General features: G+C 33.4%; 1 pseudogene; it reads left to right on the top strand.

Moving 5' to 3' along the window:
- Positions 1-4,793: 4,793 nt before the first annotated feature.
- Positions 4,794-48,638, top strand: LOC149558401 (uncharacterized; annotated as a pseudogene).
- The last annotated feature ends 16,377 nt before the right edge of the window (positions 48,639-65,015 follow it).

The raw sequence follows: 65,015 nt of genomic DNA on the forward strand, positions 1-65,015 counted from the left end.
AATCCATTTTTTTTCATTTTAGCAATACATTTCCTCGTTTTAGCATGATTCCATCATCATTTACATCATTGAATCCATAGTTTCACCTTCATTTACACCCATTCATTATCAAATCACCATCTTTTTGCATTTATTATGACCAACAATTGCATATCTAGGGAGCCCAATTGGGCATTCTTAAAGACCAAATAGTGAGTATACATATTAATCTACCAAAATCAAGGAAATATCCTCAACAAAAGATGCTTGAAGTTTATATATGTTCTTATTTGTTTACTTGTCCAATTTGTCATCTTTTAATATCCCATCTTGAGTGTTTGCATTGAATTGTGTGCTTAGATTCTTAGTGTAGTCTTTGTTAGAGTGATAAAGATTTTTCATATTAATTAAATGATATTGATTTAATTATTAAGTCACTTATTATCTCTAGTTTACTTAAGCTAAACTTTGGTCATATAATGATTAATTCTATTAGTAATTATTATCATGCAACCTAGGTTTTACCTTTTAGGGTTTTGATCCCTTTTATAAGGATTGATCTCTTTGTAATTTATTCATTGACTTTTGATAATAGAAATTTATCTTTTTGCTCATCAAGAATGTCTCATTTATGGATTTGGGAATTCCAGCCTCCATCGCTTTTGCTTCTCTTTTATGATGTGTGTTTGCATGCAGGTGATTCTTGGGAGATGTGGGGTTGATCTTTCATCAACTTCAACAATCTTCTTTTTATTATTTTTTCCCTCATTTCATTGCACGCAAGTACTAATTATTTTCTATAAATTGAAGTGTAACATTAGTTCCAAGATAAAGGCATGCAAGGACAAGTTCCAAGATGGGGAAGAAAGGGCCTTGTTGAGCAATTTTAGGACATCGAGAGGACAACGAGGGGACAACAATAGGTGGTTGGGGCTAGGGCGAGGTGTTGTATTCTATACATATAGAACTTGAAATGCTAGATATGAAATGATGTTTTAGTTTAACATACCAAATTGAAATACTTTAACATAGCAAAATTGCAATGCAAACCAAAACCATTAAACATTCAACAGAGTAACATAGTACATAACCAGTAATAATAGTAAACAATTATAATTCAAACAAAAATTCAAGTACCCATCCCAACAGGGGCATGGTTGCAGAATGGCAGAGGTGGGGGTATTTAGATATTGCAATACCTAGTGCAGGGGCATCCCAGGGACATGTACTTCAAGTTTTTTTGGTGGGTGCAAGTCCCTAGGTTTCATATATAAATAGCCATTGCCTATGTGATGGCAATGTTTAATGTAGTTGATTAGTTGATTCCATGTAGATCTAGACAATTAGTTTCTTATTGATTGTTTAGATTGGCATGTCTCCACAAGGTGAATTATTCTTGCCTCTAACAACTATTATCAAAAAACTCATTAAATTATATCCCTCCTCCATCTTCACTACAATAGGGCATAATTGGGTCATATGCTCATATTGAATTTGGTCACGTTCATAGTTATAGAAATGTATATATTATTGAAATAATTGTGATATTTTTAGATGGCATAGGAAAGCTTTGGTTAATCATACATGATTATATAATAATACATGTAAATTTTTGGATGGGTTAAACCTCAGCAAAACACATACATTATAATTCTCAAGGTTATTGTGGGCAAAGTTATAATATTGACAAAAATGGCTCCTCTAATGTAAAGAATTTTTAATGTTTTTGGAAAAATGGGCCCTCATACAATGAGCACTTAATGTTTTTGGTAGATACATAAAAGAATTGTGGAAGAATAAATCAACACATTTGAAATTTCAGTAAATTTATATTTGAATATTAGAAATGTATAATTGTCATTGGAAAAAGATATTAATTACATGTACCTTAGAAAACAAGTAGATGATAGATTCAAATATTTGATTGATAATTTATAAATTTTGGCTGACTTGACCATCTTTCTAGTTGCAACATATTTGCTAATTTTGAATTGGTTGATACAATTTCCATTTCTAGTAAAATAATCTCTTGATTCAATTTCAAAAATTCATTCATCAATATTCTCAAAACATTACACCTTATCATTCCCCTATAAAAATTATACTCTATATGCTATCTACTAGGATGCCTTGGAGCATATACATGTACACATGATCCTTGTGAGAGTGAAATTAATCCTTATACATAAAAGTGAGCCTTTAAAGTTTACGAATGAATTATAGCTATTTTATCTAGATTTAAAACCTCATATCCATGGTTTCTAATATCTATATAAACACTTTTTGGGAATCTCATGAGTTATAAAGTCAATCTTAAGTTATAAAGTCAATCTTTTGTCTTTCAAAACTTTTGTGCAATAATTTAGAATTTGAGAAAAGGTTCGAAGACAACAAACAAACATGCAATAAATCTAGAACGAGATGATTTCTAATAACTAATTAATAAATATTGATAAAAATTTAGCCTTGTGTTACTTGATAAATCAAAGATGATATCCCACACTAATTAAAATGATTGGATTTAGGCAAGAGCCTACAACACAATGGTAAATTGTGAGTGCCTCTTATCGAAGAGGTCTTGGGTTCAAATCTATCCGTGCTTAATAAAATATTAATTAATAATAATACATAATAATTAATCTTAGCTTTGGCCTCTTACCAATTAAAAAAAAAATTAAAATGATTGGATTTATATTTGTAAATGCAACAACCAAGCACAAAATTAAATTCTTATGCTCTAATTGAATTCATAATTTTAAATTTATGAAAGGTCAACAAAGTGTTAAGCAAAAGGTTGAATTATTAAAAGTTTTGATTTTAGATTCACAAATATAAAATTGACTCAAGTCAAGATTGATCCATAAATCTCACTTAAGGTGAGAAATTTAGATTTGAAGATTACAAATACACTTTAATAGATCAAATTCTTCTCTACACTTTTTCCTAACTCTAGATCAACCATCTAGGAAGGTGAACATGGTTGCTAAGCATCCCTCTTTCATCTATGTCCTCTGACACCTAGTTTTTTCTAGGGTACATCCTAGGTGTTGTTGGAGTTATTCGTTAGGCCAGAAGTGAACAATATTATTATTTTATCTTATACTATGGACAATAACACTAATAATGTGATAGCAACCCAAGTTATTATTGTGGTTTTGGAGAAAGTTTGAGTTGAGTTGGAAGAAAGTTACTTATAAACTCAATTCCTTGGTCTTGGTTTCTCTTTTGAAGAAATAATTTTCTTAGGAGTTCTCTTGTTTCTTTTGTTTGATCTGTCTTCTTCTCACTCCAAATTTTGAGGCTATCTATTTTGTTCATATATTGTTAAAGAATGGAATGTTATCTTCTTTAGTGGACTTCAAAGAATAATCATATTTGACATGTTCAAAGTTAAATAAATATTCACAACTTTGGCAACTTTTTCACAATGATTAGACGCAAATAAGATGTGTAACCCTTCAATCAGTATGACAGTCATTTAATTCATTTTGACTTTGAAAAAAAGATAAAAGCTACCATAGGTTTTCTCATTTTTAATTTAAGAATGACTCTTAACATATCAAAATTTTAATATTATAAAATATAAATTTTAAAAAAATCTGTCTATTTTACCATTTTAGAAGAAAAATAAAGTATCAACTACCATGTGTCTACATAATGATAAACAACTCTAAAACATAAAAGAAAAAAGGAAAAAGATTATCCACATTTTAATAAAGAAAAGAGTGCACGAGACAAATTTAGTTTGAGAATCATTTAAAGAAAGAAAATAAAAGAGAAGCATGTTTCAAAACATGGATGGTGAAAAATTGAACACAATCTAATCCAGAAATCATATCAATGATTTCAATGGACTGTGGATGATATTTCTAGAGGAAAAGCAATTCAAAAATGGGAAAAATGGTATAAATTCTATTTTAAAAAAATTGATTACGGCTTGTTCTCGGCCTTTTTAATTACCCTTCTGTACTTCTGATATACGGCTTGATCTCTGCCTTCAAATATTCTCTGTTCTTAAGCCAGGAATGGGATTCATTCCAGCCGAAGGAATTTGTTCGACTGTAAAAGAGATGTACTAAATTTCTCATCCATGATCATGAGAAGCAAGCTGTAATCTTTTAAGTACCGTATTCACTATTCGTACCGAGCATTAAATGAACTTTCTTTTAACATATCAGATCATATTTGATGGGATGTATGACACATCTACTTTTACATTCTCATTTTTTTATTGCGTTTTATCCCTCGAATGAAATCATGCCGTATTCAACAGTTCGAGAATATTTGAAGGCAGAGATCAAGCCGTATATCAGAAGTACAGAAGGGTAATTAAAAACGCAGAGATCAAGCCGTATTCAACAATTTGAGAATATTTAAAGAAAAATAAATGGAGAAATCTCAACGAATAGCTAAAGAAACCAAGTACGGGGACAGGAAATGATAGAAAGGGAAGAAAAATTATATTGATAAAAAAAGAAATGTTCAACCAATGGCTAGGCAGGTTTAATGGCTTTAGAAAATGGAACAGAACAGTTCCTCTTATTCTCCTATACGAATTAAAAAAGGAATGTTCAACCAATAGAACAGAGCAATTTTCTCTTTGGTAAAGAAAACACAGTACAGAGGCAGGAAATGATTTTAAAAGAGAAAAAAATTCTTCCGGATTGTCCAGATATTTGGAAAAAGAAATTCTTCCAGGGGAGAAGAAAGTGAAAGGAGATCTAGTTTTAGCGGACTGTGGAAAACATGTTTTTCTTTATGACGTAAGGAGGCTTCTGAATCAAGCTTCAGAACATTATTTAAAGCCACAGAGTATGAAGAGAGATTCACCGAGAAACTGATCAGTTAATCAGGAGTGCGAGAGCAAAATTAAAACTAAATCCTTGAGAAAGATGAATAAGCAAGTCTTCAATGCTGCCAAAAATGGCGAGCTTGATGCGATTAAGATATTCCACGGCCAAGACCCTGAGCAACTGAGAAAAGTTACCTTTGAACGCAATACTGTTCTTCACATCGCTGCAAAGGAAGGGCATTTGGAGCTGCTTCAATGGATTCTTCAAAATGTTAAACGCCTCTCTGTAGCTTGCAATGCCGATCTGAATACGCCGCTGCACGAAGCTGCAAAGCGGGGAAATGCAGAGATAATTACTACTCTTCTCCGCTACAACAGGTAACCAGCCGCCAAGCGCAATCAGTTTGGAGAGTCGGCATTGCTAATAGCTTCAGAGCACGGTCACATGGAAGCAGTTAGGGTTTTGGTGGAGGCCACGCCCTTGTATCTCATCATCTGGCCCAGGAATGATCATCAAACATGTCTACACGTTGCTGCTTATGGAGGGCATTTTGGTAAAGCAATTTCCTTTCAATAAATAAATTTATTTATTTTTATATATATTTATATTTTCTCAATATGATGTTTTTCTTACCATTATGCAGATTTCTCTTTTGCGAATGATAACATCAATTAATATAAAATAGTTAGTTTGTATTTTTTTGAAAAATTAAGTGGGGTTCACTCTCTTTAAGTTAAGCATAGATTGTTTTAAAAGATGTGTTAAACATATTTTGAAAAATATGTTTTATTTTTGTTCGTATTATTTAATTATTTATTCTTATTTCTTGACAAAAAAAAAAATTATATGTTGTAGCATTCTGAAGACAATAAACTTCTAACACTAGTTGTTTCCTATATTTAATCTCTAACATCTTTGAACTTATGTAAATATTGAAAGTAGTCATGTAAATATTATCATAAATATAAGTTTTGTATACTATATGTAAAGTTACTAATCAAGGTGTTGGGTTTTTAATGACTTTATATGTTTCTAATCTTTGCTTGTTGGATGTTAATGTGATGCAGAGGTTGTGAAGATGATAATCAAGAGGCATAGTTTTTGCAACATATTGTGTTGTGTAATGCTTATGAAGGATGACCATGATAGGACACCTTTGCATTATGTTGTTCATGGGGGAGATCCAAGAATTGTTACTGAAATTGTAAATTTTTCTTTAACAAATAGGAATAAATTTTGTTTTGGCATGAGTTGGATGACAAAGCAGGATGCATTTGGAAGGTGTGCAATACATGTGGCAGCAATCAAGGGTCGTTGGGACATGATTGAAATATTCATTTCAAATATGACTGATTGTGTTGAAATTTGTAGCAAAAACCTTAAAATTGCTCTACACTTTGCAGTGGAAAATGATCAATTTGATGTCGTGCAAAAGCTACTCTTTAACTCAAAGCCCGAAGAAGTTGCAAAATTGGTGAGTTATGATCGAGATATTTCTGGAAACACTGCACTACACCTAGCTGTCATGAATGAGGTGGATTCTCAGGTTAGTCCTATCTATTTTTTACTAACTATTTAATTTATGTATTATAAGTGTTAAAACAATTTCATTTTTTTTTATTTTTAAAATATTTTAATTATTATGATTTCTTTAATAAAGAATTAGTTTTTATTAATATTTGTAGATAAGAAAAGTTAAACAAATTTATAACTTATGATTGTAAATCTATTTTATTTGGTAAACAATTCTAGTTTAATAAACCACACTAATAAAGTTCAACTATTTCCAATTATCACCATCTTTAAATGTCTCTTTAATCAAAAGACAAAATGTACATGTTATATATATATATATATAATCATACATACATACATATAATTTGGTAAACAACTCTAGTTTTATAAACCACATTAATAAAGTTTAATCATTACTAACACACACGCGCACGCGCGCGCGCACACACACACATGCACACTCGCGCTCACATGTGCATGCGCACCCACACAGAAAAACAATTAAGGAATAAATAATATGTTTGGCTTACCTTTTATTTCTTCTCTACCTTTAGTTTTTAATTCTTGCAATCACCACCTCATTTAAAGCATCAAAACATTATTAGTTTGTTAGATCAGTTAGTTATCTTGATCTCCCCTTATTTATTTTCATATTCATTCTACATGATATTGACTTGTCATGATTAATTGATATATACATATATGAGTCTAAGTCTATAATTGTTTTTATCTTTAGTTATTGTCTAAGTTCTTCAAGACCATCTATATTCTTCTATTCTCATACACATTCAAATATAGATCCTATAGATGTCTCTCTTTTCATCTTTAGCATACATGATCTTTGGCTTTAATTTAAGCATGAAGACTAGCTATTAATAATCATATAAATATTTGTCCTAGATTTTTCTTTTTTTGAGTCCAGATTAATATTCTTCCTTTTAGGGTTTTGGGGATACCATTTCCTAATGGTCTTAATTTTTTTTTTATAAAGATAATTCATTTGTTATGAGTTAAAATTTCATATGCATAATCAAAATTTATATACAAGATATTGTCTTATCACACTTTGTCCCACTATATTATGTAAGAAAATGTGCTATGTTGAATGGGCAACCAAATCATAGATTGGTTTACCTTGTCTTTTCCATAGTTGCATCTATTTGAAAAGGAGCTAGCTCTTTTTCTTGGCTCCTTTATGGCTATAGTTTTTTAAATTAGAATATGATGAATAAAAGAACCCCAATCTACCTAAGCTAATGTCAAAATTGAGAATTAGGATGAATGTACATAACAAGTAATAATGTATGTCCTTACTAGAAATCTACTATTTTATGTTTCTAAGCTTGGACAATTAGCTTATTGTCTCCATAATACAACCATCTTCTCTCAAGTTGGCTAAGCTATCTACATCCTTATCATATTCCCTATATATATGGTTTATCCTTCTATCTTTAAAAATTAAGTGGTACTAAAGCTCTTCCTAGTGTTAAATTGAGTTGCCAATTTGGGGCTCATCCTATTTTGATTGCATTTAGGATTATTTATGATTTTTCTTATATGTTAAGAGTTTCAATTCCTAAGTGTTTGCATGATAGTAGACCTTCTATTAGAGATTCTATTTAGAAACCTTATTATTTGTATCCTTGCCTATTGGTCTTGCTAATCATACACATGTTTCTCCATCCCATTGAGGGATGATGCATCAATTCCTATTGTCCTAGGGTTCCCCACGTGGCCCATTCAAATTTAAATTAATACCACCAATAGCTAGGTATTTACCATTTATATTTCTCTCTCTTTATTTTACTACCCATCTTTTCGCGTCTACCCTATTTAGCAATCTACAAACCATACCACAATTTCCTCATTTTTAGCATCCCAAGTTATGAAATTTACTTCTTCGTTGTGATAAATTTTCAACTTGTTAATTTTCATCTCTCCAATTGCTACTTCTCTCTTATTTGTTGATCTTATTATATTTATTTTCTTTTCTTAATTTGTTTTCCTATTTCTCTCTTTCCATATTTTCAAACCAAAATATTAGGGGAGATTTTTCATAATACAAAAACAAAATTTATTTACATATGTACTCGACCATCCTTTGATTAGATTCTTTAGTTTATTTGGAAAGGATGTCTTCCCTCCTAATTTTTGACAATTATAACCAATGATCGTAGGCATGAGAATGACTTACAAACAAGTGATCTACTATTTCTTGCTCTATTTCACATAGAGTACACCTTGATGGACCTTTGGACTATTCCTTTTCAAACCAAGCATCTGTTAGAATATGTAGTTTTGAAGTGTTTCCTAGAGGAACATAACAACTTTTAGAAAGAAAGATTATCCTGACATAATTGCAAGTGTATTTTCTATTTCTCTATAGCTTGAGAACCTTCCAATTCTTTATATCCCCCCTTGACTCTACAAACTCCTATTTTATGTTTTATCCATATTATTTTCTCTTCTACTTTTTATTATGATTTTTCTTTCTCCAAAATTCTCTTGTAATCTTTCATTTTCTTCTTATACCAATTGGGTGTTATTTGTTCGAAATAGGAAATACTAAGAGGGGAGTGATGGGGGTGAATCGTTATTTCACAAACTTTTCTCCAATTATGGGTATCATTAACAAACTTGTAACTTGTAACAAACACATAACACCATATTTTGTTAACTAGGCAAACCCTCACCAAGGGAAAACCCTAGTGGACATGGTACCCAAAAAATGATCCATTAATCAAAAGTATCTTGTGAAAGATATTGACCCTATTAGGAGTCTCTTACATCCATATAGTGTCTCAGTCCTTGTTAGAAGACTAGGTCTTATTAGAAACCTCAACCTTGTTAGGAGTTGTTATTACAGTTTTAAAAAGTATGCAAGATGAGCCCACTACTCAAACATGCAATATACAATAATGTTCTTCAATACAAGAGATAGATCATACAAAAACCTCTTATTGCCTCTAATATCTTCAATATCTAATTTTCCTTTGCTGCTCTTCACAAAAACTTGATCACAAGTTCGCACTGGTATGATTGTACATCAGAATTCACATCTCAACAACCACATAGTTATCATGAAAAAAACCACTTGACTTCAAATTCAAAACTTCTTCCCTTATACCTTATTTCTTAACATATTGGTCTTCATTACTTCACACAATTTCCAAATTATCAAATTAACTCTTTCTCACTTAGGGTTAACATCTAGGATGTCGTCCCTTATAAGACAAGTAATTATTTTGACAAAGAAGATAATTCCTTAACCCAAATTACTCATTTCCATAAGTTGACTTTGTTATGTCTTTTTAATGTTGTTGCTAGGAAAAATGTTGTAACTCTAATCGTACTGACTGTATGGTCTTGCGCTTGTGCATATGTCATCTTGACATATTGTACTTTCTCTAGTTAAGAGCACACATGCCATAAATGCTTCTACGAATTGTGTTGACCAAAATAGTGTATGTGCTAACATATAACTCTCTCTTTCTCACTTAGGTTTAACATTTAGCATGTTTTCCCTTATTAGTCAAGTAATTATTTTGATAAAGAAAATAATTCCTTAACCCAAAATACTCATTTCCTTAAGTTGGCCTTTTTATGTCTTTTTAATGTTGTTACCAAAAAAATTGTTGTAACTCTATCTATATTGACTATATGGTCTTGAACTCATGCATATGTCATCTTGACATACTACACTTTCTTTAGGTAATAGAACACATGCCATAAATTTCTTTTGCAAACTACATTGACCAAAATAGTGCATGTGCTAATGGACAACTCTATTGTTCTTAGACAATTTTCTATGTCTTTATCCCAAAAATTTATCTCCAAGACCTTCTTACTCAATCTTGACTATACGTTTCCATAAATGAAAACATCATATTGCGAAACCTAGCCAAATTACCAACAATCTCCCCCTTTGGCATTGATAGAAACATATGGGAAAATTAGCTAAGTCCCAAAACCATAACTTCAAAACTTGTAACTTTTGTTACATGGACTTTAAAAAATTTACAAAACTATGGATCATTATATGTACCATCTTTACATTCATAGGTATACTCCCCCTTTGACTATACTCCATCCATTACTATACTCTCTTTTTGTACATACAATTTTGTTTTACTCACTCCCCCTTCAATGTCAATGACAAAGGCGGTGACAAAACTTATATAAATGTCAAAATTTTGTTACCTTATCCTTCATGCTGAGTTTGATAAATTTCTTGCAATACAATCAACAAACCTTGCTTTTAGATTCTCAAATTATTTCTCCCATGTGTCTTTGACTATGTTGGATACACTGATAAGGGTAAACAATCCATAAGATACCACCTCAACTACATTTAAATATGAATATAAAAAAAATTCGTATGATTTCTTAGCCTTAAGATACTCCTCTAGATTATTTTTGTACATTACTTATTTCAACATCAAATGTTCTCTCAACAATGAAAACCTCTTGATAATCCTCTCTCTATTCAACTTAATTAGACTTATATCATTATATATCTTTGCAACTCTGGTCTCTAGGTCTTCAATCTTCATGTCAAGTTGTTGTAGCTCATTAGCAATACTATGTAGTTCTTTTTTCTTCTTATTCAACTCCTCATTGACATCTCTAATAAAATTGTATGACAAAGTACATTGTCCATGCAATGTTCTTCCTTCTATTGCATATTTCCTTCACTTTTTATACAAGAGTCAAGTCCTTCCAAGTTTTTTTTTTTGGCACATTGTATCAAATAATTATACATCATATTTAATTTGCACCTATGCAGCTACTACTTTTGACAATTGAGTCAACTCATTATCAAAATCCTTAACTAGTTTCACTTCTCTCAATTGAGGGTTTGCTTCTATAACTCTGCTAGATACAATACTCTATAATCCCTCAGAAACATCGTCCAATAATTCCTAAAGACTCTTTACTTTCTTTTTCTTTTCAAATAACATACTCAAAGATGATATCAATCCTATTTGATTATCATCATCACCAAATAAATTGGCCAAAGCTAATTCCAGTAGTGAGTTAGATTTGACTGGGGTTTCCAATAAGATATCTACCTAATCCTTAAAGGTTACTTTATGAATCACAATCTCTATATGCTTGAACTATTGCAAAAAAAATTATTTCTTGCATGATCATCTTCCAAATGTTCTTAAGTTTCTCCTCTTCGTCTTCTTCATCCTTCTTCTCTTCCTTTTCTTCATCCTTCTTCTCTTCCTCTTTCTTTTCTCTTTCTTCTTTCTCCATATCTTCTTCTTCTTTCTTCTTTTTCTCTTCTTCCTTCTTTTCTTTTTCTCTCTTCTTCCTTTCTTCTATTTTCTTCTTATTTTCTTTTTCTTCATATTCTGAGCTTGTGTAACCTACCAAATTGTCAACTGTTGGCCAAAATTCTTGAAGGGATTTTCTATTGTATCCAATGTTATACTAGTGATGTCCACTTGCATAGTCTTTGTCTCAATTGTAACTTGCGGCATCTCTACTGATTCTAGTACCTCTTTCATTTCTAAATCTTGTATAGTTTCTGATGTTACTTCTAGTGCTTCTCCATCCATTTCCTTTTCCTGTGTTTATATTGTAGGGATTTCTCCCTCTATCACAACATTTTCTTTCCTTTTCTTGTGTAGGTGTCTCCGTTGTAGACTTACACAGACTAGATGGTTTGATTTTTGTCATCATCTTTATTAATACTACCTCTATCTCCTTATTAACCTATACTACTGACTAGATGGTTTGAGTTTTGTCCAAGACTACTGAATAGACTCTATAAGTGCTCTTCACTGGTAACTTCATAAATTTATTTAATTGATTTTCTCTTATTTTATGATCTTCTTCTACTACTCTCTTCTTTCATTAACAAGTATTTCATACAAGTCTTTGGGAAGAAGACTTTGCATATCTAAGAATTTTTTGTAATTCAATGTTAGTTGCCTTATCATTGCATTCTTTAGCTCAAACTTTTCAAAATTACTGTACAAATCATAAAGCTTGTTCAATTGCACAAAGTTACCATTAGTTATGACTGTGCAATTTAGTGTTTCTATCTTTGGTTTCCATAGTTTTCTTCCTCTAGTGGGAACTTTTGATTCTGCCTTTTCTTTTTCTTTTACCTTCTTTGTTTCTTTTGCTTATGCATCTCCATTTTTAGATTCCTCATATTCTAATTCAACTTTTGTTATTCTTCTTTGTGTACCCTTATATGTGAGAAGTATCTTTCTTTTCTTCTCTATTCCACTAGCTATTTGTTTGGCTCTTTTGTGTCTAGGAGTTTCAGTTGGCTCCTATTTAACTTCAATTAACCCTGTAGACCTTCTAGTGCTAGGAGGGTTGGTTGATTAGACTTTTATGATTTTGACATCTTCCTTTTACTTCCTCTAAACAAGTGGGATGAACCAGGGTTTTACTTTTGATACTGTTGCATAGGGTGCACTAGGTATCTATGTGGATGATCTTGATACTGTCACTTCTTGTGATGCACTCCTAATAGATTTAACAATGAGTGTTTCTGATTGCCCACTTACTTTCATCTTTGTTTCTTTAACATGATTTCTTTAAATTCTTCTCTACTCACTCTAGTTTCCTTCAATATGTTTTCAATATTTTTGTGGACCTTTTTCTTTGTCTTTACTGTATAGTTCACTATGAACTTCTTTTTCTTTTTCTTCATAAGTGCCCCATCTAGGACATTGCTTGTCTCTTTATGATTCAAGAATGATCTTTGCATATCCTTCTATCAGCTCTTATGTCATCTAATACCCCATAGGGACGGTAAAATTTACCCTTGGTTCAACTATTCCCATGTAAGTCAGATCAGTTTCAAACATAAAACATATGTCATCCTTGTACTTCTCAACCAATGATGGTGAAATTATAAACCTTTGTTTTATTTAAGCTTGAAATATTTTCATCATTCCAGTTATGTCTTATGTCATTCTGTCCCAAGAATGTTTTCTATAGTAGTGAGTAATCAATTCATTGTACATCTATTTGAGTTCCATTCATAGTCATTCATTCTAGGGAATTTCTGGATCACTTGAAAGAATAAGTGTGTAATCAAAGATTCAAATATGATTACTGGATTCTTTGTCTTCTTAATTTAGTCAATATTACCAAGTATTAGTTGCCTTAGTATTTCAAACATGTTCACTTTTTCCTTCTTAACTATCATCAGGTAGGCTCCATGGATAAATCCAGGAGGTATAAAGTTCTATCTTGACGTGTAGTTCATCTTGTAGATAATTACTTTTCTTATTAGTCTAACATTAGTTTCCTTGATCATGTCTAGTTTCATGTTTCTACCATCAGATTTTTCTCTACCAAATTCTTCACATTCTTGGCATTAATAGGGTTACTATCCTCATTTCTAAAACTAGTAAGTTTTTTAATCATCCCATTATCTATCATGATAGGTATATCCCCTACTTAGAACATGTCCTTATGTATGTGGCTCATAATTATCCTTGTCCACTCATAGTTGTCAAACTTAGCATAAAACATATACCTAGTGATGTTTAAGTCTTTTAGGTGCTCAAACCCTTGTTTAAGTGATAGGTCATTGTTGAAAACCAAGTCCATGTGACCATGGATGTTATTGTCACCCATACTTTATAACTTATAGTGAATATACACACCAATTTCTTCTACGTGTAAAACATTGTTGGGTACTTGTGAAAATGTTGCTAATGTGTCATCATCTAATGAAATGTAAGGATATTTCTTGAATTTGTACCCAGATCTTTCTATAACATCACACATAGTTGGAGTTGTCATTTCTTTCAAATTCAAACTTCAATTTACGATTGTGCAAGCGATAAATACCTCAAATTCGTAAAATTTAGGCCTTCCAAATTCAGTTTTTAGATCACTCCAATTTTGCCTTTTGATTCACTCCAATGAATTATTTAATTATTCCACACTCAAATGGTACTCAAAAACTTGATTTCACCCTTTAAATCATTTCCAATTTATTTTTGCATTAATTGTGTAAGTACCTTTAGTTTAAAATGTTGTTTTTATTTTTACGAGTAACCTTGTTTTACTTTGCACACTCACATATCAACTCATAATCATATGTGCACTTAACCATAGCTTCCACTCATCTTTTTCTACCTCATACTAACTTCACAAATCTCCATTCCTATTCTAAGTTTTTGTATACTAATATGATGCTAATTCAACTATGTCAATTGATGAAATGATATTCTTAATTAGATTGTGATTGGTTGGAGACTAAATTGTATTCAATATGTTCTCAGATGCTTCACCTAACTAAATTTATAACACAACATTGAACTTTTTGGTTCCTTAGCTTTAGCAAATGATTCATCAAGGTTTCCTACATGATCTTTCACATTTTCTCTTTGATTGATACTGTTATTCTCATTCCTTCTATTGTTGTTTATATTCCTTTTAGGATTTGGGTTTCTCGTGTTATTCCTAATATTGCTCATCCTAAAATATCTTGTTGTGTGTCCCATGTTGCTACAAATCTATCAAACTATAATATTGTTTCCATATCTAGGTCCTGACTGACCAATATGTGCTCTACAATCTCTAGCTATATACCCAAAGTTGTTGCACTTATAACACATATTGTCATTCCTTATAACATCAAGGTTCCTCCAATAGGTCTATTTTATGCAAGATTAGTACCTCTAAACATTCTACTATTATCATTATTGAATCTAGGTTTCTTACATTCAATAGCTCTATGACCAAAACCATGATAATTATACAATGACCAGAAAGGGGTTTAAATGACTTTCCTATATAGTCCCTTTTCATGTGACCAAATGCATTGCATGCATGTAACATCTACCTTTGAATTTTTTCTCCACTTGTCTAGGTGATTCAAATTGCACATGTTGCTTTGGTACATCTCCAGATTGATTAGATTTAACCTTGTTCTCTTCTTTGTTCTCAAGTTGCTAGATCACAAGATCTAGTTCTTTACATTCTTTAGATTTCTTAGATGGATTTTTTCTAAGGTATCCAAGATATGTCTTTTCATAAGAGGGTCTCTATATAAAGATATGTTCATCAAGCTTTTCATTTTTGGAATAAAACTTCTGAAGGTGTATCTTAGACCGAGTTTGTTCTCCTTTCACAATTATATCATACTTCTCAAGTTCTGCATACTACAATTGTGTAGTCTTAAGCTCAGATGTCACTTTAAAAGTAAAATTAGATCTTAGATCTGGATATTTAAATTTCAAAACTAACTCAATTTTACTATCATCATACTTCAAGCTTGACTTTACATTTGTAATCTTCAGTTCATGTTTCAAGATCTAATTTTCTTTTTTTAGTCTTGAAACTTCATTACTATCCTTGATATGATCTTTAGGCTCTTTCTTGGGCTTAAGATAATGTATCTTATCTTTCAAATTATCAATTTAGTCTTTTTCATCTTCATACTTGTCTTTGAGAGTATCTCTTTCTTTAGTAAGAATATCAATATGCCCAAGATCTTCTTCAAGATTCTTTTCCTATTGATCCATTTACACAGAGATCTTACTCAAGTTGTTAGGTCTTTTCTGAGTAAATGTGATCTGATACCAAGTGTTAGAAATAGGAAATACTAAGAGGGGGGGTTGAATGAGTATGTCACAAACTTTTCCCTGATTATGAGTATCACTAACACACTTATCACTTGCATATTAAAGTAAACTAATTGTGTTGAACAGTAAAGACAACCATAAAACAATGCAACACATAACACCATATTTTGTTAGCTAGGAAAACCTTGGCCAAGGAAAGCCCCAGTGGGGATGCTACCCAAAAAATGATCCACTAATCAAAAGTATCTTGTGAAGGATATTGACCTTGTTAGTAATCTATTATATATGTATAGTGTCTTGGTCCTTGTTAGAGGACTAGGCCTTGTTAGAAGCCTCAACCCTGTTAGGATTTGTTATTACAATTAATCAAAGTATGCAAGATGAGCCCACTTCTCTAAAACAAAATACACAATAATGTTCTTCAATGCAAGATATAGATATAAAACCTCATGTAGCTTCTTCAATATCTAATTTTTCTTTTCTTCTCTTCACAAAAATTGATCACAAATTTGTACTGATATGATTTTACATTAGAATTTGCATATCAAAAATCACATAGTTATCACAAAAAACCATACTCGACTTCATATTCAAAACTTGTTCCTTTATACCTTATTTCTTAACCTATCAGTCTTCATTTCTTCACACACTTGCCAAATTATAAAATTAACTCTTGCTCACTTAGGGTTAATATCTAGGATGTAGTCCCTTTTTAGTCAAGAAATTATTTTGATAAATAAAATAATTCCTTGACCCAAAATTTACTCATTTCCTTAAGTCGACTCTATTATGTATTTTTAATGTTGCTACTAGAAACATTAATGCATGTGTCATCCTAACACATTGTACTTTCTCTACGTAAGAGTGCACATGCTAGAAATGCTTCTTCAAATTGTGCTAACCAAAATAGTGCTTGTGATGACAAATAACTTTGTTGTACTTAGATAATTTTCTATGTCTTTATCCAAGAAGTTTATCACCAAGACCTTCTTACTCAATCTTCACAACACCATACTATGTAACGTAGCCAAATTGCCAACATTATCTACAAATTTACACCTCCATTGTATTGTTGGATCTCTACTAGGTATCTCCACACACTCCTTACTTTTTTTACCAAATGATTTGTTTAAATCTCTTCATTTTGTCTTATATTAGACTATTAGTTAGGGTCAAGTAGGCCCCCAAGAATCACTCCGAAACAAATTTTTGCCACCATCTTCTATGTTTTTTTGGTATGTTGTCCATAACTAATTTCCTAATTTTTAGTAAGGAATTCCATAATCAAGATCCCTTAGGTAGATTTATTGTTTTGAATATGCTACTTGAGTATGTTCCATTAAGATATTTCTCTTGTAATCTCTTAGCCCATTATTTTGTGAGGCTCTTTATACATCTTCAAAGTACTTTTTTTCCTACTACTTTACTTTGTCATTTTATATTATCTAGTCCAATGCTTGCTTCTTCAATTGGTCTATATATTTTATCCTATCTAACCAATGCTAATTTATTTTCTTCTAATACCCTTTCCAAAGAAATGTTCTCATTTTCTTGTCTAAATTGTGTCTTTCTTCTAAAGTTAGGGGAAGATATGACATTTGGTATATTGAGATGGTTGAGAGGACTATTTTAACATTGTTGCACACCCTATATTTGATATTCATCCCACCTTCCATAATTCTATTTTTTAATTTCATCTTGTGAAAAAATTAATCAAGTATATAATTTATTTTTTCTAGCCCGTCTATCTAAAGGGATCCCTAGATATTTGCAAGGGAGGGTTCCTTTTTGTAACCTAATACATTGCAAATCATCATGTCTTCTGATTGATTTGTACTAAAGAAGAAAATTTATGATTTTTTTAATAAATTTATGATTTTTCTATATTCCCTATCTATCTTAAAGCTTTGGAGTATATGTTAAGTATTTTTTAAAATTTATTATTCTCTCTCATGGTTCTTGCTTGAAAGAGCATAGTATCATCAACGAACTTTTAGTGTGTTGAATTGGCTATTTATTTTATAATTTTTATTTCTACAAAATCTTTTCTCTTTTGGATGTGTTCATTATACTTCCAAATATTTTTGTGAGTGTAATAGATGAAAAGGGAGATAGAGGGTCAAATAGGGATATATTTGTAGCTGATATTTATTCACACATGAGATAAATCAATTATTTTGTGAATTCAAATGCTTCTAAGAATTTTCAAAGAAAGTGTTAGTCCACTTTTTCATAGGATTTTTGTACATATAATTTAATAAACATATTGGGTTATGTGTTGTGTTAGATGGAATGAATTTCTTCTTGAGTAGTTATTACACCATAAAAAAAATATTTTTTGATAGGTAAATGGCTGAAGATTTGGTTAATTATTATTATAATTAATTAAGATTCATTATTATTAGTTATCTTTAAGTAGACTCAAACCCAAGACCTCCTAGATAAGAGGCTCACAAGTTACCATTATGCTATAGGCTCCTTCCTAATATGCCATGAAATATTGATCTACCTACTAAAAATCCAATTGTTTTTTGTAAAATTATATTTCAAAGCAATGTTTTAAAAATATTAGATAAAGATTTAGATAACACTTTGTATAAAGTGTTGCACCTATCTATCTATCTATTTGTGTGTGTGGAATCATTCAAGCTTTCTAATCTTCCTTTTTTCAAAATTAAAGTTATGAAGGTATTGATAATCTCTTCAATAATTTTACCTAAGTTCCTTATGTACCATTGATGGCTTATGTCATTTAATCTCCTACAAAATGATAACATTCTTGTTAAATACATGCTAGAAATCTATTTGTTCTAGGGGCCTTATTCGGGTTACATTTGATTAATCCTTGCTAACTCAAATTTGGAGAAGTTACCTAAAAGAATCTCATTTTATCAACTTTTATGATTTTAGGCATGTTGCAAATCATTGCATTTTAGGAGTTGAGATTTGAATTGTCCCAATTGTTTAGTATGCTCTTTAAAAGATCTAGAATTTCCTCTAAAATATCTTTCAGATCCTCAATCATGTCCCCATTTACTCCTTTGATTCTACTGGTCTTGCCAACATTTCTTATTTTCATTATGCTATATTGTAAATATTTAAAAATAATAATTATCACCATATTAAAGATATATTTCTCTTGATTCTCATTTCCATAATATCTCTTCTTTTGATAATATGTCTCAAGTGTTTTTGATAATAAAAAAAAATTCGTTGGTGTCTCCCTTGATCCAATCTAGATTTAATAACCTCATAATTTAGTTTGTTAATATCCTCTTCCATTATTTCCTTTTTTGTGAAAATTTTATTAAAATATTTCTCATTCCATTGTTAGAATTTTTTCTTAATGATTATTGGTTTGGATTTTGAACAAAATATTTTAGAACTTCGTACCTTTGTTTCTTTCTACCAACCTTCTACCAAGGTTAGGAATTTTTTACATTCATGCTCATTTTCTCAAACTTTGAAGGAAATTTTTGAGGCTTGTGTCTATCCTTTATTAATAATTGGACTGAGAGGTTATATGATCTAAAACTAGCATGAAGTTTCAAGGTTAAAACGAAAGCACAAACCTACAATGTTTTTTTCAATCATATTGAACCCCTCCTTCATATTACTCTATGCAATTTTTCTAATATATATTGCAATTTACTAGAGACTATTATTTTATATACACATTCATTGGAGTCCTTTTGGGGTTGTTATTTTATCCAATTCCCTCCTCTTTTATTTGAGGTCTTCATAATGGTGTCAAAATCAACACCTATTACAACATGGGCTTCTGAGAACTACAATATTAAGGCTTCAATCTCCATCCAACTTTCTTTCACTTTTATAATATATATAAGTCCATATGCATTATAAAATATATATTTTAGAGTGGTATTGATGCTTATCGCCTATCTTCTTGTCTAGTATTTACTAGAGACTATGTTTTTCATAGGCTTCTTTCTTTGGGTTCTATTATGTTTCTATACCTCCTAATGTATCGTTACATGTGCCTCCTTCTATCTTCCATACTATTAATCTTTTATCAAAATATTTCATTTCTTATGTACTTTGGTTGTTATTTTTATTATTATCAAGTTTGATCAAAATGTTTCTATGCAATGCTTGATTAGGAATTATGTGTTAGGGGCATTCATGCCCCTATGGTCAGCCTCATTTCCCCTTCAGATGAAACATTACATTTCTTTCTTTTTTGTGTTTTTTTCTTGAATTTCTATTGCCCTTTCTATTTCTCTTAATTCATCTAGTGATTTCTTTCCTCACTTCTTTTTTGTCTTCCCATAACCAAATCTTCAATTTTCAAGGAATTAATTGCCAATGCTATGTGTTTTTCTTATCTAACTGTGTTCCCCTCCCAAATTCATTATTGTTAACACTAAACATGTCTTCATTATCTTCTAAATCTATTTCACCAAATTATAGATTTTCTCTTATCAACATCTATTTTAATTTTTTTGCCTCTATATTTCTTTCTTCTTCCATATCAAACTCCATGAGATGGTTTATGCTCAAGATATCCCATGTTGCTTCTAGTTCTCTAGGGTTTCATTCTTCTTCTTCTATTTCTTGGATCTTTCCTCATTACTTCCTTCTCTACTCTTTGATACATATGTGAGGATCAACAATGATAAATTATTGTAATCATTTATAGAAATGCAAACATTTTGCCTCCTTTGATAATTCATCAAACTAGGGAAAAATGTACCACTTACAAACAAATGCTAATAACTTTCATAAATACCATAATTATGCCAACATATTTTGTACATTTGTAGAACTATGAGATAAATAAAATTTCCAAATTTTATAATAAGATCCAATTTTTCAAATTAAATGTATGCCCTTTTCCCCAAAATTACCAACCCTGAGGAAGATGTCGATCTGTCTTCACAAAACTGACCATAACTTTTGCAAAACTTTATCAAATTGGATCAAACCAAAATAAAAATAAAAATAAATATCAGCTTTTAACACTTTTGTATTTCAGCAATGATTTAGAGTTTTCTTGCTAGTTCTTTCTCTGATGAGCCCTTGAACTAGTTCATTAATAAATATATTATATAAGTGATATGTCACTTTTTGATTAAAAATAAATTTTAAATTTTTTTTTTTTAAATTCAGAAAAATATAATTTTCATATCCTTATCATTATTTCAAAGACCATACAAATTGAAATATCGAACAAATTTTATAAAAAATAACTCAGAAAATGAGAGAATAGTCCTTCAAGTTTTCTTCCATTCCAATCCTTCTCCAAACTTTTTCACTTTATAAATTATACTTTGGGAACCAAATCTATACAATTTGGCATCATATTAAACCAATAAAAAAACCTAAAATTACCCATAAATAATTTCAACAACCTTTTAAAAAGATGTCATGAAATTTTTGGCACCTTTTGAAAAAATTTTAAAATTATTGTTGAAATGAACTCAAAGCTTTCCTAAACCTTTCAAACATTATAAAAGTGACACTGAGTCTCAAATTATACCAATTCCACTGTATTTGGATATATTTGAGTGGTCCGACTTTACTAGGAGCTTATAGATCACCATGTGAATATAATGGCTTTAATAACCTTACAAAATGTTTTGAATGGATTGTAAAGGGTCTTTAGGACCTTACATAGCATTAAAAAGACATTAAATATAATATGTCATATCAAACTATTTATGGGACATCCAATGAATAGGTTCTCTTGCACCACCCTTTGTTGGCTCTTCTCATTTTCTATAATTTAATCTCTATATATTTCATGCAAACAGGACAATTATTTTCTTATCTCTTCATGTAAGGATTCTACTTCTTCAATTAACCGATTTAGAGATTCTTTAAAAAATATTAATCTCTCATATACTTCCATTGGGTTGTGAACTTATTTATCTCACTAGCTCCAAATTTAGAGGCTAGATTTTCAATGAAGGACCCTCATATATCATTGTTTAACTTTATCTTATTCCTGACATCTTGTGGTAGCTATTCTTTATTATTGTTTATTATTTTACTGTATGTTATTGGATTTTGATTATCTAGACCATCGAAAATTCTAGCCTAATATAATATCCTTTTTACTCTATCATATGTAAGAGCCTTAGTTTTTAGAATTAACATTAATGTCTATTAACATTTCTTACCTCTATAAAATTGAATAAATTCCCTTTTATCCCTATGAATGAATCCATAGTATTTCCAACTTCCTTATATTCTCTATGTGTAGCATTTTTATAGTTAAATATGTATTCTAACACATCTTGGAAAGCATATATGTTTATATTATTGAGTTTAATGTTTTGATCTATTAAATGAAAACCAAAACCTTTGTAAATTACTATCTAACAATATAGAAATTCCTTTTTGAATGATTCCTCTCTCCAATATAAATATATAACATTTCAAGAAGGGTGGAAATCATTATGTATTTTGGAAATGCCCATTTTCACCACCTCACAATATTACTAGTATGTTGCCTTGGTGCACTCCATTTTCTAAACAAGCTATGATTTCTAAAATGACTCTACCTTGTGGAAATTTTAGTTTTATGGATGATTAACACTTTGTAATCCAATCTTTTGATTTATCAAGGGATTTTGTCTTTATTTTCCACTGAGATACTTTTGGGTTACTCTCTTTGTGAAGTAGAATTTGTCTTTTTGAAAGAGGAAGGAGTGAAATTGGGTCTAGTTTATCTTTCAAGATATGGTTTCTTTTCATAATACTCTTGACTTCTTTGGACATACAATCACTTGAAACAATGGTCTTTGATTGATAATTAATAGATAGATCTATTGAAAAGGGTTTATTATCACTGACAAAGAAAGGTAGGTGTTAATAAGTACTCTAATAAATTATAGAAGTTGAGTATTCAATTAAGGAATCATTAGGTAAACCAAGAGAAAGTGAAAATATATGTAAATGAAATAATGAAAATAAAAATATAGTATGGATGAAATAATTATATTCATAATGAAAATGATGAAAAAATCTTGTTGATATTGATATTCTTATAAGACATGGAAGAAATTTTCTAGAAGGAAACATAAAAGGTAGAGGAGAGGAATACGACCTTCTTAAGGTAGAGTTCATTATTTAGTAGAACAAATTTCTATAGACAAAAAGGTCAACTAAGCTCATAGAAAATAAAAGACACATGAGGAATTATGAATGAAACCAATAAGGAAACAAAGTGGATACTACATAAAGGTGATATGATTCTTGGAAAGATCATTTTTGTACCTCTTATGAATTTTCATCAAATATCCTATGTAAATAAAACTCCAAATCTCACATTCCACTAACTAAAAGAAAATTAAAATGATTCACCTTAGTTGTGCATATTCATGTAGATCCATCGATTTATTTCTATATTTTTTCTTAGTAGGTATAATTTATAGTTTATGTTTCTTTAATCTTCCTAATGTTATTTTTCAAAGAGGGGGTAAATACTTTTGAGCTAGAACTATGAAACAAATTGTTCACAAATAGGGGCCACATCTCAAATATAACCATTCAATATTTACACCCAAATTGTATTTGAGCCTTGCTAAAAAGAAAAACAATATTACAAGTTAACTATTATGTCATGCCAATATCCACATTAGTATTCCTAATTATACAATACATACATTTTTTATTTTTTTCACCTTGTAATTCAATCATCTATAATTTCTTTCTTTATTGTTCCTTCATGATATACAAATTGTTAATTTTAAAAATCAATTATATTTCAAATCCTTTAGTAACCTAATTTCATGTCCATCAAATTAATCAAACTTTGTATGATCTTGCATGGGCCAAAACTATTCACCTTTATTGTATGTATTGTATAGAAATATTTATTTCCTTACACTTTCCATCACTTCATCTTCAAAATCATATTCCTTTTTAACCCACTTCGTATCATCCATCTTATTGTACTTAGAATTTACTTTTTCAAAATTTTACTTGTACCTCCAACACCCCTAAATTCTAGTATAATACTAGCCATACACTATTTTGAGTAAAGTTTCCTTGTACTCTTGATCATCAAATTATTATAGGAAAACTCCTCTTAAGGTAATGTCATATCTTAATTTATTATATTTTCTCTTATAAAACACTTAAACAAGTGATAATATTAGAATTATTTAAGCGGTGTTTATAATTCAAAACTCAATACAAAAGTCAATATTTTTACACCAAACCAAATAAAAATATATAATATACATATATTAACCATTGAGAAAAAAGATGCATATTATTCTAAAATAGTTTAATTGATAAAAAATCAAATTAGTTATAATTCATGTTTAAATGTGGATATAATATATACTTTTAAATAGAGGTTGGACAATTACATATTGAAAATATGAATAATCGTCACAACTGGGCATATGCACCGAGTTGTGGTGCCAAAACAATGACAAGGTTTGTTTTTTTCTAATTTTCAATAGCGCGTACGCACTATTCTGATATTGAAAAAGTTATATGATGGGCTGCAGACCCACGGCCCATCATTTTCATTTTTCTTTTTGGCTCTCCAATAGCACGTACGCGGGTTTGATAGCAAAAATTCACCACCATTTGCCAAAATGCCTCCTCATCGACGAAATCCAAGACAACGAGCACACCGACGACAATGAAGTAAGTGATATAAACTTAACTTTGCATTGTTTAATATGTTTTCCATATTGTTTTATTGGTTTTTGATATTCTTTTGTAGGGTTTTTACAAATTTCATTTAGATTTGTTTATTTAGTTGGATTTCAATTGATTTTTTATCAGGAAATGTCCATAATCAACCAAAAAATCCACAAAACCCTCAAGAAACTCAAAATCAAAACCCTCCTCAAGAAGAACAACAAATTCCACAACCCAAACCAATTGCAAGACCTCTGCCAAGCACACAAGAAAATATAAGAAATGAAATACAGAGAGGCAAAACTAAATTAGAAAGACTCATTGCTCGGTTGAAAGAATCCGGACAAACCAATCCAATGAGGGTTCAATTGGCATCATCCCTCAAATCCATTAACACTCTAATAGCCTCAGTTAGTGGTTAGTTAGATATTTGGCAGGCTAAGAGGGATGAACAAAAAAGATTTTATGCAAATAAATTGTCATATGAAGATGTTAAAAAAAAAGAAATATCAAAAGGTAGTATATGTGCATTATTTAGAAAACCTGATGAGCCAAATACTGTTAGAGAGGGTACTAAATGGTTCCCCATCCATTGGTGTATACACGATGCTATTAGAAATAATTTTTGGGATAGATGGTGGATGGTTTTTGATGCCCCTCCTTGCAACAATCACGAGGTCCCCATGTATTTTTTGAAGAAATTATATTGTGAGTTTGTCCTTGGGGAGATCCCCAATTATTTTGATATGTTAGACTCCCAAGGTAGAGGTGGGGGGTCATCATTTGAGAGGCTAGGAACACGTCATGACCCTAATGTACTTAGGGCACCTGTGGTCCATCCATAGCACGAGCATGTGATTATTCCTTCAGTTGTGAAGGAACATGTAGAGGCCAGCACTCTAGGGACCATTAATGCTTTGATGCAGACCCTCATCCATTCCACAAGCCTGTTAGTTGAGGGGGAGCCTTCTATGCATTGTGGTCACATGTGCACTTCATGTGGATCCCTATGCACATTTGGCACTCATGTCGGAGATGCTACGGATGATGGGCTTGTCACCGATGAGTTCTCGAATGAGACATTTGGCATTGAAACGTAGGTAAATTACTAATTTGATCACATTTCATATGTATAGTGAATGATTAATTAATTAGCATTTATTGACATTGTTCAAAATTTAGGGTCAAAGTGTTGTTGGGCCTAGCAGTGATCCTCCAGGCCCATTTCTTGTCCCTTCGACGAGTCCTAAGGTATGTATCAGTTTAATCATTTTAATTAATACATATATTTATTATGTAATCATATTAAGGATTGACAAAAAAAATTATGAATGTGCATCAGTTCTCCATAGGACCCTCAACCTTTACCACAAACACAGAGCAGAGACATCATACGAGCTTCACATAGGTACAGTTGTTTCATGTTAATTTAATTCATTTGATTATATTTATTCCATGTTTCATGTTAGATATAACGTGTATTGTATGACATGTAGCTCGTGACGTCAGACACACCTCCTCATCTGCGACAGTCTGTTGATAGTGGATTGGCCGCAGTTGTGGCTAGCTCACAACCACTGACGAAGGTATGAAAGAATTTTCTTTGTTTTAGTTGTTGTTTATAATAGTTAATCTCAAAATTTCTAATGTTATTTATAAGTGATTATACTTATTGAATTGTTGTAGGGTCTTGTCACGCCTGATCGTCCACGAGCATTTGAGGTGGACTTATAAAGTGACTATTTGTTGGCGGTAAGAAAATAATTGATTTTGTGTGTACATATATTTGATTTCAACGTATAATAAATATTGATTCATATCTACTTTCTTTGTATCATTTGGACCTAGAGAAGAGCCTCAACAAGAGGTCGAGTGAGCGTGTCAGGAGGGCCCCATCATCTCCACTGTCTCCCTCCACACGACGACAGAGGATGTCGAGAGACTTGTTTCCTTCCCGAAAAGATGTAGTTGAGATATTAGATACACACACACACACACACACACACACACACACACACACACACACACACATATATATATAGAGAGACTTGTTTCCTTCCCCATGTATATATATAGGCATCCGAGAGACATATTTGACATACATTTGATGTACATATGACATTCTATATTTGATGTATGACATTATTGGTTAATATATGATATGTTTGTTCATATATGACATTATTGGTTATCATAATATATTATGTGTTTGTTAATGTATATTACATTATTGGTTATCATTTTATATTATATGTTTGTTCATGTATGATGTTAAATTAGATATGTTCGTGTATGACATTAAATTAGATATGTGCATGTATGAAATTAAATTCAATTGCTAGAGAGTTGCCATTATGTCTACCAACTAGTAGATGTTATTTTTTTCTTTATTAGTATTTCTCAAAAACTGCAAAGAAGTTGTTTCTGGTGAATAGTTGTAAACAATTGTGATCATCGACTTCATGTACTCATGGCTTTGGCTGGGAACACTTGTAACTTTGGCTATAAGCATCCATGGCTTTGGCTATGTGCACTAGTGGCTTTGGCTGTGAGCATTTATGGCTTTGGTTGTCGGCATAATATAGCCTTGGTTGTAGGTTGTCTTTCTTGCTGCATGTCAAAGTTACCTTCAAGAATATCATTAGTCTAAGATCATTACAATGAAAATACTATGACATAATACCTTGGAAATAATAGTCTTTAACCCATTACTTTATTTGTTAAAACATCATGTAGTATCTACTATAGTGCTTCTACTCAAATATGTTTTCAAAAATACTTAGTATGGCAAAGAAATGTCTATGGAAAGCTTGTCAAATAGGATATTGAAGAACTAAATGTGGACAATCATTAGTACCCATCAATAAGAACACGAACATCTTTCTCAAGCAAGCCATATGACGTTAGCTTAATTTATAAATTTCCTTTGCAAATAACTAGAAGATGCTATGAATCTTAATATAGAGTTAATCACGAACTCATTATTCCATCCAAGAAGCATTTATCACCCTAAGCCAATTAACCAATAGGATAAAAATCATATTTCAACAAAATTTTGAGTATAACAAGCATCTTAGGGATTCTTACAAGAATTAACACGATGTTCACAAGAGCATTACAAGTTCTCATAATGCTATTTCACATATTGTAATCATATTCAATTTTGAATGGCCATTTGTGTTACAAGCATAAATTTTCTTTAAGGTCTTTTAATTCTAGGCATGAATTTTATTCTGAAGCTTTTCTATGACAACCCACTCAATGCATATATTGTTGTTCCACATTATGCTGATTTGACTTTCATTGGTTGATTTGGGTCTAGACATGACGTTATTCACTACCTTTTTTATATATTATTTTTTTGTAGTGAGGTTCTAGCCTGAATGAATGTATTAATCATCGAAGTTGTGAACCTTGGTCGAAATCCTTACAAATATATTTTCAAATTAGACCTCAAATAGTTTTCTCAGTCACCGCCTGGACACAGATACTAAAATTGTAGTTAATTACAAAATTAATACTAAATTAACACAAGTTTAATTGAGAAGTATTATGTACCTCAATAGGCTAGATTATTATTGACTGGGAAGCTTTATCTTAGAGCAGTTGGTTTCCTAAATAATATTTATTTAATCACATTGTTTGAAAAAAATTTAATGACCTTTAAATACAATTGAAAGAAATGGAATTGATCTCCCTTACTCATGTAGATGAATAAAATTGGAATTTAAAAAAGAGAGGGACATCCACCATAAAACCATGCAATCATGCACTTCTTGATGGGAGTATCATAAGTTCATTGTTAGATGGATATGCCAAATGTGGAAGAATTAAAAGGAAAATATGTTGATTGATTGAATACAAGCATCAAACCAATGTGATAAAAAAAAATCAAAGTTGATTCCATAAGGTCTAACAAGCTAAGTTGTTATTAGATCAAACCTTATTGTTACTTTGTAATCATTGTATCAGTCTAGGGTAAATCCTTTGGATTAAGGTTGAGCTAACAGTCATTTGTTTGGTTGGGAAGTTTGCTTCCAAGCCTTTCGGAATGGAGTCTCTGAGAAGCTTTGGCTGCCGGTTGGGCTAGGGTTTTTCCCCTAGCCTGTTCTTGGTGTTTGATCTTTACTATTTTTCTGTTCTGTTTGGATTGTTAGCTACTGGACATAATTTGCGTCGGTGTTTTTGGAGATCTTCTGGAGTCAATTTTGGATTGGGGGTTTTATTGTTTGCATGGCAGGGCTTGGGATTTCTTCTCCGTTGGTGAGAACAGATGGTTCTTCTCCAACTATGCATGCAATGCGATCTGAATCATTTTATTCAGGGGAGAGCTCCAAGCTAAAAAAAGTTAATGGTTGTCTTCTGCGTAGCCATGATCGCCTTGTTCTGGTTATTCCTCCAACGGCTGTAATGGAGGACATTGATTATTGGACCAAGCATGCTTTGATATGCAAATTTCTTGGAATCTGGATTTCCCTATCCGCTCTTGAGGCATGGATCCGCCGCTCTTGGTAGGTGGAAGGTGATATGGAGATTATGTTGGCAGGGAATAGTTATTTTTTTGTTGTATTCTCTTGCATGTCTGATTGTGATTGTGTTTTTGAAGGAGACCCTTATTTCTACAACAATGTGGAGTTATTCAGGTTTTAATTTTGCTAAGGATCTCCCTTCAACAGTGCCAGTTTGGGTTCGCTTGTCTCGTCTTCCCTTGGAATTTTGGCATGAAGACATCCTTCAACAAATTGCTACTTTGTTGGGGAAGCCAACTGCGATCGCACATCAAACCCTCGATAAAAAGGTTATTTCTTTTGCTAGAATCTGTGTTGAAATTAATTTGAATAACCCATTACCAGATTCTTTGGAAATTTGTCTGGGGGATTCTTCTTGGGTGGAGCAGTTAGATTATGAATCCCTCCCTTTCTGTTGCCGGATTTGTCATGACTATGGTCATTTACTGCGGCAGTGCCCCCGTAACTCGAGTTTCAAAGGAGTGGATTGGTCTACAGCTGGAAATGCTGGTGGTTTGGCAGATACTACAGGGAAAGGACAATCTCAAATGGTTAATACTACCAAGGGGATGAATCCACAAGATGCTACAGGTAAGGGTAAGGCTCCAATGCAGGATAAGGATGGATTTACCCCTGTTTGTCCTCGAGCTAAGGGACGTGGTCAAAAGAGGCCTTTGAAAGAAAGATTTTCTGATTCAAGTTTTAACCGTTTTGAGGTGCTGGATAGTATGGTTCTAGAGGAGGGTATTCCTCCTCCTATCTCTTCTGATCTAGCTTGCCCAGATGAGAGATCTGTTCCTAATGATGCTTGTGGGGCATCTCAAGTTGTAGTATATCAGAATTGTGAGGTTCCTGTAGCTCCTGTGACAGTGGCTTTGGTGACTCCTACAGTGTTGGAAGATGATGATGTTGTTTTGGCTGACTTGGTTAAGGATGTGCTACCATCAGGTAAGGGCAAGGGATCTCCTCTCCCCTTGGGGTTGCTGCCTCGACCCTTTAAGCGGGCTTCTTCTTCTCCCCCTCTAAGGAGTGGGCGCAAAATAGACCAAGAGAAGATTAAACTCACAGGAGATATATTGATTGAGTCTGGTTCAGCGAAACCTTTGGATTCTCATTTTCCCAAATCTACCCAATGATGATTATTCTCTCATGGAATTTAAGGGGGTTGAATAGCATCCCTAGACAAAAGGCTATTCATAACTTGGTGGTTGATCATAGTCCTGATGTTTTTTGTATCCAAGAGACTAAGCTCTCTGTGGAGTCTATGGTCCAACATGCCTCTAGTATTTGGTCTTGTGGCCAATGCCAGTGTGTTGGGGCAACAGGCAGTGCTGGTGGTTTAGCTATATTTTGGGATCCTCAAAAAATTTCTCCTCTTGGTTGGATGTCTTCTCGCTCAGCTCTCTCTATGGTAGCTTCTGCTCTAGACTCAGGAGAGGTAATCATGGTTACTAATGTGTATGCACTTGTTGATCTTGTGGGAAAGGAGGAACTTTGGGAACATATTCAATATGTTAGAAATTGTCATCCTTATCATCCTTGGGTGTTAGCAGGGGACTTCAATTCAGTTTTGAGTCTGGAAGAGAAGCATGGTGGTTTGGCTAGATTGGGGCCTTCTTCTGCTCTTCTTCGGCATCACATATCTCTTTTGCATCTCTCTAATGTTAAGCCTTCTAATGGCCTCTATACCTGGAATAATTGCAGGACTGGTGTTGCTGCTATCTCAGAACACCTGGATAGATTTCTTATTTCTTGCTTCTGGCTTAGTGGCACCCTTACTATCTCTTCAGAAATCCTTGATTGGAGGGGTTCAGATCATTGGCCAATCAAATTTTCTGCTATAGGGGCTTATGTTCCGAAGCATCCTCCTTTTAAGTTCCAGTTGATGTGGCTTCGTGACTCCTCTCTTCATGATTTTGTTTTTTGTTGGTGGAAAGATGGTACCCCTGCATATGGTACTGCAATGTTCTCATTTTCTAAAAGGATTCAATATGTTAAAAGGCAGCTCAAGATATGGAATAGGGAATGCTTTGGGAATCTTCACTTTATGAAGAGGCTTGCTCAAGAAAATCTTGATGTCATCACAAGGGAGATTAGAGATCGAGGTCTCTTGGAGGATCTTGGCCAGGTTGAATCCCTTGCTTCTAGAGCTCTAGAAGAATGGGAACTTCGAGAGGAAATTTTTTGGAAGCAAAAGGCTCGAGTTGATTGGCTCCAAGAAGGTGATCGAAACACTGCCTTTTTCCATAAAACAGTGCAATCTCGTCGGAATCAGAGCACTATCTCTTCTTTGGTTAATTCTCAAGGTATCCAACTGAATTCCTTGCCAGCTTTGTTCTAGGGGGCTATTTTGTACTTCTCTACCCTCTTCTCTGAGGACTCTCCTCTTGCTGATAATGAAGAAAATATTATTTTGTCCTGTATTCCTTCCCTTATCATTAAGGAAATGAATGATTATCTCATGCGTCCTATCTCTTTGGAAGAGCTGGAGGCGGTGGTCTTTGGCATGCCTAAGGGGAAGGCTCCTGGTCTTGATGGTTTTCCAGTTGAATTCTTTCAGGAATTTTGGTTTGTTGGAGGTGGTTAAAGAATCCTATGCTAGCAAGCAGATGCTTCGAGCTTTGAACTCTACATTCTTGACTCTTATTCCTAAGAGAGAGGGTGCTAATCAATTGGAGTTTTTTAGACCAATTGCCTTATGTAATGTGGTCTACAAAGTTATTACTAAGCTGATTGCTGAGAGACTGAAAAGGTGGCTTCCCATTATTATCTCAGAAAAACAAGGTGGTTTTGTTGCTGGAAGACAAATTTTGGATGGGGTGGTTATTTTTACTGAGGCTATTCACTCTATGGCTACTTCAAGGGAGAGAGCCATGTTTGTTAAGATGGATATGGCTAAGGCCTACGATAGAGTTAAATGGAGCTTCCTAAGGAGTATTCTTCTTTCTTTTGGATTTAGCTTTGACTGGGTGAGTTGGATTATGAGTTGCGTTACTTCTGCCTCTTTTTCTATTCTTATTAATGGTCAACCTTCACAACTATTTGGTGCTTCTAGAGGCCTCCACCAGGGTGACCCTCTCTCCCCATATCTATTCATCATCATGGCTGAAGGCTTGGGCAGATTCATTAAGCATCAGGTGTCCCAGAATTCTATTCAAGGCTGGCGGTGGGGTAATGGCTTACCTTCTCTTTCCCATCTTCAATTTGTTGATGATTCTGCTCTTGCCGGTCTTGCTAGGATCAAGGAAGCTGAAGCCTTTCAACATGCTTTGGATGTTTATTTGGTAGCTTTAGGCCAGAAAGTTAATGAGCACAAATCTTTCATTTACTTTTTTAACACTCCTGATTCTATTCAGCACAGGATTGTTGGTATCCTACGGTTTCAGATAGGTTCACTTCCTTTGACTTATCTTGGCATTCCTATTATTGTTTCCAGGCAGCCACGTCTATACTGGCAAAATTTGATTACCAAGCTTCAGGATAAGGTAAATCATTGGACTCATAGATGGCTTTCTACTGCTGCCCGGGTTACTCATCTTCAAGCTGTTATCCAAGCTCTTCCTACTTATAGAAGCATGGTTCATGATGCACCTATTTACTTTCTCAAGGAGTTTGATGCTCTTTCTCGATAATTCCTTTGGAGTGGTAATTTGCATAGTACTAAATGGAGCTTGGTTAATTGGGCAACTGTTTGTAGGCCTAAAAAGGAGGGTGGTCTTGGTCTTCGTTCTGCTCTATTGAGTAGACAAGCTTTGGCTGCTAAACTTTATTGGCGATGGTGCTCTGGACAGCATCAACTTTGGGCTCGTATTATCACTCATAAATATTTTCATGGTGCTAATCCTTGCTCTGTTTCTGCACTTCCTCTTGAAGGTCGTGGCTCAATGGTTTGGCATACTTTGAAGACAGGTGCGATGTTGGTGAAGAGGGGTCTGTTCTGGATATGTAAAGGAGGTTCTCAGGCTTTGTTTTGGTCTGATGCTTGGGATGGATTCCCTTCCATTTTATCCATATACCCTCATCTTCAGCCTCTTTGTGACTCTTTTCTGGCCGCTGGATGAGATAAAGTGGCTCATTACAAGACTCCTTATCAATTGGGACCTGTTGTTGGTTATAGATGGAAGCATTCCTCTGATTGGCCTCCTGGATGTACATACATGGATCGTCAGGAGCTTTCTCAAATTCTGGCCTCTAGAGAGTGTTCCTCTTTGCTTGGTCTAGATGTATTGGCTTGGGGCAGTACCTTGTCTGGTAAATATCATGTCTCTGCTGGGTATCAGGAGATAACTAGACAATTATTTGGGGATGCTGAGGTCCCTTGGTGGAAGCAATTCTGGAATAAATTTTCTTGGTCCAAGTGCAATTTTTTCATGTGGCTAGTGGCTCACAACCATTGTCTTACCTGGGATAATCTTTGTAAACATGGATTTCAGGGCCCCTCTTATTGTGTTTTGTGTGGTAATGGAGAGGATTTTGTCTCCCATCTGTTCTTCCATTGCTCCTATTCTACTCAGATATGGCACCTTTGGTGGAGCGCTTGGGGTTGCTCTTGTCAGCATGCTTCCTCTTTGCCTGAGTTCTGGGCTCGCTTTGGTAGTCCTCCCTCCAAGTCTTCTTCTCTCCATGCTGCTTGGATTGCTGGCCCATCTTTCATGCTTTGGCATATCTGGTTGGAGAGGAATCGTCGCATATTCCAAGATGTTCGGCTTGGTGTTTTGCATCTTTGGTGGAAAATATCACATTCTCTCCAGGAAACTATTCTTGTGAAGTGTGAGCTTGATGGGGGTATGGATCCGGTTGATCTTGCTATCTGTAATCGCCTCAATTTTCATCTACAGGATGGGGTTGCAGCTCATAGGTTTCCTTCTATGTCCAGGCAGCTTCACCATCAGAGGAAGGGTCAGGTTAACCGGGATGGGCACTGGACTCCTCCTCCCTGTGGAGTTCTGAAAATTAACACTAATGGTTCTTCTCGTGGGAATCCTGGTCCGACTGGTATTGGCGGAGTGGCTCGTTGTAGTTCTGGGAATGTTAATTTTTTCTTCTCAATTCATAAGGGTGATTATACTAACAATCTCATGGAAGCTCAGGCTATTTTATATGCTGTGGAATAGTGTTGCTTGTGGGGATGGAGTAAGATTATTTGTGAGTCTGATTCCCAGGTGGTGGTGAACATGCTTTCTTCGCAAGAGCTTGAGGATGTTAGTTGGCAACTGACCACTGTTGTTAAGCAGATTCTTTTCTTCTCTTCCTCTTTTCAGTTCATTAGGTTCAAGTATATTCCGCGAGAATGGAATAGACCTGCTGATTGTTTAGCCAAATGGGCTTCTAGTCATGATCCGGGTTGGAATATTAGGGATAGGGGGCAACTGTCCTTTGAGATGGTGCAAGAATTTGATGATCTTGTTGCTCAGGATCGAGCTCCTTGTTGAGCTCTCCTTGTTGTATTCCTTTCTGTCTTAATAAATTTTTACCCCTCTTTTTGCATAAGGTCTAACAATATCATATAATTCATTTATCAATAATTTGAAACATCATAAGCATATGTCTAATAATGTCATACATGAAATATATGTAAAAAATGACATACATAGAAAAAATTATACAAAACATATGCCCAATAATGCCATATAGGTGTAAAATGTACATCATTAGATATATACTCTTTCCAACTAGGGGAACAAAATAAATCCCTAATTGTCTTTAATTGCCAACAAGTGGGAGATGACCAGTGTATATAACGAGGTCTTCCTAACATGCTCACTAGTCCATTAGTCTAGAATCTTCTGTAACTCGACATGTTACAATCAAAATTATATATGAATAAATAACTATTTTATATAAAAAATATATATATATATTTACACAGAAAACTTAATATTTTCTTACAGCTAGCTGATAATTCCTTTGTATATACACCTCAGGGATACACTGATGGTTAGGAATAATAAGACCCTACAAAAACTATCAAAGTTACCACTCAATTTTGCCTATGAATTTTATATTGAATTTTAGTACTAATGAAATTTTAATGTAAACTCTTTCATACCTTAGTCATTGGCTTAGAACTAGTGAGTGCAATAAGGACTCGTTGATCAATACAATGATGAAGATGTAAAGGTATCTCTGATGTCAATAGCTTAAAATGATAATACATGAGACTCAAATGCAGTTATGAAGAATACACATTTTCTTTTGTCGCCATATCAAATAAAATATTTTGGTACCTCTGTGAATGTAGTATGACATCCTTCATTTTATAGTGTTGATCCCAAAGCTACAACACTTATTATTTATTACACATGTATGTAAATCTGTTAAGCATCAAATTCAACACCTTTGTCTGCAAAATAATGTACTATATGTTAGAGTAATAAATTAATTTCCTTAGTAATTAAATTATATTGATATAATTACTAAGTTACTTATTATATTGATATAGTTTACTTAATTCCTTTTGATTTACAACTAATTGAAATGATTTCCCCAATTTTCCATCTAGTCACTAGAAAATTGGATTTGTTATCTCTTTCTCTTAAAGAACCGGATCTACTAGTTCCTTTGGTCTACAAACCTTCCATTGAGATTGGGGTTTTGAAAGGTTCAAGGGTTGAGGAACTTTTTATAGAATATCTTGAAGAAGGAGAGGTCATGTATAATGGTTTTGAGGAAGGCTAGAGTTCCATCCAGATGGTGTTGCAAAATGGCCAAACGAAGAAAGAGGTAGAAGAATAAATAGAATAAATGCATGAGAAGGAGGGTCATGGGGGAAATGGATTCAAACCTACAACCAAGCTTTTATACCATTAGACAAATTACAAATTATAAGACTATGCCTTTCATGATAGTTGGATTTTCATATTGGCAAATGAAGAATGACTTTTGGAACAAACATAATAAATACTTCCAAATAAAAATGAAGCCAATTTATTGTATTATAAGCTCGAATGGTAAAGACCAAGCCCAAACATTTATTAAGGTGTAGCATTTATAATTGTCAAGTTCATGTGAAGAAGTCATCGTTCATATTCTCATTGTTGTGTAATTTGATGATAAGAAGAATACAATGATATAGAGGTTGATAGTGACTTAAAACTTTACAAAATGCAATCAATGAGAATTTTACATTGAGGGGGGAGTAATAATCAATGTTTCATTCTCATTGTTTGACAAACTCTTATATAAAGAGGGAGTAGACAGATGATATGGTTTAGTCTTCTTCCGAGAATCGTAGTCATATTGGTTCAGAAGGATTCATGATACAACTACTATACTTAGCGTGACCAATTGATGCTAAAAACCTTAGTATTGATGCTACAAACCTTAGTATTGACATAATTTAACCTCTGCGATTCCAAGCATAAGATGATTATCATACAATGGTACTTGAACAAAGAACACTAATAAATATTGAGGATGTGAATTGATAATACCATTTCGCAGATGATTTTGGCATCTCACCCTTTATCACTGGTGACCTACAAATGAAGAATTAGCACAGTAACAAATCTAAGATAAGATTAAAAAAATGGGTCCTATTAAAGAATCTAATATAAATTCAAATAATGTATCTATATTCTAAACAAATCAAAACTAAATCTCATCACTTACACATCATAACAATACGGTCCACCTTAGTCATGTGATAGTCTTGGGGAAGAGGTTGTAACATTGGATTTGGATCCAATTGATCACTTTTTCTCTCTCTCCCAATTCAATCTAATGAGCCAACTGGATCTGCTCGACATTTTAATGTCTCAAGTATTGCCTCATGGTCTGACTCACGAACTTTCCAAAGAGTCTTATTATGTGGTTTTCCACCATATTTTATCAAGTGGACATTTGATGCGACAACAAGGTTTGAATAATGACAAATCTTTCTCTCTGTTTGCCAATCCTTGAATAACCACAAGTTAGGATTCTTCATAGGATATTGTCTAAGCCATGTGCCTGTTACAACCACCGCACCGACATGGTACTCTAAACCTTCACCATCTATAACCGAGTGATCCAATTTTTGTTTGGCTTCAACACAACAACACAAATAATAATTTATCCCTTCTTCATTGTCTTTAGGTGCAATAATAGCAAAAACATGGCCTACAGTGACAAATGTACAAAATGCGGTCATTAATTCAGAAAATACTTGGGTAAAAGTTATAAAGTTACATATTGAAATTACAAAGATATATATATATATATATATATTACCAGGTTGCACTAAATCTGACAAGCGGTCAAAGTCAATAGATGAATCCATCTCTACCATTTCCAGTGCTTGTGGGGGATGATAGGTGTCAATTGGGTCCAAAACCCGTATATCCCATTTGTCCACCCATTCAGTTGACTCGCAGTCATCCCAATTTTCCTCTGCACATGATGGACAATAGCATGCCATTTTTCGTGTGTGGATACTCCATGAACTTGCATCAGAGCTTCTAAAAGAGTGTAACTCACCAGATCTTGTTAGTGTGCAACGATCTTGATATGGTGCAATGTTAGTATTATCTATCAACCAAAAAAATCTATGAACTGTAGACTCACCTTCCTTACCTGGACCCGTTGTAGCGTTACACCATTGGACGATGGATTTTGCATCTATCAATATTGTTCCATCTTTGTACTTTAGTTCGTCACGAGCCAAGGCTCTTTTAATGCATGTGCCTGCACCATCGTGCTCTCCCTTACCATGACCAGCCTCTGTGAAATTCCACATATATTGAATTCTACACAACCTGTGCATCCTACTCAACCAATAGAACATTCATGCATTCTTGGATTGAGATGCACAATTGTCTGACCAAATAATGTGTTGACGATATGATATGCCCTTGTTAGCCAAATCTCCATAAAATAGTTGAAAACAACCATGTACAAACTTCGTAGAATGTGATCGATCATCGCTGATGTAAAAATGGTACTCTCTCAAAATCTTCCTGTCATCCTCTATACTTGTAGGTGAATGCATGAATGTTATGTGAACAAATATAGAAACTTGTTGAGATGTATAATACTTTGCTTGCACCTCATTTTGTGGTTGTAGTGTGTAGTTCTCTGCAAAATTTACAACCGAAACAATGGTATCCAATGGAAACGTATCCTTGCACAACTTGAATTGCAAATCCAACCATCGAGCTCTATGGGTATGCCTTGCATACTCGTACATAATCTTTTCACGAAAATTTTTCATGAACTCATACACTGGAATCTTTTCAATAACTAGATCACATCTTTTACCATGTTTCCCATCTTTTAGAGCATATGTCACTATCTTGAATTTTTCGTAATCTACTATTTCATTTCCAATTTCATGTGTACTATCCATATGTTGACAAGTTGATAAAAGTTGCAAAGAACCACAAAATAAGAACGTACCATCCAAGCATGATGTCTTGTAAAATTGTTGGTCATCCCCTATTTCACATAAAATGTTGGATATGAATTCCCTTGAATATCTTGGTGGCCCTTTTATGTCACAATCCTGCAAAACAAACTGAGAATGCAAAACTACGCATATGTGCCTAAAAACATCAAAATGGTTAGAAAACTCAATATGTATCCTACAACAACAAGTTGTGCATGTGTGATTTATTTTCACATAAAAAGGTTTACCCATCTCAAAAAATCTTTGACTTATTCGAATTTGAGGATACATACTAATAAATTTTGCAAAAAATTGTTTTTGAGTTGAGTCCAAAAAATGTTTCGCATGTGGCTCACGATTTCGGCTACCAATCCTCCTTCTTACAACATCTCTTTGATTAGGAGAAACACGTGTGTTATTTTTCAAAAAATCTTCAATCAATGATTTCAAGGCTTCACTAATTTCTTTATCCTTTCATGGTAGTTTATCGCTAAATGTCCATAACTCATTTTTTGTTGGATCTTCTAATCTCTCACGCCTTAGCATGGCTCTCCTTAAGGTACCTCTACCAATTTTTAATGTTTTGCTTTTCTTTATCATGAGTCAAGCTTTCTTCATTTGGCTACTTACTATTGTCGATGTGAGTATTTGTCTTGTGATATTACTATCTTTGGTGCGTGATTTAGAACCCACTTTGTCATAAGCACTCATTAGATTCTTTACAATATTTCTTTCATTTGAATCATCCATCGTTCTTAGCCCAAGAATCTTCATGATAGGCCTAAATTTCAAATTCCTCATCATTTCAAAAAATAATTGGCATTGACTTGTAATATTTAATTCTTCAAAAAATAATCTCCACATATGATTAACTTTTCTTTGACAAGTACACTTGCTAATCTTGTCAGACATTGATTTCAAAATGTTAGTATCAATATCAATCAAATATTTTGGTTTTCTAAAACGAATTCTAGAAGGTGCTCTAATCTCTTCAATTCTCTCAACATTTTGAACATCAATATAAGGTTGAGTGTATTGCGTACCTTGAACTAAAGATGATGTGCCTTGGCAATAAGATGTAAAAGATGGAATATCACCTACTTGATGTGTTGATGTTGTGCTTTCAACATGACATGATGGAGTGTGTATATCGTCGGATCTATAAATTAGTGTCTCTTCAACATGAGAGGATGATATGACTTCAACATTGGAAGATGGTGTAGTGGATGATATGACTCCAACATTCAAAGATGGTGTAGCGGACGATATGACTCCAACATTGGAGCATGGTGTAGCTTCACAATTCAATTGTCTTCTTGAGCGTAACAATCTCATTCGTTCTCTTTGTCTTTTTAATTCTTCCTCCTTGTTTCTTTGTACTGGTGGTTCTTGATCCTCTTCAAAAGTTAATTCTTCATCATTGCTTTGCAATTTTCTTTGTTCACGTAGTAATTTCATTTTATCTCTTTTAATTGTCAAATCTCTCTCCCTATCTGGATTTGTTTGAATCTTTGGTTTCTTCCTTGGCATGATGATGATTTCTACATGTCAAATTATTCAAACATCTAAATTACTTAAAATGTGTAAATTACAAATTATTCAATTACATATAAAAATTATAATTATTTGAATGAATACACAATATATATCAAATGACTTGTCAAATTTCTAACCATTTCGAAATAACATTTCATTCAAACATACAATTTTTAATGAATTCACTATATATTACATAACATATCAAATTATAATCAAATTTGTATCTATATATCGACAAACAATATTTAAAATGGATTGCACTAACCTTTTCTATTAAAAGAATATTAAAAAATTCTTCAAATCACGTATCCAATGATTGAATTTGGTGTTTGCTAGCTTCCAAAAGTGTTGAAATAGTGTTTGCTAGATGTTGAAACCCGTGTTTTCTGTCGGAATAACAGAGAGAATAATAGACCAAAAGTTAAAAATGGATGAAACGGGCCTCAAGGTTGGTTTTTGACCATTTTTTGGTGATTTGAGATAGTGCGTATGCACTATAGCGCGTACGCACTACAAAGCCCGTACGCACTATAGTGCGTACGCACTATCTCAAAACACATCACTCCCCATCCTCCCTACTCTCTATCCTCCCTACTCTCTCTCCCATCCCCTCCCTCTCTCTCTTACTACTCTCTCCCATCCTTTACTCTCTCTCACCCTCCCTCTCCCACCACCTACTCTCTCTACCTCTCTCACCCCCTCTCCTCTCCTATCTCCGACTCTTTAGATCTCTCACACACACTCTTATCCCCCCCTATTTCTCTCCCTCTCCCTCTCCTACCACATAATTTCTCTCCCCCATCCCCTACTCTCTCTCTTCTTTCCCATCCCCTACTTTGTCTCTCTTACATACATTCCCATTCCCCCTCTCTCTCCCTCTCCCGCCGCCTACTTTCTCTCCCCCATCGTCATACTCTCTCTACCACCCCCTACTCTCTCTCACCCTCACACTACTACTACCTACTATCTCTCTCTTTCAAGTTCTCTCTCTCCCTCTCTACTCTCTCTCCCCCATCTTGTACAAGCTCTCTCTTCCTCTCCCACTCTCTCTCCCATCGCCTACTTTCTCTCCCCCATCCCTTGCTCTCTCTCTCTCTTGTCTCCCATCCCCTACTCTCTCACACTCTCACATTCTCCCCCATCCCCTACTCTCTCTCTTCTCTCCCATCCCCTACTCTCTCACACTCTCACTCTCTCCCATCCCCTACTCTCTCACACTCTCACTCTCTTCCATCCCCTACTCTATCTCTCTTTCCCTCTCCCATTGCCTACTTTCTCTCCCCCATCGTCATACTCTCTCTCTCTGCCACCCCTACTCTCACACTCTCACACTCTGTCCCATCCCCTCCTCTGTCTCTCTTACACACACACTCCCATCCCCCCTCTCTCTTTTCCTCTCCCACCGCCTACTTTCTCTCCCCCGTCGTCGTACTCTCTCTCTGCCACCCCCTACTTTCTCAAAACACATCACTCCCCATCCTCCCTACTCTCTATCCTCCCTACTCTCTCTCCCATCCCCTCCCTCTCTCTTCCTACTCTGTCCCATCCCCCCTATATCTCTCCCTCTACTACCATATAATTTCTCTCCCCCATGCCCTACTCTCTCTCTTCTCTTCCATTCCCTAATTTGTCACTCTTACACACATTCCCATTCCCCCTCTCTCTCCCTCTCCCACTACCTACTTTCTCCCTCCCATCGTCGTACTCTCTCTACCACCCCCTACTCTCTCTCACACTCACACTACTACTACCTACTATCTCTCTCTCTCAAGTTCTCTCTCTCCCTCTCTACTCTCTCTCTCTCTCTCCCATCTTGTACAAGCTCTCTCTACCTCTCCCACTCTCTCTCCCACCACCTACTTTCTCTCCCCCATCCCTTGCTCTCTTTCTCATCTCCCATGCTCTACTCTCTCACACTCTCCCCCATCCCCTACTCTCTCTCTCTCCTCTCCCATCCCCTACTCTATCTCTCTTACACATACACCCCCATCCCCCCTCTCTCTGTCCCTCTCCCACCGCCTACTTTCTCTCCCCCACCGTCGTACTCTCTCTCTCTCATCCACCCCCTACTCTCACACTCTCACACTCTCTCTCATCCCATGCTCTATCTCTCTTACACACACACACACTCCCATCCCCCCTCTCTCTTTTCCTCTCCCATCACCTACTTTCTCTCCCCCATCATCGTACTCTCTCTTTGCCACCCCCTACTTTCACACTTTCACACTCTCTCCCATCCCCTACTCTCTCACTTTCATAGATACACACACTCTTATCCCCCCACTCTTCTTCTTCTCTCCCATCCCCTACTCTCTACATCTGTCACACACACTCCCATCCCCCCTATTTCTCTCCCTCTCCCTCTCCCTCTCCCACTCCCTCTCCTACTGCCTACTGTCTATCTCTCTCAAGTTCTCTTTCTTCCTCTCTACTCTCTCTCTCTCTCTCTCTCTCCCTCCCTCCCATTCCTTACTCTCACTCTCTCTCCCATCCCCTACTACTTTCTCTCAAACTCTCACACTCTCTCCCATCCTTTACTCTATCTCTCTTATAAATAAATACACATTCCCATTCCCCCCCTCTCTCTCTCTCTCTCGCAGTCCTTGTCCCACTACCTACTCTCTCCCATCCCCTACTCTATCTCTCTTAAATGCTTCCATTCCACCTCTCTCTCCCTCTGACTCCCTCTCCCACTGCCTACTATCTCTCTCTCTCTCTCTCTCTCTCTCTCTCTCTCTCTCTCTCTCTCTCTCTCTCTCTCCCATCCTTCTACCATTGCCTACTCTCTCTATCTCTCTCTCCCCTCTCTCATTCTTGAATCTCTCTCTTTGACACACACACCCATCCCCCTTCTCTCCTCTTCCATCCCCTACTTTTTCTCTCACTTGCTCTCCCTCTCCCACTCCCTCTCCCACTGCCTACTCTCTCTCTCACTCTCACTCTTACTCTCTCCCTCTCCACTCTCTCTCTCTGCTACCCTCTGGTCTCTCTTAAATTTTCACACTCTCTCCTATCCCCTCCTCTCTCTCTCTCTCTCTCACACACACACACACACACACACACACACACACACACACACACACACACACACACACATTTCTATTCCCCCCTGTCTCCCCCTCTCCCACTCCCTCTCCCATCGCCTACTCTCTCTTCCATCCCCTACTCTCTCTTGAGCTACTTTGTCTTCCCCCCCTCCCATTCCATACTCTCTCTCTTTCATAGACATGCACTCCCATCCTCCTCTCTCTCAAGTTCTTCCTCTCGCACTCTGTCTCCCTTCACCTACTCTCTCTCTCCTCCATCCCCTACTCTTAATCTCTCTCTCCCAACCTGTACTCTCTCTCACACTACCTCTCTCTCCCATCCCCTACTTTAAATCTCTTTCCCCCACACTCTCTCTTTTCCACCCGTACTCTCTCTCACACTTCCTCTCTTTTCCACCCCTACTCTCTCTCTCTCTCTCTCATCCTATACTCTCTTTGCCACCCCTACTCTTTCTCACTTTCTCTCTCTCATCGTGTACTCTCTCCCCTCTCCTATCCCCTACTTTCTCTCTATCTCTTTCATGCACACACATAGCCATTCCCCTATCCCCCCCACCTAGTTCTCTTTTCCAACTTACATCTTAATAGTGCATGCACACTATAGTGCTTGCGCCCTATAGCGCGCATGCACTATTTAGAGCTGAGGTTTAAATAGCGCGTGCACGCTATAGGTTTCATGCGATATTTAAACCTTAATCAAACCCAAGCCTAAGGCTTGGTTTTTCCTTGGAGATCCAACCCAAAGGTTTGGGTTTGATGAACATGCCTGAGATGTGTTTTCTAGCAAACATACAAAAAATGATTTGTTTTTCTTCTGTGCTCCCCTTCAAGATTTCTCGTGGTTGGGTATCGATAAGATCAGGTTACATAGCATTATAGGTCTCTATGTTAGCTATCTAACCATATAATTTATTTTCAATTTGAACTATTTCAAGCCTTTCATGTATAATTTCTTTTGAATGTATGTTCATTTTTTGTCAAAAACCACCACGTACGAATTGGGCTATAGATTTTAGCTCGTTCATAAAATTTTGTAACAACTTAGTTTTTTAGAAACTAGACTCCATTCTACACACTTTGAAAAAAAAAAGTTTTGTTTTTAGATTAGTTTTCAATTATTTCTAGGGGGAGCACACAGATATTTCACATTTTTGGGATATGTCTAGTCAAAAAATTCGTTAAAAAAAAATAGACATTATAAAATTACTCAAAAAATCTGGGATAAATTACATAGTGTTAAGTAACTTTTGACCAAAGCGATTAAAAAATTTCAAAAAAAAAGTTAAAATTTTAGGGGGTCCACACTTTGTACTGTGCTATGCTTTTTTGGAATAAACAATACCACTTTTTGTGGCCCCCTTTTTTGAGGACCTAAAACTAAACCATTTTGAAAAAAAATTAGTAGTTTAGAAACTAGATTCAAAGGACTACGAATTTTTTTTTTGTCATATCTGAAATTTTTGAGCGTAACTATCTTCAAATTCTTTTTGAAGTTCAAAATTTGCAGATTTCAGGAAAAAGGTGTCCACTTATACCCCCCCCTTTTGGCACCACAACTTTATGCACTTACCCAACTATAAAATTCAACTTATTTATTATATATAGCAAAAAACTACATAAGTTAAAATTATAGAAAGATTAATCATGCAATATTTAAGAATATCAATTCAATTATACACTCAATAAACATTCTCCAATACATAAACATAAATATTTCCTCTCATTACATTGTAATCTTACACATGATTCATAGAATTTTAATAAATGTTATTGGTGCATACATACAATTTGGTGACAATATCTTATGATATAAAATACATAGGAATGATATATTATATTGTGAAAGTTATTAAATTTAATGAATTTTTTAGTATTAAATAGTAATCAAAAAAGTTTGTTGTCCATTACAAAAAAAAAACTTGAGGGCATACGATTAATGGAAATATAAATGAGTAATAAGAAACTACCTAGAGAGAAGACAAAAATAAACCACATACAAAGTGGTCATACAGAGTATATACAACTAATTAGCCATAAAAAGGATAATAAATAATTTTCTAAATCATTAAAATAGAAAAACTTAAAATAGCTAACACTATTTATCCAGAAGTAAATCATCGGTATCATCTATAGTATAAATGATATAATTAAAAATAAGGGAAAGTGTCACCTCACCAAGGTAACAAGAGGTAGAACCCTAGACATACAAAGATTAGAAATTTCTAGGTATTTTATAATGCATCTTGACTTGTACAAAACATAGATCCAATCATCTATAAAAGATGAAGAGATCCATATAATTCTTGTCATCTTCTATGTCCTTACCAAGCATCTTCTAGTAGAGTAGGTATAAAGAAGTAGTTGTATTCTGCATACCCCAAAGACTAACATGTAAATACAACCCATATTTCTTTCCATATCCACCAATCTAGTCCCAAACCTTCTCACCTTATCTTTAGAATTGGCCACCTCCTATGCCCTAATCATGCATCCTACACAATCCATAATAGGATTGATAAGAATGGTATTTTATTCACCAATCATTAGATCCCTCCTTAGGAAAATGAGATTCTCATTTACACTATTCAAGATATGCATGAAATTTTTAGTCATTGTTATCCTCCTCTATGTCACAATCCATTATTCGTTTTTCCTTTCCTACAATTCATAGCTAGTCTACTTGATCAAAAGGGTTTCTATTTTCCTTCTTGACATCCACCTTACCAAGCATGTCTTACAGTACAATATGCACAAAGAAGTAGTTGTATTTTGCATACCCCATTGACTAAACTTGGAAATACAACCCATCTTTCTTTCCATATCCACTAGTTTTCTCCCAAACCTTCCCATTGTAGCCTTCAAATTGGCCACTTATTATGCCATAATGCTACATCCTATACATTCCATAACAGTATTGATAAGATTGGTATCATATTCACCGATAATTAAATCCCTGGTCAGGTTAATGATATTCTCATTTACACTATCCAAGATATGCATGGAGTTGTTAGTCTTAAACCTTTTAGAGAAACCAAGTGTATTTGCTTCAACATCAATACCATTCCTATTTTTCATTTTATCATCATCTTCCTTATTTAACTCATTCCCTTAGTCATTACTAGGTAAAAGTACAAAGTTGTGTCACCTTTTAGGTTGACTTATCAGAATGACTAAATTTGAGTATTTCTATTTTAAAAATCAATTGTGTTCAAACACATGATCTTGATAAATTTAATCTAGCTAAGTTATATATGGTCTCACACTTTTCCAATTGGAAATGTTTATTAAATGCATGCTTTATGCTAGTTACCATCCAATTACTAAAGAAATAAAATTATTTGAGAAAATTGATGTTTCAATAACACTTATTATTTTTTATTGTATTTTTTTAATAACATATAAATACTTGAAAAATGTGGTGGGAGATGAAAACTATTGATTTTAATAAGTTAAAATTTGAATCATTATGAAAGAGAAAATATAGGTCTAAAGGCAATTTTTGTTTTTGATTGTTCTAGCTACATATGGTAACTATAACATAGTTTGAGATCAAAGAGAAATAAGTTTATTTCCATGTCATTTTGTGGTGGGAAATAGACCCCTAAATTCTAGTTTTTTCAACAACTAAAAAGTTATCTTTAAAAATAGGAAAATATATCATTTCTTATTCGAATTAATTATTAAAAATTATAATCCTAAACTTTACCATTTCTACACATTTCACTAGCTTATCTCATTTTCAAATTCTAAATAATAATACTAGTTTTATGTCATTGAAGGTGAATGGTTTTATTTTTGTTAGTCTTTTCCTTTATAAAAGGGTGACATAGGTTTGTGCTTTTACCCTACTATCCTCCTCTAAGTCACAACCAAAACTAATTGTTTTACTTTTCCTATATTTCATAGCTAGTCTGATAGATCAACAAGGGTCACTATTATCCTACTTGAAACCCACTTTTTCATCATAGGGAACCTCATAGACATGGAAGAGGAGGGCTTTTTTCTTTTTTTGAATGGTCATCTTAAACTCCTTATCTTTGAAATCACTAGAAATAATAATAGGAGTGTTAGAATTGAGCACTTTAGAATTGGAAGGTTGAGGGGCAATCTTAGAGGCTCCTGAATGATGATACATTTCTTCTTTACTAGTACCTAGTGTGATAATAATATTAGCAAGAGAGACTTTCAGAGAAAGGCTTCATAGACAACAATAGGTCAATGAGGAAAACATAGATAAATGAAAATTATGGAGACTAAAAATAAGACCCTAATGCAAAAGAAAAGTTTTCTTGTCCTAAGATCTAAGACTTTCTATTACATATTAATAATGGAAAATTGTATCTTTATTTATTTTTCATTAAAGTTTTTGTTGACTTAATATTGATTTCTTTTAATGGCAATTATAAAATTGAGGACAATAATGATTCTTTTGATCTCTTACTTGTATTTTGATCTATTTAAAAGTTATTAGAATTTATATTTTTATTCAATATTATTATATAATATTAAAAATTTATTATTAAAATTTTAATATATGTAAAAAATCAATATCATTGATCGTGAAAATTTTGTATATTTCATTCCATAACAATTATAGTTATTTTATTTATTTAAAAATAATAATAGTAATGTTTTATTTTAAAATTCATGATTTATAATATCTAATATAATTACTAAATTTTAAATGTCATTTTTTATAACGTTTTACTATCATTACTTTGTATTATTATAATTTTTTATTCTTAATATTAATATTTATCATAAATAGTTTTGCCTTGAATTTTCAAACAATAACTTAATCATTTGTAATTAGAGAATGTCATTATAATAAGGTGAATACATTATTTTATGTATTAAAAAATGTTTAAGTTGACTATTATTATTCCTTTTGCAGCTTATAGAATATTTGATATCATTTCCATATGTAAATGTGAATGCCATATATAGCTTTAAAGCAAGGAAAAAATAATTGTGAGAAGATTAACAATATGTTAGAAGATGTTGGAGCTTCTCAGAGTTGCTTACCCAATTTAATGCTTGAGAAATCAGAAGATTCAAGTGAAGGGGGTGGTGGAGAGAACAACATCAAGGATATGGACACATTAGTGGCATCTCTCATTGCTTCTATTACATTTACAACCATATTTTTAGTACTAGGGGGAGCTTCAAGTAATTGGAGAAACAAACAACAAGATGAAGTTGCTAATTTGGGATTGCATACACTATTCCAAATATTTCTATTCTTTGATAGTCTTGCCTTATTTTCTTCCCTCACAATGGTCATTGCTTGGTTATTTCGTGTGCAACTAAATGTCAGTTTTGATTCAAATCAATCATTGTTAGCTAATTTTTCAGTGTTGAGCTTGGGAACCTCTATAGTCTCTATAGGACTTGCATTTTCAACAATTCTTGTCACAATACCCAGTCATTATGAAGATATGAAGAATATAGATAAAAAGCATTTTAAGAAATACAAGCTACTATTGGGAGGTGAAATATTCATAGCATTCATTGTACCCACACTTGCACTTATACTTATATCCTTCTTGTGGGTAATCTAATACAATTTCAAAGCTACAATGGAAGAGAAAGTTCGACTTTTGAAGCAACTCAAGCAAGTCCTCTTATACATAATTCCACCATTTTCCATAGTATTTGGAGTTATTGTATATTATGGAATAACACATAATGTTTAGCATGCTTATGTGTTAAACGTATCCTTATTAAAGATGATTTGATATTATTAAATATATTTTCATAGTTTATTAATATATTCAAAGTGAATGGTCTTATTATTGTTTTATTAATTTTATCCATTATATTAAAGTAATTTTTTAGTTTCTTCTTTCCTAATTTTAGAAAGATATCATGGTTTATAGTTTTATAAATTAGGGATTATTTTTGTGATGTATTTTTTCTAAATTTTATGCATTAAATTTATTGTGTTGTATAGTATTATGTGAATAAGAGTCATGGATAATGTTTTAAAATAGCAATTTGTCATTTTTAATAATATTGTTTCTAGTATAACGTTTTATTTTGAAATAAATCTATTTTAAATTATTATATTGTATTTATTAGTACAATAGTTAATGTTAAGAGCATATATTTACTAAATTTATTTTAGTTTATTTTAGCTTATTTTTATCTAGAAACATTCTATAATAGTAACATGGGATGGCTTGTAATATCAATGTATTCAAAGTTTAATGTTATTCCTTCCAATAAATCATATTTTCCTCAAGGGATCTTATTTACTATAGCTATTTTCTATGGATTTAAAACCTCATATCCATGGTTTCTAATCTCTATATAAACACCTTTTGGGAATCTTGTGAGTTATAAAGTCAATCTATTGCCTTTAAAAACTTTTGCGCAATAAGTTACAATTTGAGAAAAGGTTCGAAGACAACAAACAGGTTTCTAATAACTAATTAACAAATATTGCTAAAATTTTAGCCTTGTGTTGCTTGATAAATCAAAGATGATATCCCACACTAATTAAAATGATTGGATTTATATTCGTAAATGCAACAACCAAACACAAAATTAAATTAGTATGCTCTAATTGAATTCATAATTATAAATGAAAGGCCAACAAAGTGTTAAGTAAAAGATTGAATTATTAAAAGTTTTGATTTTAGATTCACAAATATAAAATTGACTCAAGTCGAGATTGACCCATAAATCTCACTTAAGGTGAGAAAAATAGATTTGAAGATTACAAATACACTTTAATAGATCAAATTCTTCTCTACCCTTTTTCCTAACTCTAGATCATCCATCTAGGAAGGTGACCATGGTTGCTAAACATCCCTCTTTCATCTATGTCCTCTGACACCTAGCTTTTTTATAGGGTACATCCTAGGTGTTGTTGGAGTTATTCATTAGGCTAGAAGTGAATAGTAATATTATTTTATCTTATACTATAGACAATAACACTAATAATGTGATAGCAACCCAAGCTATTATTGTGGTTTTTGAGAAAGTTTGAGTTGAGTTGGAAGAAAGTTACTTATAAACTCAATTCCTTGGTCTTGGTTTCTTTTTTGAAGAAATAATTTTCTTAGGAGTTCTCTTGTTTCTTTTGTTCAATATGTCTTCTTCTCACTGCAAATTTTGAGGCTATATTATTTGTTCATATATTATTAAAGAATGTAATGTTATCTTCTTTAATGAACTTTAAAGAATAATCATATTTGACATGTTTCAAAGTCAAATAAATATTCACAACTTTTGTAACTTTTTCACAATGATTAGATGTTTAACCCTTCAATGAGTATGGTAGTCATTTAATTCATTTTGACTTTAGGAAAAAAAGAAAGATAAAAACTACCATTGGTTTTCTTGTTTTTTATTTAAGAATGACTCTTACCATATCAAAATTTTAATATTATAAAATGTAAACTTTTAAAAATTATCTATATTTTACCTTTTTTTCAAAAAAAAGTATAAGTATTAACTACCACGATGTCTACATAATGATTAACAACTCTAAAACATAAAAGAAAAAGATTATCAACATTTTAATAAAGAAAAGAGTGCATGAGGAAAATTTAGTTTTAGAATCATTTAAAGAAAGAAAATAAAGGAAATTTTCACCTTTCGCTCTCTCATCGTGATGATGAATAATGTAGCACTTGTGATTTGAAATGTTGATGGTAAAAAATTGAACACAATCTAATCCAGAAATCATACCAATAATTTCAATGAGCTGTGGACACTAATATCTCTAAAGGAAAAGCAATTCATAGATAGGAAAAAATGGTATAAATTCTATTAAAAAAAAGATAGAAAAGCGTTACTCCAAGTCTCTCTTCTTACGCCATGAATAGGATTCATTCCAGCCAAAGGGAAGAAAATAGTGGATACATGGGAAATAAGGGCCCGTTTGGCAAGTGGAAAACACCTGGAATAGCTATTTGTTTATTCCTCAAATCTTTGTATTCTCCATTTGGGTGCAATAAGCAAGAATTAGGAATAGGCATACAATGAGAATATGTATTCCATTTTATGCCAAAAAAGAAAGTATGTCAAAAACTAAATTTTCTTAGGTCCATCCAAAATAAGCCTGCTCATTTTTTTTGGGTGCTCAAAATAGAACTGCTCATTTTGTGCATAGCTTCTCTGGTTCAAAGGTAGAGATTTTTGTTCTCTAATACCGGTGCGTAGCATTTACTAGAAAATTCCAAAGACAGTGTATGTGGGTCGATGATGGCTAAAGAAAATTGTGACAAAGTTAGATAGTGCATAATTTGAATGGCATATTAAGTTAGTTTAAAATGTGAACAACGTTGAGAACTTGTTTTAATTCAGACAGGAGATTTTCATTTTTAATTTATTTCATCTTTTGTCAAACATGAATTGATTTGGTTTTGAAATTTGGAATGAAGATGATGACCTCTGATTTCAATGATAAATTTAAATATAGGAAGAAAAGGCACTGAGATAACCCATGAAAGCTCGTAAGTTTTTTTAAATAATTTTTTGGGTTTTGTTGTCTTTGTGAATTTTAGGTGAACCAAACAAACAATAGGAATATGTATTCCATTTTAGTATTCCCAAAATAACAAACCCAAAATAGGTATTCCTATTCCTGTATTCCTATTTTTCTTGCCAAATGGGCCCTAACAAAAAAGGAATTTTGCTAGTTATTCGTTCAACTGTAAAAGAGATGTACAAAATTTCTCATCCATGATCATGAGAAGCAAGTTGTAATCTTCAAGTGCCATATTGGCCATTCGTACCGAACATCAAATGAACTTTCTTTTAGCCCATCAGATCATATTTGTTGGAATGTATGACACATTTACTTTTGCACTCAATTTTTTATTATGTTTTATCCCTTGAAAGAAATTGTGCATTGATCTTTTATCTCAAGTATAGAAGGGTAATTAAAAAGGTAGTGATCAAGCCGTATTCAAGGTTTTCCACACAATTTGAGAATATTTAAAGAAAAATAAATGGAGAAATCTCAACCGATAGTTGAAGAAATAGAGTATGGGGACAGGAAATGAATGAAAGGGGAAAAAAAATATTCCTAAGTTTGGGACAAACGGAAAAGAAATCTCCAAACTAGAAATAACAAAATAAAATAAATTTCAGACACGCTAAAAATCAATAAGTGAGAGGAAATAGTGTTTGCGGCCTGTCGCATGCCGTTTTCAAATCTTTTAGAATATGAACATAACTATATTAATAAAAAAAGAAATGTTCAACCAATGGCTAGGTAGGGTTAATGGAACTGAACAATTTTTCTTTATTCTCCTATACGAATTTAAAAAAGAATGCTCAACCAATAGAACAGAGCAGGAAATGATTTTAAAGGAGAAAATAATTCTTCTAGATTGTGCAAATATTTGAAAAAAAAAATTCTTCCAGGCGAGAAGAAAGTGAAAGGAGATCTAGTTTTAGCGATCTGCATGGAAAACATGTTTTTCTTTATGACATAAGGAGGCTTTTGAATTAAGCTTCAGAACATTATTTAAAGCCACAGAGTATGAAGAGAGATTCATTGAGAAATTGTTCAGTTTATTAGGAGTGCGAGAGAAAAATTAAAACTAAATCCTTGAGAGATATGAATGCTTCTCTTCAATACTATCAAAAATGGCGATCTTGATGCGATTAAGAAATTCCATAGCCAAGACCCTAGGCAATTGAGAGAAGTTACCTTTGAATACAATACTATTCTTTGCATTGTTGAAGATGACACCTGCAAAATTGTGATGAAGATGACATCTATAACTACTAGATCATTTGGGCGGTGAAATTGCATGGTCTAGGTGGGGAAATGACCATTTGGGGTTAGTAGTAAGCATAAGCCAACCAAGAAGAATAGGAGCAACATGAGGAGCATCCACCAACCATTCTAAGCCACATTGCAGAGAGGTAGAGTGGTGATGGTGAACATCCTAGCCACTGGGAGAGTGGCGAGGGGACTAGGAATATGATATTTGGGAGTGGCAAGTTGAGGAGGTGGTTAAAAACACAAACCTATGTCACCCTTTTGTAAACAAAAAAGCTAACAAAAGTATAATTGTTCACCTTCAATGACATAAAATTTGTATTATTATTTTGAATTTGAAAATAAAGTACACTAATAAATTGTGTAGATTTTGATGAAGTTTAGGATTATAATTTTTAATAATTGTTTGTAATAAAAATTGCTATACTTTCATAATTTTTATAGATAAATTTTTAGTTGCTGAAAAACACTAAAAATTAAGGGTCTAGTTCCCACCACAAAACTATATGAAAATAAACTTATTTCCCTTCTCAGATTATGTTATAGATAACATATATAGCTAGAACAATAAAAACTAATAATCATTTTAAGAGAAATATTTTCTCTTTTCTAATGATTCAAATTTCAACTCACCTGAAATCGATAGTTTTCATTTCTCACCACATTTTTCAAAAAAGATCTATCTAAACAGAAGAAAAATTATACATTCTTTAAGAGGACTCTCTCCTTTAGAACTTCATATAATTTTTAAATTTTTTTGATATGATTTAATATTTTTTTCATTCTCAAAATTGACATCTTTTTTAGTGTTAAAATACGTGCTTATAGAATTTTTTAATCACAATATACTATATCTAATTATAACACTATAAACTCTATATGAGAATATTATTGACTTTGAGCTCTATAAAATGGTGTTTATATGTTAGTAAAAAAAATCATAAAAAATGGTAAGAGTTATTGAAATGCCACTTTTCTAAAATAATTTTATTTCTTTAGTAATTGGATACAAACTAGTATAAAACATGAATTTAATAGACATTTCCAATTGAAAAAAGTGTGAGACCATATATAACTTAGCTAGAATCAATTTATCTAAATCATATGTTTGGACAAAATTGATTTTTAGATATAAATACTCATATTTAGTCATTTTGATAAGTCAGGCTGAAAGGTTACACAACTTTGTACTTTTACCCAACTACGCCCTCGACGATGACCATAGGGTGTAGTATGACCCATCGAAGTGGAATCCAACAACACCCAGGCAACTGTACATGGCACATTGCGCCAATTACTGAGAAGCTCCTATAGGTGGGTTGCCTCTAGAACCACTTTGTTGGCTTGAACTTGAATCTGAAGCTTTACATTATTACATATGCAAGCCATAGTAGGCATATAAACATTTATATCTATAAAATTGCATGTAAAAAGAAGATCATTTCTATCTTTCAAAAGGGTAAAAATAATCTCTAGTCTAAAAGCATGCCAACTTTGGGAGAATTTAAATAGGATTTTGGTAGAGTCCCTAAGAAAAAGCATATGCCAATAAAATGGTTCCAACCTAAAAGGCTTGAAAAAATCATGTATCTAGAGTCAATACTATTGAGCTCTTCGACAAAACCAAAAGATGTGTAAGAAAGTCTTGGGTTTCCCACACAAAGGACAATGTGGGTCAAGAATATCCAAATGCTTAAGCCAAGGACCCAAAGGAAAACCTTGGAAGAGAACAAACCAAGCAAAGTGTGTAATCCTTGACTCAGTAATGGATCTCTAGATAGTGTTAAACATGTATTTCCAATTCTATTTTGGATTGGAGGTGCCAGTAGTGGTTGAGAGACTCAATCATTGGAAAATGAGGTACCAACCATATGTATCCCATTTTTTTAATTTTTAATTGACTAGAGGAGTACATAGTTGCCACTTCCAGTCTTTCCACCAAGGTTTGGCTAGTTGAGTGCCCAACTTGTGAAGAAAGTGATGAGGTAGAGAAAAGATTAGAAGGTCAAAAGTCTGTTGATTTGGGTGAGTCAAGAAATTACTAGGCTTGCATATCCTCCCAAGATCTTAGATTCATTGAGACTCTTGAAAATAAATCTTTGGTTGTCCAGATGCCACATTTAAAAAAATGTAGTGCACTAGTACCCTAAATCTTGGCTAGTGGCACACCCTTTGAAATAGAAAATAAGGATTACCACCACAAATTGTGTTGATTCATGGAAAACCCATCTCTAAAACCATTACTATTCCATTGTAGCCACAAATTAACAACCTCCCATTCTCTCTAAATGCTCTTTACCACAAAGGAGCCTTGGGTTTGCACAGGTTCTGAGGTGATGAGAAGGGTTTGAAACCTGACCTCATTCCATGTTAGGTTGTTGACTAGAAAACTAGAGGAGATGTAGTGCCTAAGAAGAATCTTTCAAGACTCATCCTGAGAAAGAGTTATGATAACCTGCTTGGCACACAAAGCTACCAAAGGGTTTTTCAAAATACTAAGTATAACTATATGTTTTCTGGAGTGCACATAAATATATATGTTATATTTTTCATCAAAAAAAGGAATAAAAATATGGGTGCACAGGATTTGACCCTCTTTATATATATATATATATATATATATTGATGGAGGACTCAGACTTGCGAGGCAGCCCAATGAGGCATGAAGCCTATGAGCTACCAACTAGCAAAGGCCACCACATAGACATTTTAGGAACCTGATACAGGCCCACTCATGCCTAAAACCTCTTTGTCTTAGAGCCAAGGACTGAGGGGCATCCAGGCCATCAAAATCACCCAAGGTATGATCTTGGCCTCGTCCCTTATGATGTCAAAGCCTTGCACTAAGCAACTTATATATATTTTAAAAACATTAGTAGTTTATAAACTAGATTCAGACTAATAAAAAAAATTTGTTTTACACATTTTCTTATTTTGAGTGCATGACCCTCAAATGGGTCTTCCAAGGTTAGATTTACCTGATTTTAGATAACAGGTGTCCACTTATACCCCCTTTTTACACACCATCTTAGTGCACTTACCCATAGTAGTCTTTGGAAAATAGAATATGACATGTGTTAGAAATGAAAATTATTCTTTGAATGCAATCAAATATGTTGATCTAGTTTAGCTTCAAAACAATACAAAAACCCAAGAGGTAAATATTAAAGACAAAACCTTACACAATGGATATTGTAGTCTTGATTGAGAAGAAGAAAGAAGTAATAAGTAAATTTAGAAGTGTGTGTATCTCCTTCTTTGATAAAAAACTACTTTATTTGACCTTAAATGAAGGAAAAAATCTTGATCCATAGAGAAGAATAAATTGAATGCTTGATAAGAATCATATTTATTGAATGATTGAATGCTTATCTTGAAGCCTTGGACTTGAATGCTTGAAATCCTTGAATACTTAATAATATCTATTGTGGCTACCAAATAAGGAAATATAAGATGTTTGTATATCTCTCATGACATCTCAAGCATTAGAATTTAAGTAGTTTGACTATGAATCCAAATGTCCCACTAAATCAAAGACTTAAGACTCTAGTTCCAATTTGGGCCCCGTCTTCAAAGAATAAAACACCTTAGGAATTATGTTCATAGGAACACTAAAAGATGACTAATTGGACAAGTAAACAAATAAGAACATATATAAAATTCAAGCATATTCTGTTGAGGCTATTTCCTTGATTTTGGAAAATTAATATGCATGCTGACTAGTTGGTCTTCAAGAATACCCAATTAAGCTCCTTGATATTATGGTCTGCCCAATTAGAGCTCAAGCAACTAATGTGGATCTTGGATAATCAAGGGATTCCAATTCAGAAGGTAAAGTTAATTTTTAGGTTGGGGTGTTATACAAATGGCATAAATAGTAACGTAGGGCCTAGGATATGAAAATAATCGCTAGATTATCTAAGAGAAATAGAGGGGTACACTTATAAAGAAGGGATTACCTTAATTTTAAAAGAGAAATTTTGGTGTCCATTAATTTTCATATGAAGTTCTATTGTAAAATACACACCAAGGCAGGTGCTAAATAATCATAAAATTATACACACATGTTAGATGCTTACAATTCATAGTAGTGCAATTACATAAATTACTTAATTAATTAATAGTGTCCCTTAGTTAAATTAATCTAATTGATTAAGCTATAGGTTTACTCATTAATTAAGCAATAATTTAATTAATTAATTAAAGGAAAACCATAATACATTCAATTAATTAATTCCTCTATTAATTCAAAAAAAACATTTCATTTTATTTGATTTACTTTTTCTTTTCCCTTTTTGCTAAAAAAAGAATTAATTTAAAAATTTAATTAATTTTTGACACACCTCTCATAACTAACTCTTGATCTTAACTAACCTTATTCCCTTAACATGCATCTAACAACAACCCGCTAACTAACCTAAGGTTCAAATCAACCTTATCCTAACTCTCCCTTATGTGTGTGCATTGAAATTTTAATTAAATGATAAAATAACCTCCAATTTTTGTGGTATCTCCTCAAATTGGATGCACTATCTTCCCTCAACTTGTTATCCTTTGAGATGCCACTTGTCATTTATGATGAAAAGTGTTTCATTTTAGAAACCTCTCTCATTGCACTGAAATCCTAGAATTGAACCCCTCTATTTTCTTCATTAATCATCTATCTTTATGCATAGTACTATTGTAATGGAATTTTGCCTTTAAAATTCACAATCCATTTTTTTTTTTTTTAGCAATACATTTCCTCATTTTACCATTATTCCATCAACATTTAGATTATTGAATCCATAGTTTCACCTTCATTTATACCCATTTCATTATCAAATCACCATCCTTTTTGCACTTATTATCACTAACAATTGCATAATCAGGGAGCTCAATTGGACATTCTTGAAGACCAACTAGTGAGGATACATATTAATCTACCAAAATCAAGGAAATGTCCTCAACATAAGATGCCTGAAGTTTAGATATGTTCTTATTTGTTCACTTGTTTAATTAGCCATCTTTTAATGTCCCATCTTGAGTGTTTGCATTAAATTGTATGCCTAGATTCTTAGTGTAGTCTTCTTATTTTTTATATTTCTCTCACATTTCATTGCATGCAAGTACTAATTATTTTCCATAAGTAGAAGTGTAATATTGGTGCTAGGATGAAGGGATGAGAGTGTTGGAAATGATTGAAATGATCATAAGAAAAGTTGTTGGAATAATATATGGAACTGGTAAAGAATGTCCTCAATCATTATTTTGTCATTAATGTCAAACTTGCTACTTGCAGGAATGACAATTGCTTTAGTGATCCAAATACTATCAATTAGTTGATTGTCAAGCAGGAGACAATCAATAAGATGTAACTAGAACACCTAGAGAAAGGTTGAAGTTATGATGTTGTAATGAAGTACAAGGATCGGCTAAGCCATTGATGAAAAAATGTATTTGATGACATACTATAAGATACAAAGAATGGGAACACTGAAACATATCAAAGATTTAAGGTTTTAGCTAAGTCTTTGTAAAGCTCAACTAAGTTCATTAGAGAGAAGGAGTCGAGCAAGCTAGTATGAGCTGAGAAAATTCCTAGTTAATGTCGAATAAACTTCAAATGCTGAGCATGATCAGATGCCGAGTAAACTTCAGATGCCGAGCAAGTTCAGATGCCGAGCAAGATCAGATGTCGAGTAAACTTCAGATGTCGAGCAAGTTCAGATGCCGAGTGACATAGAGTTAACCAAGTGGCGAACAGGTATAGGTGCCGAGTAACATAGAGGTGTCGAGCACCAGTAGCTCAATAATGTCGAGTTGCTGCATTATTTTGAAAAATTGAAGATTTGTCAGATCTAAGCTGACAAGGTTGTTATCTAGAAATTTGTGAATTAAAAAGGAAGATAAGAATGATGAGCTGGTGGCACAGAACACCATGTAGAACATTTTTAAGGATATAATTGGCAAAGTTTCTAGAAGAGAACAAGATATTGGGTAGATACTTTGTATCCTACCTAATCCATTTTGAAACCCTAAAATTGGAGAGGGATAATTGAGTGGCAAAGGAAAATCAAATTTCTATTTAAGAAGACACAAGTTAATAAAAACAGAGAGAGAGGTGGTCAAGTATAAAAGCATGAAGTACTAAAGAAGGTGCTAAGGGAGAAGACAACACAAGAATTATGTTTGGATAGATGACCACAAGGATGATTGCATTGACAGAATGAGTAAGAAGACTCAAGGAGATGAAGCTTGAGAGGAAGCCAAGTAGTCTGAGCTGAACAGATTGAAGCCAAGCATAAGGATTAAACTGAAAGTGTGATCTGAAATCTGTAAAGTATGTTGTAAGTTATATCAGATCAAAAGACCATTATCGTTACATTCTAGCAATTGTAACAGTAAGTTTAAATCCTATGGACTTAGGTTGGTTTAATAGCCATAAGATAAATCCTTTAATAGGGTGACATTCCAAGAGAATGTTCTAAAGACCTTTAACCAGGCCCAATCCTAATAGATTGGTAAAATCTTCTAACAAGGTCACATTTAACATTGTGTTGTAAGCCTTTAACAGGGCATCACTTCAGAAGAGTGAGAATCAAGTAGCATGTTACTGGTGGTTTTTTCCAAATTGGGTTTCCACGTAAATCATTGTGTCATGTGTTGATCTTGCATGTTTTACCTTTGCATATTGATTTACTATAACTTGCTTATATGATTGATTTAAGTTTGGATGGATGAAAAGTGTATGAATTTATTAAAATTAGTACAAAGGTATTAATAGGGCATTTGGACCTTGAATAACTAAATCACCCCCCACCCCTCTCAATTATTCTAAAGAATTCTAAAAATTGGTATCAGAGCCTGAGTGTTGATTCAGTTTAAAGGGACTACAAGCAGAAAAGATCAAAATGCCAAAGAGAGAAGTTCCCAAGCTCAACAAAGACAACTTTGTTGCATGACAAAGTTTGATGAAGTTACATTTTGGATCCATAAGAGATTATGCCCAAAATTCAATTGTCACTGAACATGTAGATCCAATAGGTGCTCCTACTACAGAAGACATGAAAAACAAGCAAGAACACAATTAGACAATGCTAGAAATTGCCTCTACACTCAGCTATGCTGAATTTGATGATATCAAAGGATGTGACACTGCATTCAAAATGTGGAAAGCCCTATCAGACATCTATGGAGGAGATCAGAATGTACAAAGAGCAAAAAGAGAAAGTTTGAGAGGAAAGTTTGATGACATGAAAATGGAAGAAAATGAGAATGCTGCTCAGTATAGTGCAAGAATAAAAGAAGTGGTAAGTGCAATAAGATGCTTGAGTGGTCAACTGGATGAAGATACTGTTAATAGTAAGTTCTTAAGAACCTTGCTCCCTAACTATGCTATTAGAGTATCAGCAATACAAGAGCTAAGATGTATACCAGGAAACAATCTAAGTTTTGAAGGTATAATAGGTAGACTCACTGCATTTGAGTTATCTAACTGTGACAACTACAAACCTGAAAATGTTGAATATGCTTTTAAGGCCAAGTTATCACTGAAAGATGTTGAATAGGTGAAATCAAAGAAAGGAAGAAAAATGAAGTATGTATCCAGTGACAGTAGCACTGATGAGGAAGACGTGGAACAACTGGAAGCATTTCTCACTAGAAGATTTCACAGGGGCAAAGGAAAATTCAAAGGTAAGATGCCTATCATTTGTTTCAATTGCAATGAAGTAGGTCATATTGCTGCAAGGTGTCCAAAGAAAAAAGATTCCAAGGAAGGCAACAAATACAAGTATAGAAGAGATGATGACAAGAGAGATTACAAAGAAAAAGGTAAGAAGTGTTATATTGTTGAAGAAAAATCTGATGACAATGATGATAAAGTTGTTTATGTAGCCATGAAGGACCAATCTGATGAAGAAGAGCCCATAGCAATGGTAACATGTATAAACAAGAATGACAGATGGATTATAGATAGTGGATGCTCACATCACATGACAGGAGACAAAAGTAAGTTTGTTAACTTTACTCAGTATGATGGAAATAGTGTTAGATTTGGTAATGATGCTCCATGTCCAATCAAAGGAAAAGGTTCCATTAAGCTCATAGAACAAATTTCATGTGACAATGCATACTATGTTGAAGGATTAAACTACAATTTACTGAGTGTCTCACAGTTAGGCAATATATGTTGCAAAGTGGAATTTGAAAACAAAACTGCAAAAATCTATGATATTGATGGTAAACTGATAGGAAGAGGAGATCAAACAAAGAGTAATTTGTTTTACCCTGATATGGATGATGTTTCTTGCCTATTTGCAAAATTTGATGATGAATGGTTATGGCATAGAAGATTATGTCATGTCAATTTTGACAATCTAGTCAACATCAGTAAAATGAAGAAAGTCTGAGGTTTACCAAAATTGAAGAGGCCTAATAACATCATGTGCAAACAATGTCAACTAGGAAAGATGACAAAGTCAAGTTTCAAAAGCAAAAACTATACATCTAAAGAGATACTTGAGTTAGTTCACACTGACTTATGTGGTCCAATGGAAATACAAAGCTATAGAGGAGATAAATACATAATGCTATTTGTTGATGACTATTTCAGGATGATGACTGTTATGTTCTTAAAACGAAAATCTAAAGCCTTTCAAATGTTTAAGTGGTATGTGGCTAGAGTTGAAAAGGAAACTGGAAAAAGCTTAAAATGCTTAAGATCAGATAGAGGTGGTGAATTTACATCAAATGAATTCGAGGTATTCTGTAATGATAAAGGAATCAAAAGGCAAATGTCAGCTACTAGAACTCCACTATAGAATGGAATTGCTAAGAGAAGAAACAGATCTGTGATTGATTGTGCCAGAACATTAATGATGGAAAAGATTATTGCTCTAAAATACTGGAGAGAAGCGGTAAGTCTAGCTGTTCATACACTGAACCAAGTACAAATCAAGAAAGGTAAAAATACAACACCTTTTGAATTATGGTATGGTTACTCACCCAATGTAAAACATTTCAAAGTGTTTGGTTGTAAATGCTTTATCCTTAAAGATGCTAGAAATGGAAAATTTGATGCAAAAAGTGATGAAGGTATATTTTTTGGTTACTCCACTAGAAGTAAGGCATATACGTGTTTGAATATTAACACTAAAAAAATTGTGGAAAGTGCAAATGTAAATTTTGATCAGCACACAGAAGTCCAAGCTGAAGTACCAAAGAAAATGGAAGAGTACAGAACCTTTGTGTATTCTTATGAAGGAATGACTGTTGATGAGGATGATGTCAATCAAATTGAAACTCAACAACAAACTTGAGTCTCGACCGAGTCTCAACCAGTGAATGCTGAGTTGCATTCAGAAGCCGAGTTGCAGAATGAAGGAAATGGACAATCTGACTCTGAAGACAGTACACATAATGAAGAACAACTTGACAACGAAGTGCATAGTGATCCTGAATCTGGAAGATCAAATATGGAAACAAGGATAGAGCCAAGATTATCCAAATATGTAAAAAGACATCACCCTGCTGAACAGATAATTGGTGACAAAGATGTAAGACCAATGAAAAGGAACAAACTAAAACAAGAATCATGTCTAATCAGCAAAACTGAACCCAAGATAGTATATGGTGTATTACAAGATGATGACTGGTATAAAGCTATGGAAGAATAAATTGATCAAATAAGAAAAAATAAAACCTGGAGTTTGGTTTCCAGACCAACTGACAAGAATGTGATTGACACCAAATGGGTATTCAGAAACAAACTAGATGAGAATGGTGAGATTACCAGAAACAAAGCTAGACTAGTATGCAAGGGTTATGCTCAAGAAGAAGGAATAGACTATGGGGAAACATTTGCTCTTGTTGCTAGAATGGAAGGAGTAAGAACTTTACTTACATATGTTGCCTACAAAGATTTTAAAGTCTATATCAGATCGATGTAAAATCTGCTTTCTTAAATGGTATACTAGAAGAAGAATCCTACATTGAACAACCAGAAGGATTTGTTGATGAAAACAACAGGGATATGGTGTGTAAGCTACATAAAGCACTCTATGGTTTGAAACAAGCACCTAGAGCATGGTATGAGAGCCTTCACAAGTATCTAGTGCAAATTGGATTTGAAAGAACTGATGACAACAACAACATGTACATCAAAGCAGAAGAAGGTAAAGACATTATTATATCTGAAATCTTTGTGGATGACATAGTGTTTGGTGGTAAGGAAGTACTTTGCAAAGGCTTTGCTGACAAAATGAAACATGAATTTGAGATGTCTATGTTTGGAGAAATCAAATTTTTTGTTGGGTTGCAAGTACATCAACTCAAACATGGAATATTTGTTACACAATCAAAATACATCAAAGAAATTCTTAAAATGTTTGGATTGGAGGAATCCAAACCAGTCAGTACACCAATGGCAATGGGAAATAAGCTATCCAAAAATGATGAGTCAGCTGAAGTTAATCAAACAATGTACATATCCATGATCAAAAAACTACAATATGTTGTACATAGTAGACCAAACATAGCATTAGCATTTGGAATAGTGGCTAGGTTCTCTGCTAATCCTAAAGAAAATCATCTCATAACAGTGAAAAAAATAATGAGATATCTTAAAGGAACTGATGACTTTTTTCTATACTACAAAAAGAATGGAAAATTTGAGCTCAATGCATATACAGATGCAGACTGGGGAGGTAACATTGATGATAGAAAAAGCACAAGTGGAGGTGCATTATTTCTAGGTAAAAGGCTAGTCACCTGGACTAGCAAGAAACAAACATGTACATCCCAGTCCACTGCAGAATCAGAATATGTGGTAGCTGCATTCAATTGCACAAACATTGTATGGCTCACACATCTATTGGAAGGAATGAAAGAAGAGGTAACAAAACCTATGACATTATATTGCGATAATACAAGTGCTATAAACATATCCGATAATCCAGTGATGCATGCAAAAACCAAGCATATTGCAATCAAGTATCATTATGTCAGAGAATTGGTAGAAGACAAACAAGTAAAGTTGGAATACATTCACACAAAAGAACAAACTGTAGATATATTCACCAAACCATTGCCCAAGGATGCCTATGAATATCTAAGAGGCAAGTTGGGGGTAATACCCCTAACTCAAGCAGTTTAAGGAAACAAGGAAGCTTCCCTACATCAACAGGAATACATCATTGAAATATTAACAGGTTGATGCAAAGGATGACAGCAGGAGAAAAAACTCCAAATCAGTCACAAGTATGGTGACAGAGGGAGAAAATCAACAAGAAGCCAAAGCTTATATTTTGCATGATAAAGATACTACATCTTTGGCATTTATGTCAAAGAGGGAGAAGTATACAGAAAACTGATCAATACAAAGAAAGAGGGAGATATATAAGAAAGAGGGAGATATATGAGATCAGTAGTAAAAATGAAGTAAGACAATGTATACAATCTTGGTGGTAACTAAGTTGATCAATTGATCAGTTTGGTTTGCCATCAATGCCAAATAGGGAGATTGTTGGAAATGATTGAAATGATCATAAGAAAAGTTGTTGGAATAATATATGGAACTGGTAAAGAATGTCTTCAATCATTGTTTTGTCATTGATGTCAAACTTGCTACTTGCAAGAATGACAATTGCTTTAGTGATTCAAATACTATCAATTAGTTGATTGTCAAGGAGGAGACAATCAATAAGATGTAACCAGAACACCTAGAGAAAGGTTGAAGTTATGATGTTCTAATGAAGTACAAGGATCAGCTAAGCCACTGATGAAAAAATGTATTTGATGACATACTATAAGATACAAAGAATGGGAACACTGAAACATATCAAAGATTTAAGGTTTTAGCTAAGTCTTTTGTAAAGCTCAATTAAGTTCATTAGAGATAAGGAGTCGAGCAAGCTAGTATGAGCCGAGAAAATTCTTAGTTAATGCCGAATAAACTTCAGATGTTGAGCACGATCAGATGTCAAGTAAACTTCAAATGCCGAGCAAGATCAGATGCCGAGTAAACTTCAGATGCCGAGCAAGTTCAGATGCTGAGTGACACAGAGTTAACCAAGTGTCGAACAGAATCAAGTGCCGAGCAGAACCAAGTGCCGAGCAGGTATAGGTGTCGAGTAACACAGAGGTGCCGAGCACCAGTAACTCAATAATGTCGAGTTTCTGCATTATTTTGGAAATCAAAGATTCGCCAGATCTAAGCCGACAAGGTTGTTATCTAGAAATTTGTGAATTAAAAAGGAAGATAAGAATGATGAGCTGGTGGCACAGAACACCATGTAGAATGTTTTAAGGATATAATTGGCGAAGTTTCTAGAAGAGAACAAGATAT

The sequence above is a fragment of the Cupressus sempervirens genome, chromosome 5, assembly GCF_028749045.1.
Source record: "Cupressus sempervirens isolate cs-2001-9-10 chromosome 5, ASM2874904v1, whole genome shotgun sequence".
Lineage (NCBI taxonomy): Eukaryota > Viridiplantae > Streptophyta > Pinopsida > Cupressales > Cupressaceae > Cupressus > Cupressus sempervirens.